The 58,041-nt window shown below is 41.7% G+C and overlaps 2 protein-coding genes across 6 annotated transcripts; one reads left to right on the top strand and one right to left on the bottom strand.

Annotated features, from left to right (window-relative positions):
• Positions 1-16,572: 16,572 nt before the first annotated feature.
• Positions 16,573-37,396, top strand: DHRS7 (dehydrogenase/reductase 7). Of its 3 annotated transcripts, XM_074868979.1 has the most exons (9): positions 16,636-16,777; positions 19,821-19,931; positions 21,736-21,888; positions 24,478-24,601; positions 27,935-28,041; positions 29,037-29,276; positions 34,691-34,813; positions 36,252-36,467; positions 37,191-37,396. In XM_074868979.1, the coding sequence occupies exons 4-9, from the start codon at positions 24,547-24,549 to the stop codon at positions 37,224-37,226; spliced, it is 777 nt and encodes a 258-aa protein (XP_074725080.1). In that variant the 5' UTR covers positions 16,636-16,777; positions 19,821-19,931; positions 21,736-21,888; positions 24,478-24,546; the 3' UTR covers positions 37,227-37,396. The 3 variants fall into 3 exon arrangements, with proteins under 3 accessions (XP_074725079.1, XP_074725080.1, XP_074725081.1); XM_074868978.1 differs by lacking the exons at positions 19,821-19,931; positions 24,478-24,601 and having other exon boundaries at positions 16,573-16,777; XM_074868980.1 differs by lacking the exons at positions 16,636-16,777; positions 19,821-19,931; positions 21,736-21,888 and adding an exon at positions 23,685-23,703.
• A 2,599-nt stretch (positions 37,397-39,995) lies between these two features.
• On the bottom strand, positions 39,996-56,365 carry PCNX4 (pecanex 4). 3 transcript variants are annotated; one of them, XM_074868975.1, is made up of 12 exons: positions 56,130-56,365; positions 53,345-53,397; positions 51,914-52,640; positions 50,033-50,212; positions 49,427-49,941; positions 48,485-48,585; positions 48,214-48,336; positions 47,589-47,952; positions 44,751-44,854; positions 43,261-44,297; positions 42,543-42,729; positions 39,996-42,184 (listed from the first exon to the last, which is right to left on the bottom strand). In XM_074868975.1, the coding sequence occupies exons 3-12, from the start codon at positions 52,600-52,602 to the stop codon at positions 41,933-41,935; spliced, it is 3,552 nt and encodes a 1,183-aa protein (XP_074725076.1). In that variant the 5' UTR covers positions 52,603-52,640; positions 53,345-53,397; positions 56,130-56,365; the 3' UTR covers positions 39,996-41,932. The 3 variants fall into 3 exon arrangements, with proteins under 3 accessions (XP_074725076.1, XP_074725077.1, XP_074725078.1); XM_074868976.1 differs by lacking the exon at positions 56,130-56,365 and adding an exon at positions 55,320-56,115; XM_074868977.1 differs by lacking the exon at positions 56,130-56,365 and adding an exon at positions 53,714-55,299.
• Between the last annotated feature and the right edge of the window lie 1,676 nt (positions 56,366-58,041).

The raw sequence follows: 58,041 nt of genomic DNA, 5'->3' as shown, positions 1-58,041 counted from the left end.
CCCGGCGGGTTGAGCCGCAGCGGCGTGCCTCGTCCCCCTGAGGAGGTGAGGGCCGCGGGGAGCAGCGCTTCTTGCCCCTCGGCGGGGACGGGCTGAGGAAAAAAAAACCCCACCCTGCTCGTGTCCCGTCCGCAAAGCCGCGGGCAGGCGGCGCGGCCGTAGGGACACGCTGGGATATCCTCTTACCCGCCTAAACCAGAGCCCTGCAGGCTTCCCCGCTGAAAGCACAACTGCTGGCAAAATCAGCAGCGGATTACCCGTAATGAACGCATAATGGGTTTAATAATCCCATGATTTTCAGCTACCCTTTGATGAAGGCTGGCCTGTTGACAAAAGGGAGCGACGCCCCCCGCCAGTCTGCAGGGAACAAATTCAGAGGACAAGCTATTAGACAAACCTCTATTTTGGCTAATAGGGGGGAGGCGAATGTGGCGGGGCTGCGGGGGAGGATGCTCGGGGAGGCTGAGGCGGGAGCAGGGCCTGGCTGGGAGAGGAGTGACTCTGGGAGGATCCCTCCGTGCGGCTCATTTCTGCAAGCCAGGGTTAAATCACGGGGCTGGGCGGGGGGGGTTGAGATGGTGTGGATGCGAGAAGGAGTGCTTTTAAGGGAAAGATTAGGGGTGCATAGTATTGTGGCTTTGAAGAAGGAATTGACTGCAGAGGGAGAGATACCGAAGAGGACTCGTGAAAGGTGGAGTGGGTTCTTAGCTAAAGAATCAGGAAGGTTGTCTACTTTACATAGTTTCCATCTTTAGCAACAATCAGAGCAAACTGCAATACGTTAAGGTTTCCCTAAACTAAATGTTTGGAAAGCCCTTAAATTGCTGGTTATGTTCCCCCAGCCATTGTAGATAACAATCAGGGCAGCTTCATCCAAAGTGTGCCAACACCGAAGGCAGTTAATTGAGGGCTCTTGCCCAGATAAGACCTACAAAAGCAGCAAAGCCCTACCCGGAGATAGCTAAAAAAGCTGTAACAAATATAACAAAACCTCATCGTTGTAGGGCTTTCCTGTAATAGATAAAACTGACTGTGTTTCAGTGTGATTACAAAATCTCCAGTTTCCATTGCTGACTGTGACTGAATGGTATGTTTGGACCCGATCTCATGGTATTCATCCCAATCGTGTTTGTTAGCCTGATACTGAGCACCGCTCAGTAGTGCTTAATGTTGTGTTAACTGTTTCAGGCCTTTGAACTGTAGTTAAATGCAGCAAAATCTGTCAGTGGAAACAAACCTTACGGGATATGTTGCAGGGGAGCAGAATATATGCAGTGTATTCCACAATGAAAGGGGGATTTTGGAAGGTCATGGAGTAATTCCCATAATCTTAATCAATTTAATTTTGAATTTCTTCTTGGTATCCAAAGACAATTGGTTACAATTCTGATGCCGTTCAGATTTTTAAAACTGCACGTCTTTTTTTTCTGCCCCCCAAACTTCTACAGTGTACAGACAAGGTAGAGGTTATGCAGAATTGTTCCTGCAGGCATGTGCTGTGCTTTAACCTCTACACTTAAGCATAAATTTAGTTTTTCAGCCTGCTTTTCCACTTTAGTAAATCTCTCCTAACACTTTGGATTATATACAATTGTGGATTTCGTTTAGATTCTGTTACCTACAACTGTGTTTTTGTGTGTGGTTTTTTTTTAAATAAAAGTGAATGAAAACATGGCCCAGCTTTTTTTGTGATGCCCTAGTTTTAAGCTGCAGGAATGTAATGACAGCAGAGAGTTTGCTGCTGTCATCTTCTATTTATATATTTTTCTTGGGAAATTGGATGGAGTCAGATTACCACAGTATTTTCTTAAAGTGTAACTTTTATTGAGTTTGCTAGTTTTGCCTGGCCTGTTGTACTGACAATGGGAATAAATATTTACAAGAAATTCAAACATCACATTTAATTAGGATAAACCAGCTGCGTGTAACATACGCCTCTACTATGCATATTTGTAGCCGATGAGACTACATCTCCCAGCATACAACTCGTTATTGTCTCTTTAGCTGTAGACCAAGATGTGATACAGATGATTGGGACCTGTAGGCACTAGAGTCATTAGCACCCCTGTCAAGGAGGCTGTAACTAGAACCATTGCAAAACTCTTTCAATACTGCATCATAAACCGTAACTGAATTATTGAGAAGAATCATATTTCACTGTTTGGAACAAGAAATTTCCATTAGCTTAATAAGGCATTTTTAAAATGATGAGCTGTTCCACAGTATTTTTTTTATAGAATATTATTTTAAGAGAATTTTTTTCCGCTTCCTGTTACAGCTTTAAAAAAGTCTTTAGATGGATGGTAATTGCTAAGTTTTTCTAAAAAAAATCTATGTATCTAAATAAATAGTTATTTACCACCTATGCACACTTGGTTATTGAAGGCAGGAGAATGATTTTCTCCAATGTATTCATTAAAACTGCCAATTTAGAAAACTCTGCACTTTGCCCAATGAAGCTGTTCCCCATGACATCATTTCCCATAAAAAGAGAATATGGGTCTGCCGTTGCTACGGGGGTCACATGGCAGTTTAACTGCATTTTGGAATCAGTTGCCATCGTAATGGCCATGTTCTGTACAAGCCTGCTGTAATCTCTGCATGTCAGTATTGCCCAATGCTCCTTTTAAATTTTTCAGTTTTAGTACCAGTTGGTTAAACTGCTTTTATTATAAGGTATATCATGAGGTATTGGAATTTTGTCTGTATGTTCCTTAAACAGGGGGCGTTTAGTACAAATATTAACTGTTGTGTTGCATGATTTAGATTTCTTGATCCCTAAATGCAAAAGCTGTACTTCTTTCAGCGTCTCACATGTAGTTTATTCAAAAGGTCAGAAAAAGCAGAGCCTTTTGGTTTCACCTTCCCTTACTTATCGTCCGTTTCTCCTCTCTTACATTGTCTGCCATGAATATCTGATGTAGGTGGAAAATCATATATTTGAAGTTACTCTGCAGCCTAAAAAGCTGGTAGGCTGTGGGGTTTTGTTTGGAACAGGATTTGTATCACCTAATAATACTCATCTAAATATTAGTCACACAATCAAGCTGTTGTCCAGGCTGCCTTGGTTCAGTGGAAGGAGATGGGCACCTTCAGATGATCGTGACTCCCATGCTTTGGTGTCTAAAGCAGGTTGGGTGAGTTGCCTTCTCAAGGGGACTTTTTCTCTCCTATAGTTTCTGTGACTACATAAGAAGCTGAGATGACCACGTAGACTAGACCCTTTATTTTTACATGGCTAAAATTAATTAATTACCTGTGGTGCTTAGGGGTTATCTAATAGAAATCTTCATGTTAATGATATGTGTGGCCTGTAATACTGTGATCATGAACTTGCCAGAACTTTATACTTGGCTTGTGAAGTACTGATGCCCTGCCCTGTCTCTTCTCCAGTGGGCTGTACCTATTTTTGGAATCTAAAAGCCAGCTGGATGACTACGCTGCAGGCTTTACGTCTTCTTGGTACTATTCCTGCAACACCCTGGTGTGATGACATCTGTAGGTATCTGCTAAGGCAGCTGTGCCATTGGGAACTCCATAAAATGCCAGTACTGTAGCTGTGATTAATAATCACATGATGTTTAAATCATCAAGAGCACACACCTAGGGTGTATCCTGTATCCAAACTTAATTTATCTGAAAGATGTCACAAAGACTTTGGTCTTTTGAAGAACATCATATGCAAACGTCCCGCATTCTTGAAATGTGGCAGTTCTGATCTAATTCGCTTTCTGCTAGAGTCTTGAAAAGTGCTAAGCAAACTGCCACACTTTGGCCCTTCTGATATGAGATTTATGCTCTCCTGATAGCTTTCTAAAACAACATTCAAACAGGACATTTGTTAAAAACAAATGCTAGTAATTGTCAATCTGCAAAATTAGGTACAAAATCATTAGGGCATCACAATGTGGTTTTCTTATTCTAGCTGTAAGAGAAAGCAAGCAATGCTCAGTCATGAGTTTTATTTTTTCCAGTGAGAATTTGCTGATGGAAGTAACCTGCAATTCAGGAAAATCAGCAAAAGCAAAGTACAATAAAGACCAAAATATCAATAGAGGGAAAATCCTTTTATTCTGAAAATTAATATAAAGCTTTATTCTAGAATACTGTTACTGGTTTTGTCCCTCCATTTTTCTCCTACTTTTTTGTATGTGAAATATGGGAAAAGCATGACACCTCTCAATTTCTCCAAAAGTCCAGAGTAAAATGACAAAAATTCAGGCAGCTCAGGAAGATAAATGCAGTTTGCCAAGGTTTTCAGAGCTCATCTGCAAATCACCTGCATTTCACATGGTTCCTTCTATCTGTAGCAAAATGTCACTGAGGACCAGTGGTGGCCAGGAAAAATTTGCTTTTTGTGTGAAGCAGGGAAATTAAAAAAGAACGTCAATAGAGTCTGCAGGCATTTTAAAGAAAATGAAAAATGAGGGGGAAAAAGAGAACTATTTATGTATTGATTTTTCCCCCTCCCTTTAGAATCTCAGCTGCCTCAGTAGTTGAAATGGAAAAAGTCTTGCTAGAAAGCCTGTGGGTCCTGAACTTGTTATGTAAAAAGGAAGAAAATAGCCATGTTTGATGTGTGAAGAAGTGCTGCCATGGCATTCCAGCGTATGCCAATTCATTTTGGCCTTGGTGCTGTCTACAAGATTCATGATGGTACAATGTAAATGGTCTCACTGGGACCATCTCCATTACTCTTCAGCAGAGAAACCATGAAACAGTTTAAAGCAAACTAGTAGAAAACACAAGTTGAAGTATTCTAAAGGCTGGGTCGAATTCACACGACAGGACTCCAGCACTGATACCTTTCTATGGTTCTTTCCAACCCGAGGGCCATAAACTTTATTGAAGCTTCATCTGTCAGTGGTAAATGCTTACAGTGTCTTTGTGGTCAATTGCTCAAAGTTTAGTTTTCTTGACAAGATCTTCTTTTGCTACAAGACAAGCTGTGAAGTAGAGAACAACCAGAATATTTTATCAGCTCGGCTTTAGTCTATTCTGTTCATTAGATGGTTCTTCTGTTTTAAAAATGCGAGGGTATATGTAAGTTGCTGTTTTCATTTGCTATTAGTAGTCCGTGCATGAAGGCCTGTATCCTCAATGAAGTCAGTGACAAAGCTTCCATTGACCTCAGCATTGCAGGATCAAACCCTTAGTCATTAGCATGTTGTAAAAACGGCTGTTATCCCAGCCAATTTTAATGGGCCTGCCTACAATTGTCAGTTGTTTAACCTAAAAATTAGTTTAGCAATCACAGCTAAAATTACATGTCAGACTGTTGATGCATAAGAATACTTCATACTGAGTCATCAAGAGTCTTATGATGCTCTTAGAGTTTTATAACTAGTAACATTCAAGCAAGAGATTCGAAATTCGATAAAAGACTGGAATTTCCAGATGTGAAGGAGATTAGTTCCGATGAGCGGATAAGATTTATATTCTGTAAACTCTATTTTTTTGTATTACCAGTCCTTTTCTTCTTTAAATAGCCAGATCTAGTCACCTTCTTCGTACAACCAAACATAACTTACTTTTTGCTACATTCATTCATATAAACCTGTTCAATCAGTTGTCCCTTTTAACAAGCCTGTTAGCTGGGACACAGCTGAGGAGATAATTTTTTTGTGTCAATTAAACAGTTAAATTAAACTAAAAGCAACATGTCAGAATCAAATAGCCAAGGTGTGGAGATACTTGAAATCTGAACATTGTTTAGTATTTTGCAAAATAGGTTTTACACAGTACCAAGGGTTCTGGAGAGTCCAGGATTTAAAGGACAATCCTGTTCTGGAGATGGATTTTTCCACTTATGCCTTTTTTAGTTGAAACATGACTGAAGTTTAAATTTAGTTTCATTACATAGGTGCTGCTGTGGTATGGCTATAAGAACTAAAAACATTGTTTCATGTTTGCTGGCATAAGGGACATGATAAAAATGGGTATGAGATCACAAGCTGTATGTGATGGTTTTCTTAGGAAAGCAAAACAAGTAGTAATTTGGATTTTTAGCATTTTTTTGACAACCATCCCTCCCCCATGACAGTGTTGTGTTTCTTTGGGGGTGGAGCAGAACAAAATATTAGCAAAGCAATAAGGACCATTATTGAAAGAAACTGCATGTTGTGCAGTTCAAGATCAGAGTTTCAGGAGAAGAAACCTGTCAGGGAAGGAAAATCTCATATTCCAGGTCACATTAGATCTTTTGTAGAACATTTAAGTGCAAGTAATGTGGTGGGGCCTCATATCAGAGTATTACTCAAACCATGGATGCTACTTGGAGATAATCCAAGTCTCCACCCTAAACAGAAAGGTATCCTTCCTTCTCAGATTTCAGTTAATCCAATGGATTAGGAGTCCAGCTACTTCTTGAGAGATTTAGGAATGTGATTTCTTTTAAGGATTTGAAATATGCTTTTTTTCCTTCTTGTTTTCAGTCGTCGTAGTGTTATTAAGATAAATTTATGTTTGCATTATATTTGTGTGTGTAAAGGCATACATTATATTTTTACAAACATTTTTTTTTTGCATTTTTTAACCTTTATAGGAATAACCAAAATAATTGGCTAGTACTCGACATTTATTGTGTCGTATTCTAATTACTCCCTTGTGTTGTTTTACTCTGGTTTATGTTCAAAAGAAATAATATAATCCCTTGGAAGAGACAAGATAAAGAAGAGGGAAAAAGCTTGTTTTACAAAGATGAGAAAAATGATGAGGTGAAGAAGTGAAAGCACTGGCGATGTTATTTCACAGCAGCCTGCTGAAAACGGGACTGAAATCATTAGCTCACTCTACAGAGGTCACAAGATTGCCATTCTATGACATAAATTTCAATTAATATAGACAGTGTCTCAACATGAAAGTAGCAGTTGACCTGAGCTGAACCCAAGTTAGATGAGAGGCTCATTACCAATAACAGTTAGCAAATAGGAATTTTCCTGCAAGTGCAAACTGAAAAACAAAATTACATACCTTCAGAGCCCTGAGCAAACACTTTGTTCTGCTGCTAACTCTTTCGGCAGAATTTGTGAATACTCAGAGATAGCGGTTGTGAAATGCTTCATTCTCATCTCGCTGCGAAAGCAACCTACTGAGAAACCCACAGTAAAAAACACCACCATCCTGATGCAATTTCTAGTGTTGACTACTTTTAGTAGGATCTTTTCTGGACATAAATCCTAAGAGTGTTGAAGTTGATCCAGTGCCTCTCAAGTTAAACTCAAGGTTCCCACTGTCTTCAGTGAGTCTGGATTGGGTTTAAATTTCTTATTTGCTTGGGGAAGCATTAGTACTCTCAAAATAACTTTCATCAGTTTAAGCTGGATTAGTGATACAGTAGTCATTTATCATAAAATCCTAGAATAATTTTGGTTGGAAGGGACTTCTGGAGGTCATCGAGTTCAACCCCTGGGTCAAAGGAGGTCCAACAAGATGAGGTTGGTCAGGTCTTTATCCAGCTGAGTTCTGATTATCTTTGAGAATGGAAATTCTGTCTTTCTGGGCACCTGTTTCTGTGTTTCCAGTCAGAATTTCCTCTGCTGCAATTTGTGTCCACTGCCTCTTGTCTTATCACAACGTACCTCTGAGAAGAGTCTGCAGTTGAAGACAGCAATAAAATCTCCCCTTATCCTTCTCTTCCTGCAACTGAACAAAGATGGTTCTTTAAGTCTCTCTTCTTGGTGGCTCTCCACTGCACTTTCTCCAGTATGTTGAAGAATTTACTTACCCAGGAAAGGTAACAGGAGGCTGCTTACATAGCTTTGATTGAAATACTTGTGACTAGTATCTTGCCTGTCGCTGTGACATATAAAAAGCTTTTTAACATCATTAAAAAACTCAGTTATGCAAAATAAAACATTACTATCTTTTGCGACTCTCTTGAACCTCTTTGGGTTGACACCTATGCTACCATACCCAGAAAGCTGAAGGATCCTCAACGCTTATCAAATCACATACACATCTTGGATTTGTGTTCCTGTAGATTTTTAAACAAAACTTCTTGCAGCATACCATCCTCCACACCTCGGAAGAAGAACAGGGCCACCGTCCTGACAGACTCACACCTGCCTGATCCTGGGCAGTGCAGGAAACTGGTTTAGGTGTTGGTAGTAGAGCAGTCTTAGAGCTACTTTTTCTTGGGTTTGGTTACCAGAAGAGGACTGTTGGAGTACCCGCTGCACCAAACTCACCCTCTCCCAACACCAGCATGTCCTGTCCTTCAGCTGCTTAAGAAAGCACTATGCTTTAATTAGCTTCTCTGACACCCAGGGCTTTCCCCAGGTGAATAATTAGATCAGCTCTCTGTTTTATTGTGTTGCTAGAATGAAGGCTAATATTTAGCCACTGTATCTCCTTACCTCCTTAAAATATGTGCTATCTAAGCAGGACTACTGCCTATGACTTGTTAACCAAGATACACAGCAAAAACCCCATCCCCAGTAGCATATACTTTTAGAGCTCCTTACATAACATCTTCATTAAAATGCCAGTCACAGGATTTTGCTAAGAGCCAGGTCAGACTGTGATCAGCTTTTTAGGCCATGTTCACTTTTGGACTTTTTGCCTGAGAAATTCCACAGGTTCACATGCTTGATTATGCAATTATTTTCTTGATTTCAATAAAAAACTCCCTCCATGCTCAGTTTACAGCCCCAAAGCTGATCTTCCTCATAATTTATGTTCTGGTAGTAAAAGGTTTAGAAACAGAAATCTGGATTTTTCTCTTAAAAATGTTAGTTGTTAATGAAATTCTCTGATATTTTGTGTTTTGCTTTGGGAAGACCAGCAGAGGGTGCCTGAGCTAGAGAGCAAACCCCATCCCAGATTTGTGCTGGAACTGTGTAAAAAAAGAAATAAACTTTAATTTAGTTCTCTATTAAAACCAAAGAGAAATACATTAATGAAAATTAAGGGAAACTAACTGCCTTAGGAAAACTGCACTATTAAGAGGCTGTCAAAAAAGTAGTACTAATAATTAAGAAAAAAAAATAATTTGGGGTTTAGGAAAGGAATTTTAGTTATCTGATTCTGTCACTGGCTAGAAGCTACTAAAGGACTGGTTCCCTGAAGTATCTGTTCATGGCTTTTGGGAGACATTCCTTCCAGAAGCCACTCCATAACCTACCTCTGTGTAAGAAGTCAGAGGAAGAGAAAATCTCTCAGTGCAGGATTCAGAGCAGGTTCCTAATTTATATTCCGTGGCCACCCCACTGATGCAGTTTGTTTCTGCTGACTATAGCAGGTGTTCAGGGAGACAAAGGTCTGCAGAATCAGCCTTTTGGACACCACCTTCTTTTCCTCCTCCTGCCCCTCACTTGATGTTAAATGTTGCAAGAGAGAAAGTTTTCACTAGTTCCCTGCATGAGTAGTCTTTTCAGTACTAGTGCAATGAGAGCCCATGCAGAAAAAAACCTTTCTAGATTCATCACAACAGATTTAAATTGAATAAACATTTCTTTATATATTTGTATATGTATTTGGAAAATTCCAAATGTGGAAAAGGGGGCACAAATCTTTCCATTGTCTTTGGTGACCTTGTAATGCAGGCCAGGATGATAGATGCAGAACAGGGATCTAAGAATCGGAGTGTAAATATCAATGATAATGTCTTCCTCTTCTTCACCATCATGAGAGGTTTGTTCCATATCAAGAAAGCGAGAAAGCTTTTTTAAAGAAGAACATGGAATTCTTGCTTTCCCTCACTTATCCAGATATGATATATTCATATGACTTGGTATGTTCAGGTGTGTTCTAGCCTTTACCTATAGATGTTCCTCTGAGGAAAAGTGTCATATATTTATATCTTGACTTCTTTTAGTATTTCATTTGAATGAACATGAAGAATTACCTAGTACTAACGTCACACAAGTAAAATGGCATTATCATCAAATGGAGTTTTGTTCAATTCATCTGAACATGTTCTGTATTTCTGTTATTTATATAAACACAGGTGATTTAGTCATACTCCTTAATGTAAACTAAAGAAAGTGTGTTAGGAAAAGGAAATGGATAATATGACTTAAGGACTGGGTTCCATCACTGTCCCATCATAGTAAACAAATCTCATCTTCATATAAATGGCCCATCTCCTGCAGAAAATGTTGGAGTTTTTCTGGATTTCTCTTTTTATTAATTCTCCAAGTAAAGTGCTTTTAATGTCAATAAACAGGAAGCGAAGACAAAGTAGTGTCATCTAGAGGAATGAGCAGAGCTCAGGCAGTCCTGAATAAAACTCACCCTTATGTGAAGGACACACCGGGAACACTTAAGTCACATTCAAATATCCGGTTAGGTCAGTGGGGGAGACTTGATGTGCGGGAGCTCTTTGGAGGCAAACGTTTTCCTTCAGAAAGTACCATACCCCTTTTAAACAGCTACAGTTAATGCAGGTGTCAGTAAAAGCACGCCCAGCACTTTGCAAACAAAAAGAGAAGCCGAGCAGTTTGTAATCTCATTGCAAAGTCATGGATGTGAAATTTGGAAGAAGGGCAAGGCCAAGTGTAGCTACAGGTGGCTGGGGATCACTGCAGAGCATTACAGCTTCAAACACAAGTGCCACACTCGGTAGAGGGTAGAAAATGGCTCTCGCTTCTTATATTGAGGAAATCCTTCCCAGGGGACACCCCAGAAAGTCACTGACTGACAACCAGGAGTCATCTACTTCTGTGTCTGAAGATGCTTCCTGTATTTGTCCTGGCTGGCTGGCTAAGAATTGTCTTGCCACTGTCTATTTTTATAATACTACTTTGTATTTTTTCTGTGATGCTGTGTTGTTATCAGATGTTTTTCTATTTTTTCTTTTTTCTGAGGGAGGAAACAGTAAGGGGTAGGGAGAAGAGAGGAGGAAAGTATGATTTACTCAAAGTTACACCACTTTAACTTACACTTTGCCTAACTGTAGGCAAAAACTTTGAGTAACTATGTTTGCTATGTCTTTGCTGGTCAGTAAAACAATCCGTGGACTTTCTAGCCCTGAGACTAGCTGGCCTGACCTGGCTTGTGTCTGTAGCTGATGCTCCTCAGACATCCCCCACATTCCTTGGGAGAGTGTGTGTGGGCAAAGCTGTACCAAGAACCACGATAACAGTTTAAAAGTATGGATGATCAGGCGCCAGTGTATGACTCCATGCCTTGGCACTGTTTGACTTACTGGTATATATGTAGCTTTGTCAAAAATAGCAATTTCTCTGGTTTATCTTCTATTGCTTGGGAACAGGTTGTACTAAACTGTAATGCAGTGGCCAGGAAGGCAGTACCAACAGTTTTATTTACTGTTTTAAAAATGGATAGAAGACACAGTAGTTCAACTTGCCCTAATTAGAACTAGACTTCAACTTTTAAACTGATGGGAGCTCACACACAAAACCTTAACTAAACAGACTGAAATGAAATGCATGCAAATTGTAAGTAAATTAAGGAGACATTTGAAGGAAAAAAAGATGGAAGTTACTTCCTTCAAGTCTCTCTTTAAGTGGCCTCAGTAAGGAGGAGGCAGAAGGGGCTATGAAAAAATATGAAGATGGAACAACATGCTAAAAGCTGAAATGAGCAGAGATTAGGGTAGCTAGGAATGCAGAGGCTTAAGTGCACAAAAACTCAGAGACTTGAACTCAGGGTAGTTCTGATGCAGAAAGCAGACAGCTTGTGCTCTTTTTAAGCAATAGGAAAAATTGCACTGACATAGTGACAGCAGAATTCTACCTCAAATCAGCATATGATCAAAATGATTCCTGCATTTAAAAGGCTTGAATGGATGTCCCTTATCTAAGATAAATTTTAAAGTTTTCAGTAAATGTTGTTACAAAAGAGACATTTTCTTAAATAATAATTTGCCAGATATAAAATAATATAAATTTTAAAATAAATAAATAAAATAAATAAAAATAAAGCCAGATATAAAATAAAAACTATAGAAAGAATGTATATATCCACTGTCTGACCAAACAGATTTATAAGTATTTTTGGCACTCCGTTACATTTACACGGGACTGTCTTTGCCTGGATGTGTGTTTGTTTGTCTCCTCTTCTAGCAACACTAAACCATATGGCATAGGTAACATTCTGAAACAGATAGCTTGGAGTCAAAACTGGCCTTACTTCACTTGCACTCATTTTATGACCGACTGTCCCTAAAATTTTGTTTTCCTAAACAAACCAAAGAGCTTTTCTCCTTAGAAGTGTGTGTTTTGCTTGCAGTGGAAGAGGAGATACAGGAAAAGGGAATATAGTGCTGCTCCACTTAACTGGTATTCATTTTAATGTTATTGTACCCACATAAATAATTTAGTGAAGTAAGAGCATTTTTCAAATCTATGTTTTACACTGACACTGAAATAATCTCAGATAATTGCACTGGAGCTTTATTTAACATGGATCAAAGAAATTGCATCACAGTACTGTGGAAAATATTCACACCCATGCTCTCGCAGTATTATTACCAGGGCTGCCATCAAGACATCTGAGGCCCCCTTGTGAACATTCAAAGAGGAAGCACTTCACCCGTAAGTCTGTGAAAATTTACTCATTTTATAGAATCATAGAATCACAGAATGGTTTGGGTTGGAAGGGACCTTAAAGATCATCTAGTTCCAACCCCCCTGCCCTGGCCAGGGACACCTTCCACTAGACCAAGTTGCTCAAAGCGCTGTCCAACCTGGCCTTGAACCCTTCGAGGGAGGGGGCAGCCACAGCTTCTCTGGGCAACCTGTGCCAGTGTCTCTCCACCCTCACAGTAAAGAATTTCTTCCTAATACCTAATCTAAATATACCGTCTCTCAGTTTAAAACCTTTGCCCCTTGTCCTCTCACAACAGGCCCTGCTAAAAAGTCTGTCCCCATTTTATAGGCCCCCTTTAGGTACTGGAAGGCCACTATAAGGTCTCCCCAGAGCCTTCTTTTCTCTAGGCTGAACAACCCCAACTCTCTCAGCCTGTCCTCATACGGGAGATGCTCCAGCCCCTGATCATTCCTGTGGCCGCCTCTGGACCTGCTCCAACACGTGCATGTCTCTCCTGTGCTGGGGGCCCCAGAGCTGGATGCAGTAGTACTCCAGGTGGGATCTCACCAGAGTGGAGTAGAGGGGGAGAATGTGGGCTGCAAGTGCACGTCGCCTGCTCATGTCCCATTTTCATTCACCAGTATCCCCAAGTCTTTTTCCGCAGGACAGTTCTCAATCCATTCATCCCCCTGTTCCACTGTGCCATTGCACTTTTGCACAAGGGCTTCTCAAGACTGCACAACTGGAGAAAAAAAAAATATAGAAACAGCAATTTAATCAAACATTTATTTCTGCCTTATTGCTTTGGAGACAGAAGGCAGCTTATCTTGCTTTTATTTACATTAAGTGTGTCAATTTAATTTGTGTAACTCTTAAGAATAATGCACGTTATCATGTTCTGTGCTGAGTTTAATTGATCTGTTATCTGCTGCCACAGAGTCAACACAGGGAACCTCAGCAAGATTCACAGCAGGGTGTGGAGCAAGACTGTGACCTCCCACATTGGTAACTATTTCTCATGTTGTTTTCAAAGCCTTGTACTTCAGCTTTACATTGGCTCTTGCACTTCACAACTGCAGTTAAGTACTTTGTATAGATATCAGAATATGTTTACAGAACTCCAAACTGCTGTCTGCATAAATCACAGGACAAAGTGCAGCAGAACTGTCATTCATTCTGTTGATGTCCAGGTTGACTTTGGTTGACTTTTAAAAACTGTTAGCAGTAATGGCCTCTTCAGAAAATTAAAATCAGCTTCTCAGGTGGAACCTAAGTTCAGGCATTAGAAGGAGAAATAGTTTTGGTTTTACGTGGGAATTGAGATGTTGGTCAGATCTGAGAGCTTCGTTATGATGTGATCCTTTAAGAGATGTTTCGCTTTGCTTTGGTACTTTGTTAAACAGCTCTTCGCTAAGTAGTTGCTAGCTCTGAAGAGAGCATATGTTACTGCCAACACTCAAACTTGTACTTCCAGCAAGGAAAGTGAGAGCACTGCTGGCCATTAGACTGGGAGTGGCAAGCCTGGACTCCCATCAATCTCTTGCCAATTGCTTTGGGATTGAGAAGAAATCTCACAGTCTGGCATGATTTGGATGGTTTACAGCAGCCATATGCAAAAGCTGCAGCCTGTGGTAGCTTTACTGATTTTTAGCTGGTGGGGATCTTGAAACCTTTTTAATAGACTTGGGTGTGTATAAATAAGATAATTCCTTAAGCATATTTATCTATCATTAAGATAATACTGATGAACGTATTTACTTTTTGTAAGTTGGAAAACAGCAAGAATGGACAGTACCTTGTAAAGGACCTTGCAGATTCTTCCAGTGCTGTTCTTCCCATCCTCAGTCTGGCACTGAGCATGCCTTCATGCAGTGAGCAGACACTTCATGCCTGTCTTTGTAATATTGGGAAGAGGCAGTAAAATCCTCACTGATGGCGACTGTGCGTGTGTACAAATGCACAAGAACTCCATAACTGAACCTTTTTTTTAACAGGAGAAATCTACTTTAGTTTTGTTGTAAAAGAAAGGTCGAAGCACAAAGTTACAGGATAAATTCTCACCACTCCCCAGTCACAGGATGCTGGGACCTCATGAGCTTCTCCTACACATCCTTTCTGTGCTCAGCCCGAACTGCTGTATACCTGTCTCTTTGGGGATAGCTGGGAAAATCCCCACTAAGAATATACTGTGCAGGTGCAGCGTACATCCTCTGCAGCTTTGTGCTGCCTATTCTGGTGTGTTGCGGTGCAAAGCCCCACAATCGCGTGTGCACCACCTGAGCTTAGCATGAGGAGGAAATAAGACCCAGAAAATTTTTTACCAGGGCTTATAAAGATCTGTCAGGGATGGACAGCTGAATTTTGCAACAAGAAAATGATTCATCATGTCCTAATTTTCCACTGAAAAGTAGGGAAAATACTTTGAATTACTTGCTATTTATTTTGTTTCTTTTGTGTGGCATTAAGGTTCCATTATGCTGTGCATTGCACTAACACAAAATAGTTCTCAACTCAGTAAACCAGGAAAAAACAGGGAAATACAAAGAATATCTGTAACCATGACATGTAACTGTGTACAGCTGTAGTTCCTGTGACAGTCAGTCTTCCTTCATAATCACCAAAGGCCTGTTTCTATTCTGAAACACAACCACCATTTGATTAATGATTGGTTTAGACACAGTTGAGAAGTGATGCTATTTTCAGAGACAAAGTATGTTGGCGATGTATTTTTATTTTTCTGTCACCTTTCCCTTGTCATAGGGGTTAGGTTCTGATTGATTTGCTGAAAAGTCAGTCAGAACCTAAAGGTTTAAAGGTAGATCATGGCTGTATTTTGCCTCAGAAAGCTGTAATGCAAAATCTGTGGCAACTCAGGTGTTGGTTCATGAATCCTTCAGTCATCGGTGGAGCTGGGACAGACCAGGCAGCTGAGCACAGTGAACACGGCCACCCTGTGCCAAGTGTTCTGACAGATCAGGGGCCTTAGCCTGTGAGATTTTGGGAACAGGCTGTTTGTCCCTTTCTGAACAACTATGTGTCCTACATAAGCTCTGCATGTGTTTGTGTCAAGCGTCTGGCAAGGAGGCAGGAATTATTACAGGTTCCTCTTTTATATCTGTACCTGCTGCTGTGAAAGACTTTGAAATATCAAGGTAATATGAGCAAGAGTCTTGTGTCTCTGCACGTAAGCACTAGCAAATCTATGGTGAAGAGCTGTAGATGGGAGTGATGGGATGTCCGGAAAAGCTGCAGTCCCTGGATTTTTAATACTTGTGGGTGTCCAGCACCACCGATTTCAGAGACCAGGGTTTAAACCTGAAATGTTGGCCTGAGCAGGCCTATGGGGAAACTGTTTGTGCCTGGCAGCTGGCACAGTGGGCATGGCCGAAGGCTGCAGTACTGCAGGAACCCGGGCAGGGAAGGCCTCCGCGCCGCCAGACGAGCCGCTGCCTCCTGCGAGAGGGATGTGACAAGGGCGAGGGCCGGGGGTGGCTGCCGCCGGGCTGGGGGCCGCTGGGCAGCTCGAGAGGGGCGGGGAATGGCCGGTGTCCTCGCGGGACAGCCGTGAGGCTCTCCTCAGGAAGACAGGCACTGGGTTTTGATCTCTAAACACCAGTTTTTGGTCTGTAAACACCAAAGCCAAACCGTCCTGGCCGCAGACCCAGTGCCCGAGGACGTGCAGCGGCCAGCGTTGTTCGAGCGCAGTGACAGGCTGGGCAGCGCTCCTCTCCCCTCGGGGGCACGTCGAGGAAGGAAAATAAACCAGGGCCCTTCTCCCAGAAACCGACCTTCATCCCCGTCACGTGCACGGCCTCTCCCCTACAAACCCAGCGCTTATCGCCGCAGCCTTGACCGCGCCAGCCCCGGGGCCGGGTCACCCACCGCCGCGGGGGGCTCCCGCCGGGGCCGCCTAAGGGCCGGGGAGCGCAGGCCGCAGCGGGGAGGGTGTGGGGTGTGGAGGGGTGGGGGAGCGGTGCGGAGCGGAGCGGAGCTGCCCGGCCCTGCCCGGCGGGGAAAGGGGGTGGAAGGGGCGGCGGGAGGCGGGGAGGGGGCCGGCGCTGGCTTCAGGCAGCGGGGGCGGCTCCCGCCGCGTCGCGGCCCTGATAAAGGGGCGCTGCGCGCGACGGGCGGCGGCGGCGGGCGGCCATGGCGTGGGGCTGCGCGCTCTGCCTGGCGCTGGCGGGCGGCGCCCTCCTGGCCCTGCTGGTGCAGCTGCTGCGCTGGCTGCGGGCCGACGGCGACCTCACGGTGCTCTGGGCCGAGTGGCGGGGGAAGAAGCCAGGTAAAGCCGCCCGCCAGCACCCGCCGACCGACGGGAGGGGAAGGGGGGGATCCGGGGCGGGGCGCGGCGTCGCCGGGGCCGAGTTTGGGGCGCTTCGTGAGGGGAAAAGGGAGGGCGGCGTGTGGGGAGGAAAGGGGTCCCCAGGGACGGGATGAAGTCGCCTCAGCTCGGTGGAACCGATCCTCGGCAGCTGCCCCACGGGTTGGTCCATAAAAATAACCCCCGAAGCATAATTTTCCTGCCCTTATCCAAGCAAGGCGTGTGGCGCCCCTCATGCCCATAAAGTAGCTCTCTAAAAGCGACTTCACAGCAGCGGTGAGCTCCAGCAGATCTGTGGTGAGGGCTGGCTGGTTTGGCCCCAAAATGTTTGTTTTGCACTGTTTCTGGGCAGTGTCAAAGGAAGGTCGGTAAGAAAATGGGATGCTTGGCACATGTGGCCAGGATCGGTTTCTTTGTAGTCTGTTTAGCTTCTGTTTCAGTTTGTTCTGACATCTTCAAGCAGATCTCAGTTTCACAGTAGTGCTGAAAGTGTTTACAATGAAGTAAGCATGAGTATTAATCTTCAGATTAAACGGGTTTCCTCTTCCAAGAATTGTACCCTGAACGGCATAAGGGGACAGCACCACACAATTGCTGTCTGTGGCTTTACACCACTTTTCTAAGGTGTGCTTTTGACACCTGTGGGTACAAAAGTTCAATTAAATGCTGTCACACAGGGATTTTCAATTCATGCTCATGTTGATCTTTCTAATCCTGCCTACTCTGGACAAAGATCTTTAAAAAGCATAGGTTTTATTTGCTTAATAGAATCTTTTAATCAGAAAAGCCACAAATTTCCAAATATTCCCCCTCAGCTTAGCGGCAATTTGGGGCTGCTGTGAGCTGCTGGGTGCAGGTGGTTGAGGTGAAAGCGGGGAGCTGGTGCTGTCAGTGATCACGCAACATCCTCTTCTTTTATCTGACCCATTGAGGGAAGAAGCTGATCTGATAGAAGATGGGATGAGGGACACTATAAGCTGTCCCATGTGGGAAATGAAACTGGATGTTGTGTTGTGATAGGGAGATAGGACTGCATTGAATTAAGTTGGATCAGGAATGTGTGCTGTGGGGGAACGATGGAGTAAAGGTTTGGTCTTGAGACCATGATTTGGTAGGGGATGGTGGTGTGGGTGAAGATGGCTGTTAGAAAGGGCTTGAGGGAAGAGTAGGACAAACTTGTTGAGACATCTGTCTTCTGCTTTCAGTAGAAGCTTACTGCAAAAGTGCTAGTCCATGTAATGGAGAAGAGAATAGAAAAGCATGCACAAGTAATAAAGCTCTAAGAAATACTAAATTTAAATCTGAGTGAGCAATCTCCTGTAACTCTTTGGATATGCAGCCCAAAGTTTTATAGTAACTCTTATCAGGTAGTTCCCTTGATATAAGAAAACTTCATGCTATAAGAAGAGCTTCGTGTGTGGATTTTGCAAAGGTCACAGAAAGACTCAGGGCAGAGAAACAAGATAAATCTTGAGTAATACAAACAGAATTGAAGCTTTGTCCTGAGGGATCTATGTGCAATGCACATCAAGATGTAGGAGCTCTCAGGCAGACATAGTGTTACTTGAATGTAGCCTTCAGTCTTATTGGAAGCCTGGAAACTGTTTAACTAGTCTCTAAAAGTTCCCATATAAAGAGCAATGTAGTCATTTTCTGATGTAGTTATTTCAATGTGCAGGCAGAATTTTGTCAACATTGACAACGTTGAGCTGCGAAGAGGTGAACTGTGTTTTGCCCTCGCCCCCATCTCCCAGCCTCAGTACTTGTAATTAACTTAAATACCTAGCAGAAACGGAAGTAGTTAAGTGGCATTTTGCTGCTATTCAGCCATATACACGTGGGATGGTGATGCCACAGTGCTGATCCTAACTGTTCAGGTAGGAAAACAGAAGGGACGAACACTATAAAAGATGTTTCTTTAAATATGTTCTCCTTTTCTCTTCCTCCTCCCCATATTGCGCACATAATGTAGCATGCCTAGGTAAGTAACGTGTGGATCCCATGGAAAAAACCCTTGATTTTTATTTAAAGCTGTTATTAGAGCTGTCACTCTTTCAGTCGTTATATTGTGTTATCACTTCTACAATGTAATGGATGTCGCATTTTTTGGAGATAAAAATACTTACCAGGAAGCAGACCAATCTTATATGTTTCTTTCTCTTGTGCTGTAAACTATAATTATGAAGAAAGGCCTTAATATAGGTAAGACCGGTTCCATTTCAGTGGATGAATTCTATAGGGAGAATTCATTTCTGGATTTTGTCATTGGCAGGTGCTGGATTCCTTCCCATCTTCTAAATATTTGTGTGGTCGGGAGACAAGGGTTACTGGGTGCTGGATGACTTCCCTTACATGTTGTGTTACGTTAACTGAACAGCAGCCACTCTAAACAGTGTGCTTTTCACAGGCAGCGTAATACTATCAAGCTAAGGAGGATCCTTTTACATATGAAAGCTATATCTGAAAGAGTACTCTTAAAGCTGAGTATAATGGTATGATTCCTTAGGGCTGTGGGGAGGCTGTAGCGCTTTAAACCTCCCCACCCCAAATTCTTTTCATGAATGAAATGACATGGCAACCTCATGCTCTTCCCCACCCCAGATTTTTTCGTGAATGAAATGAGATGGCAACCTTGTGCTATAGAAGCTATAAAATGTTGGAAAAAAAAACCTAAATAGAGCTACAAAAGCACTTCTTGGATTACTTGCAGTACTACTGTGTTCAACCTCTCATTTGTTATGCCTTCTAACACAGTAGTTAATGGTTAGTAATAGTATAATCTGCTTTCATTTTTTAATTTGTCATGGTTAATTTTTAAACTTATTTCCAGCGACAACACAACATTTATTCTAGAGCAAACTGGTGCTTTGATACTTGTTCTACAATGGCATTTGGGCTAGGTTTTCCATTATGTTAACTCCCAGTGGCTCAGTGCTTTCTAACTATCAGCACTGGGGAATCACTGGAAAACTTCCCTTATCTCAGTTAATTATTCTGTCCACAGAACAAGATCCTGAATAACTGCAGTGAAGCTGCCCAAGACAGGTTGGGAACAGGGAAACTGAGTGGTAGGAGGAAGCGGATTTGTTTTCAGTAGCAAGAGGAGATGAGTGTGGTAAGCAGGGTTGAAAGTATGTCCATGTGTTGTTTTGTTCATGTAGTATTTGTCTACACGGATTTTCTGCCAAAAAAACCCAAACCATAATAGGAGAGATGAACCCACATGTTTCTTGTGCTTAAGTCAATGAATTGGTAATGTATTGGTATAAAACTGTAGAAGAGTGTGAATAAGCTTTACAGACATCAGCCATTTGGTATCATGATTAATACAGTGTTATTCCTACAATTTCAGCAACACCTCTTTCCACCTCCTAAACTCATAACCTTAGACTACATCTCTCCTTTGGAAAGTGACTGTTGTTGCTGTTGATATTGCTCTTAAAAGTAAACAAAAAACCCCAAACACCAAAGTTTGGTTTTAGGAGGGATTTTTCTTTGGCTAAAATAGAGTCAGCTTAAAAAAAGACAATATTCTCTGCTAGTCCCACAAACTCAAGTTGAGATCTGATAGTCTTAAGTGCTCTCTGCTCATGTCAGAAAGGTAGAAGGTTTTGTTGCTGATCTCTTCACGGGATTTATATCATTAAGACTCTGAAAGTAGAATTTGAAACACAGCATGGCGTAGAGAGAACCAGGAACTGATTACTGAAGTAAGCAGGAAGTAAAAGCAGTCCCAGCCACTGGCTGCACTGGAAAAGTGCTAAATTAAATGGGTGGGTGAGTTTCAGTGAGCTGAAAAATGCTATTCTGGCCTTTTTCAGAATAGAACTGGCTTTAGTTTCAGGAACTGCATTTGGCTCTGCTATTTGAATTATACCATGAAATCTTTCTTGGCTGGCTAGACATTGTGGGAATACTCTTCTGTATAAACTTGAGAAATAGAAGGAAGAGCTCCTGTCAACAGTGCTCTGAGTACTTGAGTCAGATTTTCCCTAAGACTAATATTCACAAACACTAATCTTGAAGAACACATACAAGTATTAGGCAATGATAAGTTCTGGAAAGTGCTCTGATATTAGTGATCATTCATCCTTAAATTGCGTTCTAGAATTAAATGGGTGATTTTCATCCATCTGTTGTATTTGATGATTTCAGATATGTGTCTGGAAAGCTAAGCCTTTTCCCAGTACCCAGGTGCATCATGGAGTGGGCATGATTGCAAAAAGGGGGAACAAGCATATAAGCAGAGGAGTAAAAGGAGTAAGATGCTTTTTTTTTACTACAGGTTAAAAAAGCATGTCTGGGCAGGAACTATGAGTACATGGGAAACTCACATGTGAGCTTACACCTTGGGAACTCTGTGTACTGTACTCCAGCCAATGCAGGAATTAACCTGCATCAGATACAAAACAGTGGATGAACACCCATTTGGTTTGTTATGATTAGGTGTCTTTGTTCAGAGAATTTTCTTCTGTCGACAATTACTTAGGAACATTTTTGAGGTAGAACATTATTGGGAAAGGTTTGATTAGGCTTTTGTTTGGATTTGTAAAACAGTAACTGTTTTCTGGCATTTCCAAGAATTCTCTTCTCCCTTTTCCTCTGAAGCTGTTTTTGATGAGGTTGGTGGAAATGCTATGTGGGAATGGCTTGCAGAAATGCAATCAGATTTCTTCCATCAGGTAGATAATCAGTGTTTATTCAGATTAGCCTTGAAACAAAGTTCAAGTGACAACAAAACAACTATGAACAATTTCACAACTGCACATGACCAAAAAATGAAGAAGTCAGGATTTTGTAATAGCCCCAAAAATCGAGCATATTTCGTAAAAATGGTATCAAGTTATACCCCTGCAGTGTCTTAAATGCTTATCCTAGCATTGACAATGTGTGAACTACTTTCTTGATTCTTTTGCTAGAACATGAACTGCGTGGCAAGGTTGTCTGGGTGACAGGAGCTTCAAGTGGAATTGGAGAAGAATTGGCTTACCAGCTATCAAAGATAGGAGCCTTGCTTGCCATCTCAGCAAGAAGAGAGGATGAGCTGGAAAGAGTGAAAAAGAAATGCCTTCGTAAGTACAACTTGCTACCTCATGTGAGCAGTTCCACTCTTGCTGTGATGGAGTTGCCACAGAAATACTAACCCACATATCACAGGAATAAATTTCATGATGAAAGTAAACTTTATACATGATGAAAGTAAGCTTTCACTGTACGTTTGGAGCTGGTATTTTTTTCCATGAGTGAGAAGCCTTTGTATAGACTTGCAGTATGAGTTCCTTCATAAGCCAATGTTACCTATAAATCTCATTATCAATTGCAGGTAGTCTTGTAAAATGCTAGATTAAGAGAAGGGATAAATACTGTGGGGAAGGAAGGAAACAATCTGAGGGGTATCATCCTATTAAGGACTAAACCGTGTAGCTGCATGCTACTAAGAAGTCTTCTTCCTTCAGGTTTGTGCATGTTGCAGTCAGACTGACAACTGACTTTCCTCTTTGGAAAAGGAATGAATAGAAACATTCAGAAAAAGTTGTTCTGAGCAAGTGCAAGAAAGAGGATCTACTGTAGATCAAGAGGAACAAGTGTGAAGCAGAATGTTTAACTATTCGAGTTATCTCTCTTTTTCCCTCCTGTTTTCTGTCTTGACAGCAAGTGGGATAGACAGTTAATTCATGTTGATAAATAGAAGTTTTGAACATGCTTAACATTATGTCTTTTTCAGACTATGTATCCTCTGTAGCTCAGCACACAGTATTTTATACTGCATATATTACAACACTGACAGTTCATTCCTGGTAATGTTGACAATGTCCAGAGTTTACTTGGAATGACTGCTGGTGAATAATGAAATGTTTGTCTTGGGTTAGCACCTAAACATTTCTAGAAATCTAAAAGTTGCAGTGGGCTACTATGAAAACGTATCAAGGAGCTTAAAAAATGCACAACTCCTTATTTCTATTTTCTGATGCTTCAGAAAAGCAGTCACTTAAATAGTTATCTTCAAAAGGAAGCAAGGGACAGCAGATGACAGTGTGGACAAGTGGTAATCATGGCAACACTTCAGTGCTATATGATGCAATGTTTAGCAGTCAGTGAAAGTATGCAACTACATTGGCATGTGTGGCTGTTTGCTGTCATTGCAAAACTGGTAACACTAGATAGGCTGGCAGGAGCCATAATCCTGGATATCCATTTTCAGGCAGCACTTGTACGAGAGTGCGATGTGCTAAGGAATATTCAGAAGAATAATATCAGTTGGTGTGAACCAAGAGTATAGATTTATGTAAGATAATTTCTGCCTCTGCCAACCTGAAGTAACCCTGTGAATGTCTTAGCTGTGGTATATGCTAGCTTTAAAGTCTTACGTAGCCATGTATTTTGCAAATATACAGTGCTGAATTTTATTTTAACTATAGGTCAGATTACTAGGAATGTTGGAAACTCTTTAGGAATATAGTTATTCTGTATTTTTTATAGCCAGCCTTCAAGTAGTGGAAGAGAGTAATTGGGCCACCTTGCCCTCTTATCCTTCTTTTCTTAAGGCTATATAAACCCAGCTTGCCACCCCTTTCCCTGATTATCACGTGTGCTAGACTTCCTAACTGTATTAATGGCCCTATGCTACAGTCTCCAGTTTATCAGTACTTGTCTTGAACTAGATGGGTCCAAAACTGGACGCAGTACTTTAGATGCAGTTTTTAAGTGCAGGTGCTTAAAAGTCAGTCTGCTCTTGCTAGTGCAGCCCACTAGAATTTGTGATTGCTGACTTACATTCCACTTGCTGTTGTCTTTCTATCAGGACCTGAGGTCCTGTTGGGACAGCTGATACCTGGCCGTTTGAACGTTGGCTGGCAGTACTGTGTGGTATTATTCTGTCCTTCCAGGTGTGAAATTTTGCCTTTGACTTTGTTGAGCTTAATGTGGTTTGTCAGACTGTTCTTTCTTACAGCTTGTTAAGATGCCTCTGAATGGCAGTCCTCCCCTCCAGCATAGCAACTGTTCCTTTGAACTTGATGTTAATTGAAAATTTGCTGAAAACCTGTGTCTTGTCCCATCATCTGAGTCATTAATGAAGACATTAAAATACATTAATCGTGGAGGGATACCACTTATAACTAGCCACCAGTTAGACTTGGAATGGTTGGTTGCTATTCTTTGGGCCCAGTGATCCAGCCTGTTTTTCACTTGCACTGTCATCCACTCATCTAGACCCCTCATATTTCCCCACTATAGCTTCAACAATGCTATGGAAGACAGCACAGAAAGCTACACAGTCGAGGTAAACAACCTGGACTGCTCTCTCTTGGTCCCCAGAGCCAGTCATCTCATCACAAAAAGCAATTGAGTTGGTCAGACAATATATGTCCATGCTAAATCTATGCTGGCTTTTCCCAGTCACCTTGTTGTCCTTCATGTACTTGAAAGTTGCTTTCAGGAAGAATTGCCACATTATTTTCCCAAGGACTGAGGTTAGGCTGTGTGTGACATTTGATTTTCTCCAGTCAGTGGGGAGCTACTCCACTTACCAAGTACCTTCCAACGATGACTGTTGTTGGTCAGCTTTTGTAAATCTTGGATGTATATATTGCCCTGCTTATATGTGCAGTTTGTCCCTAACTCGGTCATCCTCTGACGCTGGTAGTATTTCTTTCCCCCAGAGTCTAGCCACGGGAGTGTGGGAGACCTGAGAGGAGATCTTGACAGTGAAGACTAAGGCAAAGAAGGCAATGAGTACCTCAGTTTTCTGTGCCCTTCGTCACTTCCTCGCCATCCTCTTCAGCAGTGAGCTCACTCTGTCTTTGGTCTTCCTTTTGTTGGTGCTGTACCTATGAAGCCCTTGTTGCCTTTCACATTCCTCACCAGTTTCAACTCTTGTCTGAGCGTTATCTTCCCGATTCCTTCCCTGCATGCTTGGGCAGTGGGTCCACGTGCTTCCTGGGCAGCTTGTCCCTGTTTCCACCTGCATGTTTTCTTTTTGCAATTGAGTTCAAGAGTATTCTGTAAGGCTTGAGTAGTGTGGGATGAATTCAGATTGAGCTACAACATATAACATCCAACTTGAATTTGGCTGAATTATATGGCATAACTGGAGCTAACAGGCTTTAACATCCCAACTGTAGATGCTATACACAGCAGCAATTTAACTAGATAATTTTCATATTAATGTCAGAAGCAAGCACATTTATTTTGTTCAAAATTCAGAGACACCACCCTGTGATGCATGTTTATGCATTCTGCACTGCTTAAAAGCTGAAGGAGAGAGAAGGAAAGCACCATAAAAGCTATGGTAATACCTGTTGAGTCATGCACATGCCAACTCAACGCTTCTCTGCAGGAGGGAGGGAAAACAACTTGTATAACTTATGTGGTTCCTGCAAGTGTCTTCTGTATTTCCCCCAACCGCTCTCCGCAACAGGAGTTGAGTTTCACCTGTAATTTTAGAGGCTGTTTTCTCTCAAGCCCTAAAAAGAAAAAAAGAAGTAGATGAGGGATGTGTTTCTTGGTCTGAAAAAGTCAAATATGATTTAAATATAGGTAAGCCAAATGAATGACAGACAATCTATAAATTATAGAATTATACAGGAATTGAGGTAGGAATGGGCCTCAGGAGGTCATGTTGTTCAGCCTCTGCTAAAAGCTCGTGTGCTGTTAAAGGGCTTTATACAAGACAGAAATAAAAGAAGAGGAAATGCTGAAGAGCTGGGACATGAAGGGTCTATGCTGAGTAATGGCGTTTATCAGGTTAGGAGAAACTGTGATCTTGGATTTACGTGTATTGCGACAGAGTTGTTCTCAAATCCTGTAGGAGATCCTGGGAGAAGCAGGTGTACACTTGATGTGGTAACAAAATATTTTTCTAAGTCAGTGTTCCTTATGTAGCAGTCTTCCAAAAAACAAGTTAGTTTAGGTGATTGTAACCATATTTTAGTTAAAAAGTAACTAGAACTTAATGAACCATCAACAGGTCAGAGGCTGCCCATGATTGCTTGGTAGGAAAATGGCAGTCAGAAGACCTGCTGCTTGGTGGTGGAGCAGTTTGATCCTGACCAGAGGCCATGTGGTATAAAGCTTCTATGTAAGGAGGCTTTAAAGAACCTCCAGAAAATACTGTGCACTAGAAGTGCGGTTTCACAGCTGTGTGAAAGTGGCCTTTGTTCTGGGTGGACTGAGCTTTGGGCGCTCAGTTTCAGATGGGTTACATCCGAAAGCTGGTGGCCACGTGCAGTTCACTTTGCAGCTGGAGACACTTCACTAAAGGATGTTAACTAACCTATGTTCACATTTGTGTAAAATGATGAACTCTAAACTAAGGCCTCCCACTTGGGAGCAAGTGGTTTGCTGGGTTATTGTAGTTGTTGCTTTAAAAGCATCAGTTTGGTAGCTGGCAAAAAAGGAAGTGGAATATTAAGGATTATTAGTAAAAGGAATGGAGAACATCATTCTGACAATGTATAAATTGGGACACGTACATGCCTTCAACAGAGTGCACGGTTCTGGTCATCTGCCAGAAGAACAATGGGATGAGTGGACAGTACAAGAAGTTTAGAAAAAAAGGTAACAAAAATGTTTAAAGTTTTGTAAAATCTGTCTATGAGGAGTGACTAGAGCAAGGATTCCTCACCCTAGGAAAGAAGTAGGAATGATAGAGATACACAGTCTGCGTGCTTTGGGGGGTGGGAATCCGACTGGACTACAGATTGCTCCAAAACAAGAACTAGGCTTCTGGTTTGATATTTCCTGAAGTCAAAAGTTTCTTACATCATATAAAAGAGCACTTCCTTCCTTATCAGCAGTCTGTCTCTTCCTCTGCTTTTCTCTTTCTGCCCTGTGTAGCTTTCTTGTCTGGGTTGACCACGTGGTCTTGTTAATCCACAGCAGAAACATTCCACATCCCAGTAAGTTTCAACTGTGCAAATCTGCTTGAGGGAGTGTGAGGTAGAGGTGTGTATCTGAGAGGGTAGTTTAAACTATATGGATTTTACTGCTGTGTGTCTGGAAGAAATGGAGGGGAAAATGCACATGGAGGGGTTGGAGGGAGCAATAAAAGGAAATACTGGTAGCTTTAAACCAGCAGATAGGTTTATTTTAACCAGTAACCTAAATGCTAGTGACCTTTGAACAGAGGCAACTTATGGATTTAAGTAACCTCCTTATTTATACATCACTGTAAAGACAAAGTTCAACTTTACGTGTATATGTAAGAAGTAGTAATGAAAAATCAGAGCCTTAGGCTCTCTAAAGAGGGCAACTGGTTAAAGGGGAGCAGGTACCACTTAGTTGTGGCTAGGAGTGAATTCAGAAACAAAAATAGCACTATCAAACTAATATAAAGTAAAAAAATCATGTTATATGCAGTTAAAAAAATCTGAAAAGATTAACATTGAAGATTTTCTTTTTGTGAGTCATCTGCCCCAAAACCCCAGGGTAACAAATTACTGCTCAAGAAATACTTTTTGTGGAAAAGGTCAGTTGTTCTGAAGAGACAGTAGAAGCAACGCTCAACATGAAGGCTTGAACTTGGTGACAGCTGACTTTTATTTCAGGAGATGGATATATGAAAAGCTGTCAGTTAAACAAAAACCTTCTCCTTCTACTTCCTCCAATAATCTGGCTTCTCTAGACTTTGCCTTATAGCTACTCATGTATGTATATATTGTGTTTTGGGTCTAAATTGTACTAGTCCTATTGTCAGAAATAAACATGCTTGACCAGTTAACATACAAGCAAAGTGTCAAGGCTGCCAATACGCTGTGCTTCCGAGGGGCTCAGTGAAAAATTTCAGTATCAGATAATCCTGTTGCATGTTACTCCCAACTATTGCAATTTATTTGGAGAATTGATTTGTCTGTGTTGTGCTACACCAGACTGTTTAATAAAGGCAAGCTTTTCACAAGCAAAAACATAATGATGAGAAAGGAAAGACCTGGTAGGAACAGATTAAAAATGGATTCCATGTGGAGTTCAAAATGAAATCAAAGCAAGCATTTTATTTCCAACTTAATGTTATGGTTTCTTGGTGTCTTTTTAGCGAAAATGTGGTGTTTAAAAGCAGATATCAACAATTGTTATGTCAGGAATCTTACTGGTTCCCATTCACCTTATGGTTGTTTTTAGAGATTAGCAACTTGGGTGAAAAAGATATCCTTGTTCTGCGTCTTGACTTGACTGATAGAAGCTCTCATGAAGCTGCAACCAACAGTGTTCTTAAGCATTTTGGCAAGGTAAGGTGTGCTTCTGGAGCTAAACTTCTTTTTCTGCTCCATCTCCTATCCCTGCATTTATGTTTGTATTTCACTTTTATCTTACTCTGTGATAAATTCACCGGTGTCTACACCTTTCTTAAGTTTCAATATTAATTTGCCAAAAAGTACCTGAATTTTCATCGCTTCTGTTGCTTGCTTCTGGGTTTCAGCAGGCTTTACAGAGATGTAGCAATGAACAAAGAATCACTGGTCATTGCCAAGAACTAAAAATTCACTTGCTTGATGTTACTGAACTTCTGGACCAACTGGAACAATTCTTAACTGTATATTTAGGGCTTAAAATTGTGTATGAAAGTCAGAACCTTTATTTTGTAGTTTCAGTAATCCATGTAGTTCGGGTTCAGAGCCACGTGGGACAAAACTGGACACCAGGCACAATTGTTTTCCTTGTTTTGTGCATAGTTTTCTAGATTGTTAGTCCAGAATATGAAGTTAAGAAAATAGCAGTCAGATGTACCTAATGTTAAAAGTACAACATGCAAAGCTTCAAGCTAGGTCCACTGATATTTTGGTTTCATAGTGAAACTATTGTTACCAGATTTGTTTCTTCTGTTCTTTAATTGTTTTCTGGTTTTGCACAGAATGTATTTCAGAGGTCACCTTTCAGGACCTGAGCATTAAATGTTTTTTGCTACAGTGCTGTAGGGTTAAAAAATGTTGTGTGGAAAACAACTTTCCAGCTGCCAGCGTTCCTGTACTAGGAGTTAACCTTGTTTGGCATCAAACACTGTATTCCTGTCTTGTTGACTCAGCTCAAAATTAGCCAGCCCTCAAATCGAAGGGGAATTCTTGTGGGGGAGAGCAACTGCTGAAGCTTCTTCAGCAACTGATACATCTTGTGTATGGCAGAGATGACACTAGAGGGAAGAGAATAGTCACTTAACGATTGCCTGAGGAAGCACAAATATTGAAGGAAATGTGTTATGATAATTTATCATTGTATCTTTCCTGAGATTGATGTTTTGGTCAACAATGGTGGACGTTCCCAACGCTCTCTGTTTGTGGATACAAACCTGGATGTCTACAGTGCCATAATGGAACTCAACTACCTAGGTACAATCTCTTTAACAAAACATGTCCTGAATCACATGATCCAAAGGAAAAAAGGAAAGATTGTTACTGTGAGCAGCGTGATGGGTATCATGGGAGCTCCTCTTGCCTCTGGGTACTGTGCCAGCAAGCATGCTCTGCAGGTAAGTTAAATTTCTGAGGTTAATTAAGTCTTGTTGTGTAATAGACCAGCATCAGTTAGTACTGTAGCAGAGGACTTTATTCTGTGGAGAAAACACAAGTCTCACCTGAAATCGCACACAGCATATGTAGCTTTTCCAGGCTTTGAAAGCCCTTTAAAATTAATTTGCTCTGAAATGTAAAATATCTCAGCTCCCAGTGTAGATTTATTTTCCTGACTAAAATTCAAGTGCCATCTTGGTTGATCCTAAACACTGTGTAGTTAAATTCCAGTGTAAAAAAACCCGAGACCTTAGCCTCTGGCTTTCAGATGAAGGAATGCCTAAATCAGGGGATTATTCTGTTGCAAATAGAAGCCCTAATGTTCTCATCTTAATTCAGTTAGGGAGGAAAAGTCACTGGTGAGAGTTTTAAGACTACAGAAAATCTTTAGGACAGTAAAGTGAGAACAGTGAGTGGTAACGCAGACTACTCAGAAATGAGAATTCCTGATCTAGCTGGGAACACCTGAACAAATCTTCCCAACAGTTCTGAATCTTGCTGTGGTGTGAAGAACTGGCAGCTCATAGTGTCTTGGGAAGTTACCTTCTGCCTAACACTTAACTTTCAATATTGCTTGGAAAAAATTTTTGAAAGTAGTCTCACTTGTGTAGAAAAATGTAAGAGCTCAGAAAAGTGTCTGGGAAAAAAGAAAGCCTGTATCATTGAATCATTTGTTTAACTAGTAAATTTATTTAGACATATTTGTCTTTCACCACTGTTTGACTTCCTGCTAATGTACATTTTGATCTCAGTAAAATAAAGTTCAGCTGTACTCAGTGATGATTTAAACAGCTGGCACCTTCTTACTCCCTGTTGGATTTAAGCACATAAACAGAGTAAATCACTGCTTAAGCTATGGGATCAATGTGGTTTTGACAATTTGACTAAAACCAGCAAAAATGTAACAAGTGGCTGACACTGCAAAGCCAGGAGACACTTGAAAGAATGAAGATTTAGAAGACAGTGACAGGCCTCTGCTAATAAAAAGTTTTTGGTAAGTGACAGGGAGAGATCTGCTGCTCTTCATTTGAGTGGCAGTGATGAAATTGCCCATTAGAGACCAGCTTTTATTTCAAGTCTAGTAATTTAAATTAGAAGAATGCAATGAGTAGAAGCATGAATTCCCTTTATACTCCTTTATTAAGTGTTCTTTCGGTTGAATTATCTTTTGGGTGTGGTGTAGCTGATCTAAGCATGGCTAATTAGTTGCAGAACATAAGGAATTCAGGTGTTGCTTTAAAAATCCTCAGACCTCTGAATCTCATGTAAAGCTTCTTCCATGTTCTTGATCTTTAAAGAGATAGCTTACTAAAATTTCTGGATTAATTAAAAATAAGCTAACTGAACTGCTCATAACTTTGTTAGATTCTCCCTCTGCCCAACAACCAGGCCAGACTCCAAACCTTTCTTGTTTCTTTCACAGTAATTCTGCAAACACTAATTGCAGGTGTTAAAACATGTGATTTGCAATACAGATTTCAAAAAGACTCTGAGAGTCTCTTATCAGGCTGGAGTTATGGCTAGATGTGGGCATGAAACCCCCAAAAACTAGAAGATCTTTTTTGGAATACCAAACTTCACCAGTACAGTTCAGGTAAAGGCAGTCTGTAGGAATGGCAGTCCCTTTCAGATAGCCCAGTAGCCCATCTCTGATGATGAGCAAGAAAAAATGGCTGGAGAGAGAGTAGAGGAAAAACAAGACGAAGCATAAAGTGATGCTTTTCCTGTTGTGCTTTCCCAGCATGTATCAACTTGTATTCTAAGATCTTCTTGAAATGAAGATTGTATTTTGGCCACCAGTTATTAAATATGTGAGCCTTTCTGACAGGAATTAATCTATTATGGTTTTTGTCTTTTTGAATTCATGCCTTGGAGTCTACCACAGCTGACACAGTTAATGCTGCCATCTTAATTATGCCTTTTTTGAAAAAGTCCCTCCTTTTGTTCTGTTTTTATTTGTTTTCTTTTAAAATTTCTTTTAAATGGCAGTTGGAGGAGGAAGGAAGGAATTTTGCTAAGAATTAAAATTTCTTCTCGAGACAATCACACTTTGATTCATGCCAGTTGGAATTCTTCATAACAACATTCTACTGATGAAATTACCCTTTATTTCAGTTCTGGGAGTGCTCTAAGAGTCAAGTCCATGGGAGTCTGCATCTGACTGATGCAGTTTCTCTCCCAGTGTGATGATGCTCATGGAGATCACGTGCCATTCCTCTGGTTGTAATTCATATAGTCGGTGGCATGTGGAATGGATTGGAAACGGTGGCCTTCAAAATGTTCCTTGATCAGGAACTTGTCTAATAAGCAGATGGACTGCACTGAGCAGCAACCACTAGTCTCTTTGTTCAGTCTCTGGTCCTTAGGGGAATGTTTCTGTCACAGCAGAAGTCAGTTCAGCCTTGCCTTCTTCAGTATCTTCTAGGGTTGGGTCACTAAGCTGGAAAGGCCCAGAGATGGCTTAAAGCAGTTCCTCTTCCACACACCCTGTGTCTGTATGTTAGAGCTGGCTTCACTCTGGGTTTGGTGGAAACACTCAGATCCTTCCTCTTGCACTTGAGTTCCTTTACTGCTCCCAAATCTGGGGCTGCCCCTGCCTGAATTTGAAGAAAGAGAGCACTTTCCTTTTTTACTTGGGAATTTTGAGCTTCTCTTTTGGGAGGAAGTGGAAGAATTTCATATCACCTACTTTTGGATGTTGAAGATAAGTGCTGGAATTAGGGAACCTGTGTATACTACAGATAGAGCCTCCAGAGGGGACAGAGTATGTGAGATTCTGGTCTTCGAGAGGCTCTGCTGAGTGCTTATCAGCCAGGATTTCAGCTGAGCAAGTGTCCTAGCCATTCTGTGTTCCCAGTGAAGACTACACCTCTTCCATGGTGTAAAAACTTGGAACTGCAGCACAGGGGAAGGAAGGGGCACACAAACCCCTTGAAATGGAGGGGGGGGATAGCAGGATGGCCACAGAGCAGAAACAGGAGCCTGCCCTGATGTCTGGCTGCATGCATTTAATGTTTACAGCCTGTGCAACCCTTTAATGAAATAGCAGAGACTTTGATAGTGCTATGCAGACAGCACTCTGAAAAAAGCCTCAGCAGCCCTGTGCTCGGCTACTGTGCAGGCAGGATCTCCAAAGATAACCTAAGCTCACTGGGCCAATACTCAGCTTTTGGTGTCTTGCAACTTGCTCAGGTCAGCAAGGCTCCCTTTGTAATAGTTGGAGAGAAGCAGCAATCAGAGTGGAGTGTGCCGGAGCCAGTGCCCTCTGAGGGAAGGTGTCTGAAGTTGCCTACAGAGCTGGCGATGGCCGTGTGCGTTTGTGTGGCTACTCAAGACTGTGGGCAGGTGTGCATTTTTAGGTAGAACTTGGATCCCAGAAGCCTCACAGCGTTTAAGCTGGTGTAGGTGGTTTGTGGCAAGTGACTGAGCAATGTTTCTGGCCTCCGTTCTGTCACAGACACACACCCTTCCACCTCTTCAACTCCTGGAAATACACCTTGAGTTTGTCTCCTTCAGGAAAAGTGGGAGTCAGTTCTGTTCCTCCCCGTCCTGAATCACCAGGGGCTGATAAGGGAGTGTGGGTCGGGAGGGCTCTCACTTAGCCCTGCTCACGCACTTCACCATTGCTGGAATAACTCGGGATTGCCCAAGGAGGGAAGATAGCTGTGCTGGCTACTTTCAGGCTGTGTTTCTGGGAGAGCCTGTGGTGAATAGGCTACAAGGAGCAGTTCCACATCTTCCCTTCATGCTCATGACACACGCTGGCTCCTTCTCCCCTTTGGGGTCTTTTTACTTGTTACGTTTTCCTCAGCTGGACTGACAGCACAACTTCTGCAACAGGACTGCGTGACTGGGGTTAAGGGGCTTTTCTGAGATAAATGGTCTCAGGACCCCTCAGGGAAAGAAGGGGCTGTGGCAAGTGTGGGTCAGGGCTGTGGCATTAGCCTGGAGTGGTGGATAAAGCACAGCTGAATCAGGGCCACATTGGAAGGTGTGCACCAGGGCTGGAGGAGGCTCCTCAGGGCAGGAGGGCCTGGGTTTTTAATCACAACAACTGGGTGGTTGGCAGATCTGAGATGCTTTCCAGTGTGTCCAGAAGCAGACTTCTGGGCATCTAAGTGTCTTTAATGTTAGAACTTAGTCCTCTAGAAGTTACACATCTTCAGGCTTTGATAACATGTTGTGAAGATCTGATACTAGATACGGGGCCTGCAGGTACTTATAACTTTAAATACATGGTCAGTGTTTTTACAGAACCTAACTGCAAAATGTGTATGCAATCTGTAAGCTGGATTTAGTCACCAGCAATTGGGAAATCAGAGCCCATGTTCTTGGTCATAGGTGTGCACTGGTGTGCAGCTCATTGCCCAGCTCTGGTGGATTGTCCCAGCTGGCTACTTCTGTGTCATCGCAGGAGCAGATCTGACCCATTTTAGCCCTGTGTTGCAATTTCGTGAAGAGCTCTGGGTCAGCCAGCCCTCTTCCCAAGCTCGGTGGGAGAAGTTTATCAGCCTGTGCTCGCTCTCCATCTCTGTTGTGACACGAAATTATATGTTAGAACAAGTACAGGGAACTGTTATTAACCAGGTCAAAGACAAGACATGATGTGGTGTTTGCTAAATCATAGCTCTGCAGTGCTTGACCAGCGACTTTGGTAGGAAGCACCTTCCTGAATTGGTCTTGTTCCCCAGAATAGGTGCTGTCTAAATGTGAATTGCTACAGAGATTAAGAAAACTTCTTTCCTGTTAGCTTAAAGGAAAGAAATACTTGCAGCTTTTGTAATTATAGTTTCACTGAATTACACTGGTAGTATATTTCTGAGCTGAAATAATATTTATGTCTATGCGGATGCACATTTCAAACTCTGCAGTGAATCCAGTGATGCAGAATTACCCCCTAAAATATCAGGGTGCACCTTTGACTTAATATGCTGGAAAGTCTTCCTCCTTCTCTTATATAAAACCAGTGCTGCTTACTCAATAGAAACAATTTAAAATCTTCAATCTCACCACAAGGAGCAATTTACCTGCAAAAGATAATTTCCAGGATATTGTAGTTCTTATGATTGGTGGCACTTCCACTACCAAACAGTGAGGCTCGTCCTCAGTACAGGGACAGCAAATCTGGCTGTAGTTCAGAGCCATTATTGTGTATTTGAGAAGTCAAGGATAGATTCCTCAGTGATTTACATATCAATGTCTATAATTGCAGACAAAATTTTAAATTAGTCATTGAATGTGAAAAGTCAAAGAACATAGTAGGAATACCGTTATCTTTACAGCGTAGGATTAGTATGAAAATGTGTAGTCAGTTAAATCTTGCTACACATGGAAACATGGCAAAGGAAGATTACATTCTAGTCCTTTCTTCTAGGGATTTTTTAATTCTCTTCGGACTGAGCTGACTGACTACCCTGAGATAAGTATTATCAACATATGCCCAGGGCCTGTACAGTCTAAGATTATACAGAATGTCTTCACGGAGAATCTTGCAAAGGTAAGGACTCAATTCTGTTGTGATACATCCAACTTTTGCTGCAGGCCCAGTGATCCTTTCGTGATTTTCTTTTTCTCCTCCTAGCAAACACTAACCTCATCATCTTACCAAGAAATGCTTTGGTTGGTGCAGAACTATATATAGTCTTGCAATTCTTTGGGGTATCAAGTCCTTATCAAATGAAAATAAAGTTTGAGAATTGTTATGCCTTCTCTCTTCTCCAAATCTAGTAAAATTTACCATACAGCCACCCTGCTGCAGTTTTGGGGAAAAGGCTGGGATTTTCTGGACACAGTTCTGCACGTGTCCTCTCTGCACAGGTAGCTTTTTGTTTGTCCTAGTCATGATGTCCCCTGTTCGGTTGACGCTGTTGTTGGCAAAGCCACCAGAGTCAGCTGATGCGAGCCACGCATGCTTTTCATTAGTGATTGTTCAAGGAGAAAAAGCAAAACCCTCCAACTGCACAATTGCTTTTAATAAAGGCTGTCTAACAAAGTAGCTGGCAAAAATCGTGACTATGATACATCAAAATGTAGTCTGTCCTAAATTCAATCAATTTAAAGCTCAGGACAAACCCACCGGGGGAGGGGGGGGGGGATGGAAATCTCCCATTGTTGAATTAGGTTCTGAAAGGACTTTTGGCTTGCAAAACTTTGTACTTCCATGAAAGAAAAGCTGTACTTTTTGAGCAATCTGGAAGGCTTGCAAAACAAATTCCTCAGATTTCAGCATGGCAAAAGACCTCGGAGGAAGACCAAATCTAGACCAGAATTGCTTTTGCTCTGGGAAGTAGAAGAACAGATTGACAGAGGAGTCTGTTGCTGCTGGAGTGAAATGTATATAAATTCACAGGGCTGTGGCTGATGTTCGCTAAGTGATACATGTGGACAAGATTTCAAGCAAGACATCCCTGCCACCAAAGCAGCCTGTTGCTTTTCTCTTGTTTGAGATGAGTGCCCCCAGAGTAGAGCTGGCAGGGATATTTAAGTTAATGGGGAATGTGGCCTCATCTACTAACTTGGTTACTGAGTAACTTGTAGCATCTAATGGGGTGGGCAGCTGGAAACAGGGAAGTTCCTGTTTCTCAGAGCTGTTGGCTGCAGAAGGGGTAACCGGTTCTGACAGATCTGTTCCATGATAAAGCAGAAGCCATGCTGAAGCAGGAGGGAGTTTGGCCAGCCATTTTGTTTAACATTTGACCCATCAGTCCAGGCTTTATTTCAGCACACCTGCTTAAGGAAGGTGGTAAAAAAAACTAGAGGCTGGCAAGGGACGGGTGCCCCGGCCCTGGTCTCTGCTGTACGGGCCGGTTATTCCACTTGCACGCAGTGGAGAAACTGGGAGGAGTATGTCCATTGCACAGAGCCTGGCCCTTTCTCTCCCTCTGTCGCTCCCAGAGACCCCATTCTAATCCCTCCTCGCTCGCTCTGCCCTCCAGTCCATAGAGAACAGCGGCGATCAGTCCCACAAGATGCCAACGGACCGCTGCGTCCGGCTCACCCTGGTGAGCACAGCCAACGACCTGAAGGAGGCTTGGATCAGCGACCATCCCTACCTGGCCGTTTGCTACCTCTGGCAGTACGCGCCCACCTGGGCTTGGTGGCTGATGAACAGGATGGGCAAGAGGAGGATACAGAACTTTAAGAGCGGGGTGGTAAGTTTATTCCTCGCTCCTCTGCTTGCTTTTTTTAACTCTGCTGACAGACTCTTTAGCCATGGGAATGCTGGGATTGCATTTTGGATCCGTTTCTTTTTCCCCTCCTCGCTTCCCCAGCAGCTGCTGCCAGGCCAGACTGCATCGCTGCGTGCCTTCTAGTCTAGAATTACTGCAGCCTGGCCACATCACGCAACGGTGAAGTCAGTCCATCGCGTGGTGCCAAAGGGCTTGCTCTGGTCTTCATCGCACAGGCTGCAAGTTCAGATCTCGCCCTTAGCACAGAGCTGAGCTGGAAGTCACTAGTGTAATTCCAAGTTGTGTTAAATAATTTAAGACCGTTGAAAATACTTCCCCTGGTTGGGTCTAGTTTTTGTATCAGGCACATAGCCGGAGCACCTCCCAGAAGTACGTTACACAACACTGCTGTCTGTCAGGGCTCTTCACGCGTGTTTACGCCCCTGCAGAGAAGTGCAGTGCAGTGCTCTGTTCCTGCAGGACGTGGGATTTTTCTTAACCGTGTTTTTGTTGAACTTAGTACAAAAAACCCCATGTCAAAGTACTGCAGTAGCAGGAAATGCAAGAATAAGGGTGGTACCTTAAAACTTCCTACTTCCACGCTGTAGCTGCCACTGTCACAAGCTGGCTCAAGCAAAATAACACTGTGGGCAAAGGACTTAAATAAGGGGGGGAAAATACTGATTTAATGTACTCTCACTGCAGGATGCTGATGCCTCTTACTCAAGAAAGAAGAAGTAAGGACAAACATGTACAAAATCCTGCTTGTGCTAAGGCTGAGAAACTTTTTTCATATAATGTGACTGCAAACAAAAGCTGTTTTTTATCTCTTGTGCCTTTGTCATCACGTAACTTGACAAATCTATCAAGCTGTATACACGCTTGCCTAAATAAAAGTCTTTCTAAACATACCTGTTTCATGTCAAACTCCCATAGGCTGAATAAGCTTACAAGAATGGAGTCAGAAGAGGCCAGGCAGCATTATCTTGTATTTCTGCTGCTATGACATGACAAATACTTGGTGAGCAGGCTAAAAATTATATTCCCCCAGGATCCCGTTTCCCTCATTTTCACTCCTAATGGACATGGAGCAAAAAACCCACCCCACAAGTAGAAGCTTGTGGTATAAAGGGTAAGGAGGTGTTGGTCTCTGATTGTGAAGTGTTCCTTTGGGAAAGGAGATTATATTTCATCTTTGCTGTACAAGTGGTCTGAGAGGAAAATTTATATTTAGGGCTAAATCCCTCAGGTTCTGGCACAGTATTCAGAAGTACTCAATGTTCAGGTCTCTTAGCACTGCTGTGGAGCCCACAGTCCTCTGTCTTCTGGTGGTTTTGTAAAGGCTGAGGATTGGGCAGCACCCAGACAAGAGTGCGGGAGGGGGAGAGCAATGGGGTCACTGTAACCCCTCGCAGGCAGCGCTCAGCCCTGAACCTGGCCCAGCTTCAGTCGATGCAATAGAGCATCACGGGGAGAGGAGCGGCAGGACAGCCTCTGGCTGCGAGAGCGGGCATGGGATTAAGGAGGAATCCATTCCACAGCAGACTGTTTACAGCCGGGACAGCAGCGCTGGATTAGGCCAGATGTTGCAGTTGAATTGCTTGGAATAGAAGCGGAGTTCCCAGCTCAGTCAAACAGGCCCTTCCCTACAGAGCAGAGGCCAATCTCAACGACATGGGTGATGTACTGGGCAGCAGCAGCCAGGAGGAACCTGGGACTGTAGTTTTAAAAATGTTTACTGACACCTAATGCAATTGCTTGCTAAAAGTATCCCTGTAGTGGTATTTCATCTGTACTCACAAGCTTGGTGACCTTCATGCTGTTGACAAAGCCCTCAGAAGTGTTTGGATGTACCTCCAGCCACACGCTATCCAGGTAAGAAAAATTCTTACATCATTGAGTGATAATAACAACCCATTTATAAATTACTGAAGCTTTCCAAGCACAGCAAAAAATGAGCCAAGAGTGACATTTCTGACATTTAACAAAGATGGAAACTACTGTCTAGGAAAAAAAAAAACAAACCCGACTAATCAAACAACAAGACACATGTCCTGTCTCATGCTGTTCTGGGAGAACAGAAGGTTCATGTCACTTCTAAGAGCAGTTCCCACACGGCGGTTTGCGAAACGTGCTAAAGAGGCAGCGGCAAGTCTGCATGACAAAACGCAGCAACTCTTAATACAACACACATGCAGACGATGTTCACAGGATGCTTCAGCTTCCGGCCCCTAATCCAGAGGAGCTGGCAGTACCGCACGCAGTAGAGGGCTGGCGCTCAGCTCACATGCAGGTTTCTCCGCTTCTGCTCTACCAAAACCACCTTGGGCTCCGTGCTCAGAGCTCGCTCCCCTTGCCCGAGCTAAGGACAGGAGCTGCGAGAGGTGTTGATACAGACCCACCTTCCCGGCCTGGGCCACTGCCACCCCCAGCGTGAGAAAGGACAGTGTGGGCAGAGCGACAGCGGAGGGGACAGGGACCTCTTTAGAGAGGAAGCCAATGTTCAAGGAAAATGCTGAAAGCAGAAACTTTCCAAAAAGGACAAAGCATTGGCCATTTGAAAACTTCAGTTCCCTAACACTTTGTTCCATTAAACCGATTCCTGTGGCTTTATGGTACATGAATGGGACAGAGGCAGTCTCCGGGACTTAATGTTTTTGGAAAAGGCTCAAAAAAGGGGCTGAAAATCCTCTAGTAAGGATTTCAAACTCTATAAAACTGATCTCATTAAGTAAAGGTTCTCCAAAGCCACAAAATGAAGGTGTCTTACCTTTGTGTGACGAACATCGTCATCTGTAAAGCAAGTAGGTGTCGGTAGGAATTAACTAAAGCTGACGCACACACACCTGGGTAGAAAACATGGAGCAGTTCTTGGGGGTCACACGGGAAAATGGTGGGGTGGCCTGGCATAAGGTCAGGCCCAGATACACAGTCCAGTCCTAGGATTCTGGCCATAATCCAAATAGCAGCGTATATTACACGCTTACAAGAGCCACAGACAAGACCAGGCTTGAAGGTGCTCTGAATTCCTGATAAATCAAAGAAATGCTCCAAAACAAACAGGACACGGTTCAAGAGCGTGCAAACAAAACAACACACTTAACAGGGACACTCAGCTGCACAAACCTGCAGTACAGAACAAGAGGCTGTAACTCGTGTTTCTGCCAAAAAAAGAATCTAAAGAGGGTTACAGAAAATTGTCATGTGAATCGGGGTCACACTGTTGCAAAACCGGCTGGGACGCATGAACCGGCTCAGCACGTGAACGAGTAAGGGGCGGCGGGACACGCTGCCTGCGGTGGCAGGGACAGGACGCTGCAGCGCGTTAGAGCCCCGCTCCACCTTCCTGCGCCCAAACGGGAGTTCTGCACAGCCCTGGCTCTGCTCCTCCATCTGGTCCCACCGGGATTCTCTGCTGGAACACCAGGGTGGTGCCAGCAACGCTGCTGAGGGAGGCTGGGCACCAGATGGAGGGAACTAGGGGAAAGCAAGAGAAAAGGATCGCAGCTCTTCAGTTGTTTCTCAGCTAGTTTATTCAGTTTACAGAAGACAAAGAATGAGGGCAGAAATTACAGCCATCTTCAAACACAAGACTGCTGCTGCCACAAAAAAAAAAAAAAAAAAAAAAAGTAATTCAATTTTCTGTGACCATACAGAAAACAAGTAGTAAGAGGCTTACAATGAGGCAGGGAGGTTTAATTAGATTTAGGAAACAAACCCAACTTTCCAACTGCTGCTAGAACAGCAAAGAACTGGAGCAAACTACTTGACAAGTTCATGATACTCCTGGTATTGGAAGTTTTAAATCAGATTCAACATTTACCAGTAGTTCCTTTTGAGAGGGAGCAGAAGTAAGTGCTCTCTAAAAGCCCTTCCAGATCTGCTCCCGTGATTCTGTGCTTCCAGACATAGGTCACGGCCAAGCAAGGTGATTTTAGGTTATCAGCACTTCGTTATTTACGCTCCCACACAGCCATCACCTTCTAAAGGCTGGTTCCATTAAAGCTCTCCGTGAATTTCATCCCGTAAGTTAGAGTGTTGTACCATGGAGTTTGACAGGTGTTTCCTTACCACTTCTGAATTGTACTACGTGGTTTGCATATTTTTAAAAAGAGTCATTTATGCTCACTGATCAAAAGAAACTGCTAATAGCTAAGTGCACACTACACAGTCCTGTGACAAATTTTATCCAATACAAAAAGGTTTTAAAGGTGAGGAGCAAAATTAATGAACGTGTTCCAAATTATACAATGCTGGGTGTTCTAAACCAGCACTAAGTCAGTTATGGAGCAGGTCTGATTTAAATTGATTCTACAGGTTAAAGACAATTACCTACTCCCTGCTCGGCATGTGCCAGCAGTAACTATGCCATAACCACTAATCGACAGAGAAAACACATTTACGTGCTAACAACCGGTGGTAACAAACAGGGTAAAGGCCGCGACCTGTTTTCAAGGAGATCTGTAATATTACAAACCCATTGCCAAATTCTGGTCTAACCTGTGGTGAGGTTAAAAACAATAAATTACTTCTGGCACGGACAGCTGGATTTCTGCCTCCCCCCTGGCCCCCCCATCAAGCTCTCACTGTATTTGTGGAAGACTGGTTAGTGATGTGAACGCAGGTTGCAAACAACATATATATATATATATATATATATGTAAAAAATATATGGATATTGGAAGAATGAGAAAATTAATCCATTTGGACTTAAATTCCTTCTCCAATTACACATTTACTTCTTTCATCAGTAGGTCACACAGGTTATAAAATGTGTCAGAATGCACACTGTTTTATAAAAATTCTCTTTGCCCCCAAAACAAGTACTTCAGTAAAAATCATCCTTTACAATTTACTTTGTTAAAGCATAGCTGATAACTTACTACAAACTAAGGAAGATCTGCGGAAGTCATATACTATAACAAATGCTAAAACTGAACTCAGTCCAATACAAAAAGGCCAGAATAAAAAAAAAAAATCATATAAATAGTCATATGTACACTTTGGTTACCAACTCTGTGGTTGACGGTACTACAGGGAGCTGTAACCTGACTGTCAGTGCAAGTCACCTGTCCAAGGAAAAAAAGAAAAAAAAAAGAAAAAAAAAATCAGAATGCACCAAAAATAGTTAATGATCAGAATTATGCTGCTCTCCTCTAAACTGGAGAAGAGAATTTCAGCATCTCCTGGCTCATCAGCCACACAGGCAATGGTGTCTCACATGTTCCAGCAGCAAGAAAACAGTTCAAAACTTCCTGCCTGCTGAAGGTTCTGGGTAGCACCATTTCTGTGCAAATTAGGTACGCTGGCTTGGCACTGCCATCCAACGCTGTTTTGAGAGTAAAATCTTATTTGTAGTCTATAAATGTAGCATGAACATTTGATTCCCAACATGCAGATGGAAAACACATCATCATCATAATGAAAAAAATAGTGCTACCGATATTCTAGAACAAAGGCAGATGCAGAAGTTCAGAGGAATAAACAGGGTAGCCGAGAGGGGGGTCGGCAGCTTGCACAGTGAGGTTTCGCAGAAGGACTGGGTGTGCCTGGATGCTGTAGCGTTCTTCATCATCATTTGTAGCATAGAGCAGCTCCCAGGACAGATTTGCCCACTGACCTCGGACAGCTTCGTCATTCAGTTTTCCCACTTGTACTAACAGTTCCTGAAGAGTGAGGACTCGCCCAGTGTAAATTCCCTTTAAGAACAAACAGATCAAAACGTTCAGTACATTCTCCAAGAAAGTACGCGACATTGTGGTTATAAAGCACTAAATGAAGCTCTGGGGCTACGTACTATGAATATCATCCCTTTAAAAATGAAGTGTATAAACTAGTCTCCTCGGTTCAATTCTTCCATCTAGGAGGATAATTAGGAAATATTGCTGCATCTGAAGAACAATGCAGGGTGATTTTCAACAACAGTGATGTCAGCTCCTCTCCAGTACAAACATAAACTTTGTGTTCCAAAACATGAAGGCTGTCCAAACAATTAAAAAGAAAAAAAAAAGCAGCAGAGAAGAAAACTTTGACCTTGCATACTAGTAATTTTCTTACCATGTTTGGGTCATGCCCCAGTGAAAAAAGGTATGGCTTTTCCTGAAGAACTGCTTCCTGCCACTCAAGATCTGATACCAACCCAATGTACCAATCGTTTTCATATTCTTCCAGATAGTTAACCAGCTCCTTGAAGTTCTCAACCGGACCCAGGCTTGCTTTGTCAACCATAAGTTTAAAAGTGTATCTGAAAGGTACAGAAAGTCATACAGTAAGCAGTGCAGCAAGGCAGGAGGAGGAAAGCCTCCTCAGGCTACACAAGGCAGAGAGGCACCCTCAAACGTTATCCAGCACTACTAGCAACTTCGTAAGTTACTGCTTGTCAGCTGAGTCACCAGCAGTTACCACGGGCATGCTTTTAGCTCAGCCAGATGTAAAACACATTAGCTTAAACATCTTTCATTCACCTCAAACACCGTTCCTGCTGCCCGCTAATGGAAAGTGCCAAACATCTTAACTCCGTCACAATTTTCTCAGATTATGGGGACAATGGAAAGGGGTTGGTTTTGCCCACTTAACACAGCGGATTTCCAGTGCTGGAGGCAGCTGCTGTGGGGAAGGGCAGAACGAAGGAATCTCCCTATCACAGGCAGTATTTAAGTACAAGAAGTTACAAATATATTTAAATAATACGGTTTTAACATGAACTACTTTTAGCGAACTGATACTTTCACTCTTTATATAATTTTTATACTCTGAGAGAATGTTTTTGTTTTACCTGAACGCTTTTAATGCCAGTTGAAATAGCTCTGGTTTGCCAGTTAGCCAGTCCAAACCAACAGACCATGGAATACCACCAGTGTACGCCCTGAACACGTGGCTTGGGGCAGGCACGGCGTTATCCAGTCCAAACAGACCAAAACAACACGACAATACTCCATGGATGTATAAGTCTTTCAAAGCTTTATCTTTCATAAGGTCTTCAAGTAAATTGGAAGGCTTTTCTTTCAGATGAAAGAAGTCCAGCTGACTCAGAATGAAGCGGTACCATTCTTCTGGAAACCTCTGCCTCATTTCATTGACTTTGGAGGAAGGCACTGGGGCTGTTCTCCACTCTTCAGGGATGCTCAATAGCTCTGAGTAAGAGCAACTAAATTCAACCTGAGGCAAAACTTCTTGCTGTTTCCCTTTGTCTACAGCAGGAAGCCCAAGCACAACAGCCCTGTATAATTTATCTTCTGGTGACATTTCTTGTGGGACATTGTGGCTCCGTGTTTCCACAGATCCTGGAATAGACAGGTGTTCTTTTGGTGTCGTTCCCAACTGCCCAGGTTCTTTTCTGTCTTTCATTCTGCCACTGGGTTCAAGATCAAAAATGTCACTATCATCAGTCCAGTCCTCAATTGTATCAACACTAAAGCTATCTTCTTCCCTCAGAGGCCTGGATCTCTCTATGGCACCGCTATGCTGATTTTCTGGAAATGATCCTTTTTTGTTCTTGTCGGCCTTGCCTGGGCTTTCCCATGTTTTTGATTTTTTATAACAATACTGTACAAGCATCCATACAAGCACTTTAATGAAATCATCTTTCAGGTGCTTTAAGTTCTCATGCGAGTCAATGATTCCAGATAACACATTTCTGGCATCAGAATACAGCCGCACAGGTAGAACAGTACAAGGAGTCAAAATATGTCCAAAATGGTGATTAGGAGAGAGAATCTTTGTGTGCTCCTGATGTTCAAAGGCCGTTTCAAAAATTTCATCAACTCTGTGAGCTTCAGCAGCATGACAGGATGTTTCCTGCAATTCTAGCCCCTAAAGCATAAGTGAGAACAATTTGGTTTTAGTCTTCATCAGTGCATATTCTTAAGTGCTAGCAAGCTGTTTTCTTGCCACAAAATTTTTATGAACAAATAGGTATGTTCCATTGTTAATATTTCCACAAGTGTACCTACAAATCTTATTAGAGATAACAGTAATAGCAAAGCACTCACTACAGTGTCAGACACAGATCAAGGTCTTAAAAAAGTAAATCTTTGCCTCATACAGATCTTACTAGCCAGCCTATTAAAGATGTGTCACAAGGTAGATGATAAAAAAAAAAAAAATCATATCTGCTAAGCATGTCAGTTACAAGACTAGTTAAACCAGCCATAACACTTATCTTAGACTCTGCCATCAGGTACATTAGTTACATTGCTGAAATGTTATACAGCAAAATGTTTGCGTTTCAAAACATTAATATGTCAGTCCTCAGCATGCAGTTACCTTAATGTTAACACTACAGTAAGTGAAGCCTTTTTCTAGCACCAATATCCACATCAGTCTGTCCTGAAAACGGCACAAGTAATGCGATCCAGGTAGAGAGAGACCTAGAGAAGGGGAAAAAAAAAACCAACAAAACAAACACTATGGTATTATTATGGCATTATATTGATAAAAACCTTTTCTACATACCAACTGAGGGATTCAACTGCAAACAAAGTATTTCTGCATCAACATCACAATGAATTAAAACTGGCTAACTGGTACCCTAGAATCTTCAAGAAAGTAGCTGCAAGGCTAGATCTTGAAATTGTAGTGCTATCTTTGAAAAAGCTATGGAAAATTGGGAAACCCTCACACAGCTGCAGGACTACAATATTCACACTGGACCAGGGTTAAACAGCCTCACCCTCAATTCCCTTTATAGAGACAACTTTCATGATTAAAATAATTTTTGGCCGCATTTCCAACTACAGAGTTCCCATTGATGTCACCTGGAGATTCTTATGACTGCCGAATACATTAAAGAATCATCAAATAGCACATGAGTATCTTAATGGCCCCATCTGCTGTGGACTATGAAGTTTATTTGTTATGGAAGAAATAAAAATGTAACTCAACAGAATTTGTTACGTACGCTACCAATTCCTAAATCGATCTGTCTGTATTCCAGAACGATTAGAAAATATCCTTTAGGATGCAAAATCCAGAGCGTAAATGATTCTGCTCAAGTGTCAGTTTACCAATGACATAATATCACACCCATTTTACAGATACATAAATGGAGGCAGAGCAAGAGCACCTGCTCATCTTTAAAGATTTGTGAATCAGTATCACACATGTTGAACGCTAACAGCAGATACATTCGAAATCACCTGAGGTCTTTCTGAAATACCTCTGTGTGTCTCTGTGTGTGTGTGGGGGGGGAATAAATCTGATCCCACTGTATTAAGTTTGCCATCATCAAAAATACAGCCACACAAAAAAGAAATTTGAAAATCAAGTCTTGAACAAGTTCAGGTCACACAAAGTAACTAGTACTCAACAATCCCACAATCTGGCTCTCGCTGTAAAAATGAGATGACACTTTTGTCCAAAAAAATGGTACTTTTTCTCTCTTCTACCTATTTCAATAAGAAGTGCAATGCCAAACTTTTGAGCAACTGGTGGTTACACGGTATTTCTTTTAAGTTATAGCCTACTGTCAACTTCTCCAATACACTGGTGCTGTTTTTAAGCATGACATTTACTGCCAGTTTATGACCTGCTTCTGCTGTCACTCACGTTCAAGTGACCACTCACTTGCACAGGGAATTTTAGTTTCAGAATGTTGTAAGATGAAATCAGTGAAACCAACCATTAAGCTGTAGTTAAAATTTAAGTAACCTTTTCTATTCCACTGAGCTAATGAAGTGCATTTTCTTGCTAACATTTTGCAAAGATTTTAATTCTTTTCTTGCTAGCTGTTAAAGCTACTAAAACTCCTTTACACAGAAAAAAGTATGGTTTTAAATTAAAATAGAGACACACAAAGTGGTACCTCTTCATTTTGAACTCATCTGAGAACACCACATCTTTTCTTGCTTGAAGACATGCATTCACAGATTTTCCCATTAAAGAAGAGACTTTTTTCCCCCTCAAGACTAGCGTTTTAAATTATTTAATGAGGCATACATGCAACTGCAGTCACGATGGCAATGGTGAAAAAAAAAATATATAGACACATATATAAAATTCATATAGATATAAAATAGATATAACAGATACATAAAGGATAAATATATATATCTATTATAAAGTATACATGGGCTGATGCAGTAGACAAACTGAAGTGTCTCTTTTTTAGAGGAAAAAAAGCTTCCTAGTTTTATTTTTTTAAGACCTCTCTCTATACTAGCACTGAAACTGCAGCAAATGTTTCCTAGTAAAGCACTTGCATATAGTCTTCAGAAAAGTGCAATTAAGGTTAACTTCCACTGTCTTTAAATATTAGCCTATTTTTTCTAGTCATAAGCCATTTTCTAAGAGGCTTATGTAAATATTTGCCTCTTGTCTAAGCGCACTGATCTTTTGATTATTTAGGTTACATAAAGACTGTTTCTCAAGAAAACAAGCTTTCAATTTTATCAGTTATTCTGTCTCCAGCTGGGAGAAAGACCCGGCATTTCTTCACCTCTGTTTATATAATTCTGTGAAATACCCATCATGATATCTTTCACAGGTTTTAAGACCACAAGTGCTGTTACAACGCTACCCTAACTGCCTGCACACGATATGACATTAAGTCTTACCAACTGGTTCAGTTCTCAACTGTTTACTGCTAGTTAGGCTACATCATGTATTCTACAAACACCCGGTCCATATTCACCATACTTAATTAACAGAGCCAAATTAGCAAAGTCACCTTCTGGATCCCGAGTAATGGGATTGATGCAGAGAAAAAACACAAACATCCACAATCACAAAGAGCAGTTGGACACACCTCCTTCTCCCCACTGATTGTCAAGAGAACTCCTCAATTTATTGCCTCCAGTTAGGGCGGATGAGGGTATACCATCCTATTTTGCTCAGTATAAAAAGATTAGGATTGATACTGTTTCATCACCATTTAGTTTCTCCTTATTTTAAAGATAACAAACCAGAATTAATTTTTAAAAGAACAAGTAGAGATGTACAAGAAGGATAAAAGTCATCACTTTTTTCTCAGTCTCAGAATATCAGATTTAACCTACGCTGTGAAACATGGTTTAAACCAGATGCTATGATTCTCCTTTCTCCAGCAAAACCACGTTTCCTAAAATACTTAGCTACATTCCTTCACAGTGTTGCTAGTGTACCTACCGAGGCTACCCGCTGCTAGTGCAGACTGCAGAGCAACAGCCAGACTCGGAACCATCTGCTGGTAGTAGACGGTATCGGAGCAAACACAGGCTGTAGCACCCACAGGCCCTGGCCAGCTTCGGACAGGCCTAGGAAACCCAATCAAAAATACCGGTAGCGTGAAGAGCGGCAGCAAGGGAGAAGAAAGGAGCGCAGAGATGGCGACGAAGGTGAGCAGGATTGGGAAGAAAACGACATTGAGTGTGATTAAGGTGGCAGTAGATTTACGACGTTGTTTCTTCTCTGTCCATGATGTCAAAAGAATAGCGATGGCAAACTGCAACTTTGAGACAAACTGAAGCAGTCGATCCCGTAGGATACCAACCTGCAAGATACATGCAACAAGCACGTTTATTTGTATCCTGTATCATGTCATATTCAGCACTGCCAAAGCTGCCTTAACTACAATAATTTTAAGAAAACGAAGCGTGATTATCATCGACTGGCACTAGAACATATATCTTAGTACAATTTTTCAGTTTCTATTTGCTAGGCCCTGGACTCCATAATTCTCTAGTCAGGGAGGGCAAGGAAACAAAGACCTTAAGTCGCAACTATCTGTTTAAATTTGCATTATGACAATTACCAGCAAGAGTCTGATTCCTGTATCAAGGCTCCTGTTCCACCAGAGGTCTGGATTAAACACCAACATTTGTGCTATCGACACAACCACTATGTCCAGAAGGGCATTTTCTGTATTCTGCCAGACCTAAAATAGAGATATGTTAGACATACATTTAAAAATGTATTTCTCTATCTCTGCTTTCATGACCTGGAACATTTCTTCCAAGTCACCTTAATACTTGAATCATGTAGAAGAGAATTTCTTAGTCTAACATATTTAAAATTGAAATTACCATCCTAAATATTCTTGTGAATCCAATGCAAACAGACACAGAATGAAGATTTTGTAGCGAACGGTCTAGTGACAGGAATGCTATCATAGCAAACGGAGACACTGTAATTGAAATAAAAGAATCATTGATTTCCTTCCAAAAACATAATTAAAGTCTACAGAGGTAAGCAGTCCTATTGCAGAATGGAAATCTTAGCGTAAAAAAAGAATTCTTCCATTCATTATTTCAAACTCGTCTTTGTATTACACTTCCAGGATATCAAACAGCGTATCTGCACTAATGGCCCAAGATGGCAAATATTTATGTCAATGCTTAGTTGTTACTTGCTACTTTTTTTTTTTGCTGTTAAATGTTTGTTTCCCCAAGACAATGGGAATACTCAAATAAGCAAAAAAACCCCCATGGGAATAACACTCATCAATCCACTTCCCCAAACTGATGCTTCTTTATAAAATGAAATCATTTAGATCAAATTTTGGTTCCCCCAAAGAAAATATGTTTGTCCCTAACCTACCAGAAAAGAGACTGTTCCCTTTACTAGCAAGTTGTAAGAACCAAATACTTAGTCAGCTTGAAGACTCTCAACTCACTTTTGTTTCTGAGTACCTTTTAAAAATATCTACAAGAGCCATATTTTCAAAAGTCAGTACTGATATTGTAACTAAAATCCTTTAAAAGGCCTTGCTTTCTGAGCTGGACTTTTTAAAAGCTCAACTTTTTAGGTTTACCCCTAAAAAAGAAATAAAATCACTAATCACTTTCAAATATTCTGAACCAGTACTTTTGACCTGTCAATGCACAATTTAGCAAAACATCAAGTATTTCCAACTACTTGTTTTTTCTTAGTTCATTCACAGAATCTTGCACATACAGTAATTCTAGCGTTGTTTCAATCTTCCTACAAGCATCATCTAACAAACAACAGACAGTGTGTATTCCTACCTAGTGTTAGTAAAATCCTCCTGACAACACCAACTTTCATTAGCCTTCTTTGCTTCTCCATGAACACAGTCACAGTCCTGACATCCTTTGGATAAAAGGGGTTTCGGAAGACTCCAAACAAGTACACTCTCTGAATCTCTCTAAGAATCCACATAATTATAAGTAATATGATCAGAATGTAACTTGCTATAGCCTGAGGACTGGCTTTGGAAAATGATGAAAAGCCTGCAAATTGATGCAGCAGGCTAGCTTCTATGAGAGCAAATGTCAACACGGTCAAATAAAAAATAAATTCCCTCCACCCAAATTGTATTCTAAGACCTCTGTGCATATTTTTAGATTTGCTGGAGGCTAAATGGCTGATCATGGTGTGTTTGAAGGCAAAACCAATCTCGCTTAGGTTAAGACTCAGTATGAACCCAAATCCAGTCATGAAGAGGATCACACCGAGAGTGCTGGGAATGAAATACGATGCTATTGCTGTTCCAGCAGAAATGAGAAACATTACTAATAACCTGTGAAGGAGAAAATAAAAAAGATTTGCTTGAAAAGAAAAAGGTTATAAACAATATTGATATATTTTACAATTATATAAACAACATTTACTTTGTGTTACTTGACATAGGTGAACCTCCTAGTCCAAACTCCAACAGTTGTTCCATTCCCCACAGAAAAAGCGCGTCAAGCGGGGGCAGAATTCCCATTGCCCATAAGAATGGCAGAAAAAGAAATATGATGTGCAAAATCTGGTTTGTCTGTTCTAGAATGGGTGTGTTGACAGCAAACCTGCATAAAAGAAGAAATGTATTTGACTTCTGTGAAGGAAAAGGTAACTAATGTGTGGGAAGACTTTTTGTTTAACTACTATAGCAAATCCAGAAGTATAAACATTACATATTCAATCTACAAAACCTCAACTAGCATCTTTTAAAAGGAAAAATAAGGACACACATTTATGCTTAGGGCAGTAATACACTAATTAGAACATCAGAACACAGGCTAATTTTTCATTCAAAAGATTTGAAGCCTTCGGATTACGCAGATGAGTCAAGTGATGTAAGTAGCCTAATCGTTTTGATACTGTTGTGATAATACATTCATGAAATACTTGTGCAAGAAGAAAGGCCCACAGGCTTTAAGACCTCAACTGTTTAACAAAAAAACGCTAAATATTTTTTCAGAATTACAAAAGGGAAACTTTATGCAAGTCCAAGACTCAAGACATAGACCTTAACACTGAAAGAACTGGCATATTGCCTGTACACCAAGACATAAACTCTCTTCAGAAATATAAAATGTTATTTACTACAAAAGTATGAAAATCTTCCTGTAAAAATACAGAGATCAGTATTAGAAATCTTCATAAATTTTAAGTCATGCACAGTTCACCAGCTAATAATTAATTAAAGGTGGACTGTTAAGATACTTGGTTTCTCTCTACTTAATAAATAAATAAGTAAGCCTCAAAGGAATTTTGTCAGGAGTTTAAAGAATGTCTGAATTTTCTCCTCACGAAATTAGATAGAAGAATTTGGGGTCCAAGACCATGTGTTTAATCTTCATATCGTAACTGAAGAGGCAACTAGAGTAAATCATTAACAAAGACATCTCCAAGTGCAAAACTAGTAAAATCAAACATGCTTTTTTTTTTTTAATGCATTTGAAGTACCCCAACCATAAAATATGTACATGTGACAAAGTGATATAAATATCACCCGACAGGAAGAATGAATGCATAGAGTAAGTCTAAAAGCATCTTGCTTCAAGAGATTCTACAAATACTTTAGCTAAGAACTCATCTGAAAAGTGGAAATATAGAAGTCTCCTGTTTGTAGACTGACATAGTTCTTTTGTGTTATAAAAGCATTTAAAAATCCAAGTTCAAAATCCATATAACAAAAATATAGCAGTGTTCACATTTGCCTATCCATTCATTAAATCAAATTCATAGTCCTTTATTGCCTTTGTTGCTATTTGTAGTTTAAAACCCTCTGCTATCACTTTGCAAAGACTAAATTAGAAAATAGTCCAGGATGAGATGTGGATATAAATCCAGTACTTCTGAATTTTGCAGTGCTTAGATCTATGATTCCAGGTTAGGAACATGCGTTTTCAAAACAAATCCTTTAAAAGGATGTTGATGCAAATGCTGTTGTACAAAAATACTGGAATTGACACAGTAGAAGATAATTTTAGCTGTCCCTTACTTAGAAACTGCTTTAACTGCTCTTCCTAATTTACATGGAATGCTATAAAAATTTAAGAACAACCTTTTATGCACAGTGAGAGCCTCAATTTTTACCATATACACTTCTAGCTTCTCTCTTTGGGGTTCCTATAGTTGATTAAAATCTCAAAATACATTTTCCTCAGAAGAATAGATGGAAATTATTCTTCTGAGGAAAATGTATTTTGAGATTTTAATTCTCATGCAGAATATACAGAATAAGCATTACTTTAATCAGCTAAACACTGTATTAGGTTTACCTGTGTGCAAGATCCACTGCAATAAAGACAAAGATATAGAAAGGTCTCATCAGAGCAGTGATTTCATAAGTATCCAGTGCTTGGAAAGTAGCTGTTTCGGTAGCTGTATTTACAATTAACGAATACTCTCCTATACATATAGTCACCCATCCAAATACAAAGATCACAACAGTTCCTCCGATGTTGCTATATAGCAAGGTTATTCTGTTTGGCAGCAAATACCAAGTTCCCAACCCACACAATACCCCTGCCAGAAGGGAATGAAATACAGTGTTGATTATATACTTCTTGCCAGGAATAATAAATTTTACTGTCTCTGAACCTACACAGCTGGAAAATTCAAACTCATCTTCATCTGTTAGGGTATTCTGAATTTGCATTCTTTCTACCGTCACTGTTTTCTGCTTTGCATATAGATTTGTCATCTGAAGAATAAGTGCAGTGACAAACATCAGTCCTCCCGAAAGTGCTGCGGTATAGTAGTCTTTCATAACGCCTAACTGGTACATAAGTGTTCCTACTCCTCCCAAAACCCATGGCGTCAAGAAAAGAATAATCTGATTCACATATATGTAAGGAGGGGCACAATAGCCTAATTTAAACCGGGGACCTCCCAGCACAGTCTGTGGAAAGCGCTTCAAGAAGAACTCCTGTTTGTAGTCATTCAGCAGAGGTACATCTGGACCCATTCTTATTATTCAGGAATGCTGGATGAGTATCATCTTTCCTGTAAGAGAACAGAAAGAAAAAGAACAAAACATTACTGAATCTGGAACTCAGAACTTAACCAGGGAATTCTTTTGTCCTATTTTCATTTAGCAAGTTATAGTGGAATTCTGACATGTTAGTGTTAGTAAGAGATCATCCTAAAGCACCCACAGAGTCTGCTAGAACTCAACTACTAAGCAAACACCTAAAATGGAAAAAGACTATCTATTTAAAAATGTGAACATATTCTTTAATCTGAAGCTTTAGGCAACAAATAAAACATATAATCTGTTACTGGGAGATGACAAAACCAACTCATCTCCACACCAGAACACCTTCCTAAAACTGATTTTTTTTTTTTTTTCCATCTGGTCTGATTCCAATCACGTCTTACCACAGACCTCTAATTCCAATTAATCCTGTTAAGGATCTCCATGTACAAACAGAAGAGTCAGTGAGTTCAGTGAATAGCCACATAAGTGCAAGGATACAGTCATGCCAAGGACCCTGCAAAAATCAAAGTCTTATGAAATAAACTAACTGTAAGAAGGATATTAGTAGAAGCACTAAAAATTGTTTCCCACATCAGCATTTTTACTGTTCTCCCTACACAGCCTAGCTGCAGAACAGGATCTCACTATACTAAGCACTACACAAGACACAAAATAAACAGTTCACTTTCTGATTCCTAAAACATATAAAATAAAAAAATAAACACAATACTTGTGAGTTGTAGCAGAATCGGCATATATTCTTCTATATGTCAATGGAGAAAGCTGAAAAAAGGAGAAGATACCATGAACATTTACAGTGAATCATCAAATAGAAATCAGTATATGAATACTCATTTAGAGAGGATCAGGCAATGTAGAAATAATGAATGTAAGATGATAACTATAATATTCAAATATAATTCTATGCTACTAGGCATGAAAGCAAGAATCCATGAATACTCAAGCTAAGAAATAGCGTGAAAAAACAGCACAAAAATGCAGTGTTAAAGCACTTCATTAATAATAATTCTAAAGAAGAGAGGTTGATATGCATTAGGAGACATGCAAGTACTGAAATTCTGACTTTCTTCTACCAGACCTGTATAATCTGATGAATACCTATTAGCCACCATTGCTGATATATTAAAAATTAAACACTCGGCTGCCATGGAGTTTCCAAACTACTGTGATCCCTTCTTTCCACAATAACAAATGCTTTTAGGCACTTCCAAGAACAATTTACTCCTTGCCTTTAAACATATCAGTCACTTGACTGTAAGTAGATACTGGTCATCAGGGGCTAATTTAAAAACACTGCAAATGAGAGAGATGAAAGGGTATTATCACAACTGGAAATTTGTGTTCAGGGTCCACTAAGTCACTACACTCCACAATGAAAAGCAGGACCCTACAGGCTCTGTAACTACTCTCCATGTAGGCTGTGGAATTACTTTTTTATTTTAAGAACAGACTACTGAACATGGAATATTGAAAACATAAAGGTTTTTTGGTCATACTATTTCAAGCCATTAAAAGTTTCTTAAGGGAAGGAAAAGGCAGCAGTCAGTCTTAATGGAAAAGACACATGTTGACAATGGAGAGAGGAATTCATTGCAGTCAGCTAAGGAATTTGAAAATGTAAGAGACACACCCAACTAAAAACAAATTTCAAATGTAATTAAAAAAAAAAAAATCACAATTCATCCAATCTTGTTTAGAAAAAGAAACACTGTTTAGAGGGCTACATAGGCATGAAACTATGTTGCTGTGAAAGTTACATGCCCTTCTACCTGCATAGATGATAGAAGCTGAGTTTTAAAAGAAACATAGAACCAATAGGTGCATAGTTTTCCTTGAAAAACAGCTTTCTGGCAGCTGTGTTTTTCTGCTCTAAGAAGGGCTATTTTTGTTCCAATTTCTAGTCTGCATTTGTGTTTGTCAGTTTATATTGCTAACAAAATGTTAACAAAACATTCCTCTTACAGTTTCTGTGTAAACAATAGACATCTTTGTGTGAGACACAAAAATCTACGCACATAAACAATATAGTTCTACTTGGCTATACTCCAAAACGAGGCATAAAAAGATGTGAGTTTATTTATAAATGAAAATCCCAAGACTGAAGCTCATGAACTATGGAAAGGACACCCTCGACTGTCCTCCTGGCTTCCAAATAGTCAGGTAGCACATTAGGACTTCAAAGAGGCACTCATGCGTGTCTCGTTATTTCTGTGCAAAGCCCTAGCAACAAGCCTCCACACATTAATGAGTGTTTACAGGACCTGGCTTCAATATACATTCCTAACATACAGGCCTGGCCTGACTTTGACAACTTGCCTGGTTACCCAAACAACCCGCACCACAACAGTTTGTCATCACCAGCGGGGATCCATGTGACTGAGATACTATCATAACAAGGATGGTAAAAGGACTTCAACACCATCAAGTCATTTAACAAGTTCCCCCCTGCAATATCCTCTCTGCGTCCTTATTACAAAAGAAAACAAAGCGAATCTTGCTCAAATTGAGGCAGAAATTCACAGGAGGGCGTGAGTTTTTGTCTAAACGAACACCATCCCTCACATCCATCGAAGGTGGATCAGCTCAGCGCGGTTTGGTTTTATTTCAAGCCGATTACAGGAGAACACGTGTACAGCTCTCAGCCATCTAAGCTGCTGAAGCACACAAGGCTTAGAAATACCTACCTCAGTGGTCTTCCAGGTCTTTTCACGCGAGACTAACAGTGATAAACCCCCTGCTAGCCCAGGAGGGAGGTGCGAGGGGAGCTGCGGGCAGCCCCTCTCCAGGCAAATCCAGGCGCTCCCCCTGCCCGCCTGCGTGCCCAGACACCCGCACCTCTGCTCCAGGGTTAAGGATCCCGCGGTGCTGCGGGCCGGCTGCCAGCCCAGGAGCAGACGGAGCAGGCTGAGGGCCTCTCCTCAACACGTCGGTGCCGTCCCTCAGGGAGGCCGGGGACGCCAGGTGTTAGGCCAAGACGCTCCATTCCCCTTCTGGGAAGAGCCTCCCTCCATCCCCTCGGGAAGGGCGGCAGACCGTCCTTCCCCAGACACCTCTGCACCTGACCAGAGCCACCACGCTTCCTACCCAGCCACCTCTCCCTCAGATCTTCTGCAGGAACGGAAATTAAAATAATTCAACCAAGCGACCAAAAATAAAGCTTCTGCTGTTTTCAACTCCGGAGAGGAAGGGAAACCAGGCAGCCACCGGGCCCGCCGAGGCAGGGCCGGCGGGCAAACCCAGGGGAGCGCAACGCCGGTCAGGCAGAGCCGCACGGGCCGGGCCGCCCCTCCCGGCTGTCCCCACACCGCTGCCTCCCGCTTCGGGGAGGCCCTGGCGCCTCTTGCCTGCTCCGAGGAAGGGCCCCGCGGCGCCCCGGCCCCTGCCGCCCCCGGGCGGGGGGAAGCGGGCAGGTGGGTGCCTGCACCCCTGCGGCGAACAGCCGGAGCCGGCGAGAGGCAGCCGCGGGAAAGAGCCTCCGCGAGGCGGGCACCTACCTCTGGCCCGGACTCGGAGCAGGTCAGGGGCTTTGCGGGGCGGGGGGAGAAGGGGAACGGGGCTGAGCCTGCGGCGGGAGGAGGAGGAGGCGGGAGGATGGCGGAGCGCTCCCCTCCCGCCGGAGGCAGTGTGAAGGGCGCAGGCCGCGGCCGGGCGCTCCTCCCCGCCGGCGGTGGACCCTCCGCCCCGGCGCTGCTGCTGAGGACGGCGGGGAGGGGGAAGGTGGAGGCGGCGGCTAACGGTGGCGGTGAGGCCCGGCCTCGCAGCGGCGGCCCCCTCCCCTCTCCGCCCCCTCTCCCCTCCCCTCCCCTCGGCCACCGCCGCCATTTTGACCGCCTGAGGCGCCGCGGCGCTCCGCGCTGCCTGCGGGAAGCGGCCCCGGCCCCGCGGGGGGGTGCGGGGGCTCTCCGGACATCTTTGTGGCAGACCCAAACAAACTAGTCTGGTTCTTTAATTATTACAAGGTTTAACATTAACATTCAATACACAACATTCTAGTATTATATTAAAACATCACGAATACTCAACCCACAGCATTCTACATCACACGGGTGATTAGTGACAGAACAAGAGGGAATGGCTGTAAACTCCAACGGGGGAGGTTCAGACTGGACATTAGGAAAAAATTTTTCACAGAAAGAGTGGTCAGACAGTGGAATAGGCTGCCCAGGGAGGTGGTGGAGTCACCATCCCTGGATGTGTTTAAGGGTCGTTTAGATGAGATGTTGGGGGATGTGGTGTAGGGGAGAACTTTGTGGAGTAGGGCTGATGGTTGGACTCGATGATCCCAAGGGTCTTCTCCAACCTGAATGATTCTGTGATTCTATGATCATACTAAAATACTCTTAAATAAATTTTCCTTAGTCTTGAATGTTAATGGTCTTTCTTTGTTCATATGTAACTAAGTCAAGGTGAGAACACTGGTAGAGGAAAATGCGTTCTTTTTTCTTTTAGGTTAAATAAACTTGAGCATTCACTGGCAAATTGAAATGTAAGTCCAAATACTGCAATCCTGCTTACCACTTCAAATTGTACCCACTAAACATTGACAATATTTAAAAGTGTGAACATGCGTAATATAATTTACATCTAATAGTACTAAAATGTATAACTCACTATTCATTAGGGCACCAGGGCATGCATATGTCTACCTTAATATCTATTACAACAATCACCATGTAAATTCTTATAGTTACATCCATTTTGATCTGAATCCCTAATAAAATTTTACACACAGGCATACGCTTACAATTTTACATAGACTAAAAGAATTACTCTAATCAGTTCTTATCAGAAGCATCAGAACCTCTTTGTAGGTCTGTTAATCTCTATTCTTCAGAGATAATAAAAATGCCGTTAGACTGGGGTATCCAGTGTAAACCTTGGAAATGCTACCAAAGAAAAATGCTCATTTACCTTTACTGAATTTCTTTTAAATGAAGTTCAATGGTACAAATGATACTAAAGTCCAGCCTGCTGGAAGACAAATACAAGTATCTCAAACAAACTGTTTTTTTTTTTTTTTTTTCGGGATCCTTGACGTAAGATTTATTTACCCTGTTGTTCAAATGTATCTGTTGCAATCCTGTGAAAATTAAGTATTTGTATGTCTCATAGATATTCCAAGGTAAAGAGCATCTCTGTACAATTCACTAAAAGTCTGTAGTAGGTACTTACTTTTTGTTCACAAGTTTTGTCCTGTACTAGTTCACCAATTCAGTTACAATTTTGTAAAGATGGTGATTCTGCTCTGGAATATGTAAATCTTAAATAGCAGTTGCAGGGGGGAAGCAGGCATTAGATTATTTCTTTGCAAGCTCTGCTGCTTGTGTTTCTAAACTCAGAGAAGGCTTCTTGCCTGTCCTCACTTCCTATGATGTCTCCCTTGCTCAAAAGAATAAATTAGGATTT

This window comes from Strix uralensis, chromosome 4 (genome assembly GCF_047716275.1).
Source record: "Strix uralensis isolate ZFMK-TIS-50842 chromosome 4, bStrUra1, whole genome shotgun sequence".
NCBI classification, from domain to species: domain Eukaryota; kingdom Metazoa; phylum Chordata; class Aves; order Strigiformes; family Strigidae; genus Strix; species Strix uralensis.
The sequence above is the reverse complement of the archived record's forward strand: the minus strand, read 5'-3'. Positions and strand labels throughout refer to the sequence as shown.

Excerpts from the sequence above, each read along its gene's own strand:
- DHRS7 (XM_074868978.1), top strand. The coding sequence starts at position 16,642 with ATGGCGTGGGGCTGCGCGCTCTGCCTGGCGCTGGCGGGCGGCGCCCTC. Across the intron at positions 34,814-36,251 it reads TCACGGAGAATCTTGCAAAG|TCCATAGAGAACAGCGGCGA; the intron begins GTAAGGACTCAA and ends TCTGCCCTCCAG. Across the intron at positions 36,468-37,190 it reads AGAACTTTAAGAGCGGGGTG|GATGCTGATGCCTCTTACTC; the intron begins GTAAGTTTATTC and ends CTCTCACTGCAG.
- PCNX4 (XM_074868975.1), bottom strand. The coding sequence starts at position 52,602 with ATGGGTCCAGATGTACCTCTGCTGAATGACTACAAACAGGAGTTCTTC. Across the intron at positions 48,337-48,484 it reads TCACAAGAATATTTAGGATG|GTCTGGCAGAATACAGAAAA; the intron begins GTAATTTCAATT and ends TCTCTATTTTAG. Across the intron at positions 44,855-47,588 it reads ACTAGCAGCGGGTAGCCTCG|GTCTCTCTCTACCTGGATCG; the intron begins GTAGGTACACTA and ends CCCCTTCTCTAG.